Source organism: Orbicella faveolata, unplaced genomic scaffold (genome assembly GCF_042242905.1).
Source record: "Orbicella faveolata isolate gen_17 unplaced genomic scaffold, um_ofav_v1 contig_3, whole genome shotgun sequence".
Lineage (NCBI taxonomy): Eukaryota > Metazoa > Cnidaria > Anthozoa > Scleractinia > Merulinidae > Orbicella > Orbicella faveolata.
The window spans coordinates 14924288-14995474 of record NW_028301558.1 but is presented as its reverse complement, the minus strand read 5'-3'; the positions used below and the strand labels follow the sequence as shown (position 1 = coordinate 14995474).

The 71187-nt window shown below is 39.1% G+C and overlaps 5 protein-coding genes and 2 long non-coding RNA genes across 13 annotated transcripts in view; 5 read left to right on the top strand and 2 right to left on the bottom strand.

The window, feature by feature from the left end:
• LOC110041892 (D(1) dopamine receptor-like) overlaps positions 1 to 7884 on the top strand; it is a 46228-nt gene extending 38344 nt beyond the window's left edge. For 3 of the 4 annotated variants that reach the window (XM_089297922.1, XM_089297925.1, XM_089297924.1), the window contains one exon: positions 4889 to 7884. In XM_089297922.1, coding sequence (XP_089154048.1) covers positions 5323 to 6486 — 1164 coding nt within the window. In that variant the 5' untranslated portion in view covers positions 4889 to 5322 and the 3' untranslated portion in view covers positions 6487 to 7884. Of the gene's footprint in view, positions 1 to 2418; positions 3003 to 4888 lie in introns of those variants that run through there. The other variant, XM_089297923.1, reaches the window with a different exon arrangement.
• Positions 7885 to 9130: 1246 nt separating this feature from the next.
• LOC149106544 (uncharacterized) lies at positions 9131 to 9781 on the top strand. The gene is made up of 2 exons (XR_016209577.1): positions 9131 to 9166; positions 9297 to 9781. It is a non-coding gene; the product is annotated as an uncharacterized LOC149106544 (long non-coding RNA).
• Positions 9782 to 14952: 5171 nt separating this feature from the next.
• LOC110041861 (putative phospholipid-transporting ATPase IIA) lies at positions 14953 to 46407 on the top strand. Of its 2 annotated transcripts, none has more exons than XM_020747189.2 (34): positions 14953 to 15380; positions 18283 to 18346; positions 18722 to 18793; positions 19785 to 19898; positions 21109 to 21217; positions 21698 to 21756; positions 21999 to 22050; positions 22223 to 22317; positions 23027 to 23107; positions 23522 to 23594; positions 24195 to 24271; positions 24901 to 24990; positions 25931 to 26001; positions 26572 to 26737; positions 27013 to 27069; positions 28250 to 28315; positions 36420 to 36626; positions 37067 to 37228; positions 37591 to 37683; positions 38427 to 38510; positions 39118 to 39165; positions 39268 to 39342; positions 39653 to 39700; positions 40284 to 40382; positions 40524 to 40613; positions 41391 to 41535; positions 41805 to 41869; positions 42313 to 42401; positions 42524 to 42590; positions 43626 to 43690; positions 43852 to 43960; positions 44078 to 44135; positions 44535 to 44738; positions 45272 to 46407. In XM_020747189.2, exons 1-34 carry the CDS (start codon positions 15004 to 15006, stop codon positions 45406 to 45408), a joined length of 3468 nt encoding a protein of 1155 aa, XP_020602848.1. In that variant the 5' UTR covers positions 14953 to 15003; the 3' UTR covers positions 45409 to 46407. The 2 variants fall into 2 exon arrangements, with proteins under 2 accessions (XP_020602848.1, XP_089153422.1); XM_089297296.1 differs by having other exon boundaries at positions 21999 to 22060; positions 22188 to 22317.
• Positions 28996 to 30348, bottom strand: LOC110041860 (melatonin receptor type 1A-like). Its single transcript, XM_020747188.2, has one exon. It carries the CDS (start codon positions 30284 to 30286, stop codon positions 29288 to 29290), a length of 999 nt encoding a protein of 332 aa, XP_020602847.2. The 5' UTR covers positions 30287 to 30348; the 3' UTR covers positions 28996 to 29287.
• LOC110041919 (uncharacterized) lies at positions 46201 to 60104 on the bottom strand. 2 transcript variants are annotated; one of them, XM_020747246.2, is made up of 12 exons: positions 59292 to 60104; positions 57129 to 58650; positions 56750 to 56822; positions 55079 to 55137; positions 54884 to 54915; positions 53942 to 54019; positions 52933 to 52983; positions 51768 to 51882; positions 50746 to 50822; positions 50276 to 50396; positions 49795 to 49946; positions 46201 to 49035 (listed from the first exon to the last, which is right to left on the bottom strand). In XM_020747246.2, exons 1-12 carry the CDS (start codon positions 60102 to 60104, stop codon positions 48955 to 48957), a joined length of 3174 nt encoding a protein of 1057 aa, XP_020602905.2. In that variant the 3' UTR covers positions 46201 to 48954. The 2 variants fall into 2 exon arrangements, with proteins under 2 accessions (XP_020602905.2, XP_089153423.1); XM_089297297.1 differs by lacking the exon at positions 46201 to 49035 and having other exon boundaries at positions 49375 to 49946.
• LOC149106543 (uncharacterized) lies at positions 55578 to 62872 on the top strand. Of its 2 annotated transcripts, none has more exons than XR_016209579.1 (2): positions 55578 to 56197; positions 59456 to 62872. It is a non-coding gene; the product is annotated as an uncharacterized LOC149106543 (long non-coding RNA). The 2 variants fall into 2 exon arrangements; XR_016209578.1 differs by lacking the exon at positions 55578 to 56197 and adding an exon at positions 58645 to 58795.
• A 3154-nt stretch (positions 62873 to 66026) lies between these two features.
• Positions 66027 to 70698, top strand: LOC110041925 (uncharacterized). Its single transcript, XM_020747253.2, has 2 exons — positions 66027 to 66449; positions 67730 to 70698. Exons 1-2 carry the CDS (start codon positions 66438 to 66440, stop codon positions 69674 to 69676), a joined length of 1959 nt encoding a protein of 652 aa, XP_020602912.2. The 5' UTR covers positions 66027 to 66437; the 3' UTR covers positions 69677 to 70698.
• Positions 70699 to 71187: the final 489 nt, after the last annotated feature.

The following is a 71187-nucleotide window of genomic DNA, read 5'->3' as shown; positions in this document are numbered from 1 at the left end:
AAACTTATGATCAGGCTTGACAAGCCCCAAACTTGGTAAAAGACTAGGAAAGTCGATGTTGCAGTTTGTTGCAAAGAATGGCGAGTGTGGAAAGGTCGGCAGCCTCTCTTGTCAACTGAACAAATTTCTGATTGCGTTCCGGCCAACCTTTCAGGTCAGGCTTCTGCCATACTTGTATTTAGCAGACGGAAAAAATGCAAGGAATTAAATATCAAAATTGTTAATGGCGTGATATCATATACCTAATTACATGAAATTTTCGCGACACGTTAATTTCGCGAAATTTAAGTGACGCGAAAATTAAATGCCGCGAAATTAACATGATGCGAAAATTAAGTGACTCACATTACGTCAATAATTAAAAAAGCGACTTTATTACCATTACACACATTTATAACAATCCTTTTGAACTATTCTGTGGTAATGTTCTGGTCCTCTTCATCACTGCTGCTTTCCGTCTCCACTCCAGGTGGCACTTCTTTTGTACAAACCTCAAACTGTCCATTTACTGGCTCCTTGTAGTGCTGTTCCACTAGTTGCTTAAACCTTTCAGTTGTCTTGTAGACACTGTGAGAACATCTCTCTTGTTACTGTTTACATAATCAGTTGCGTTTCTGTTTATTTGGACGTTGTTGGTTAAGTTGTTTGATCAAATTCAGGGACATCTTAATAACATTTACAGAGAAATATAGTGTCTCACTCAAAAACGCGAAATTAAAGTGAGTCAAAATGCAAAATTTTCGCAAAATCGCGAAATTAACGTATCGCGAAAATTTCATGTAATAAGGCATTTGTGGTCAGCAATTTGATCAATTTGATCAATTTTTTAAGCGAGACTATCAATCTACAACTAAGCGATCCCTGTGTGGTCAGTGAAAAAATTAAGGCCACAACAAATAATGGCGAAGAACGTACAGAGATATCACTTGTTCGTCTCAGTTTCTGGTAATTTGAAAAACAGAAATAAAAGAATCACCGAATCCTCTTTTCCTGCAGTTACTCTACTTCTTAATTCTTCTTTATTTATTAATGTTTTTTTAAGTACACATGAAATCAAGCACGCTAACCGCCAACACTCGTATCGAGCGCATCCCGGCTTCGGTATCGCGCTAGCTTCATTCGCAACCAGGATTCAAACTCGTAAAGCTAGACAAACGGGAATTCGCAGCGGAAAAAACCCCGACTAACCTGTGTTTGTAGCTGTTAACAGGCTTAGTAAGATGAAGGTTATTAGTTCATGACCAATCTTGAATCAGCTGATACTTTCTTGTTTACTTTTCATTTGGAAACCAATTACTTGAAGAGAACTTTATCCGTGTTGTTACAGTGTCGTTGTCAGTTATAGATGCACCTATTTTTTTTCAAATCAAACTTTACACTGAAGCTCACTGTCATTGCAGATGGTTTATGCAATCAAGATAAGTAAACTTACCAAGAAAATCCGTGATTACATATTCTTTGGTTGACGATTTCTCTTTATTGATTATTATTATCACTATTTATCCGCTCGAAAGTGTATCGATGTTATTTGGAAAATTAGTTGTTGATAAATCCTTGGATAACTGACTTAACTTGAACTTATCCGTCCTAGTCCAGTTCTGGCTCTGTCTAGCTCTCTGTTCGGGAAAGCCGGTAGTTCAACGTTTGGTCCCCAGACTGGTGCAAACCGATTATGCCACCCCTCCCCCCCCCCCACCCACCCTCTCCTACTCGCCGCTTCAACCCCAACTAGCAAATATTGTTGCGCAAATATTGCTCGTTTCGCTAAATTGTTTCCCCTTTACTCAAACGAGCAAAGTTTATTAAGGAAGTAATTTTTTCCTGGAAGTTAAATAAGAAATGTTTCTGATTTTCTCAGAAACATTCTGCTTCCGTAGTCCATGGAAACTAGTTTGCTATAAGTAATGTTTCCTCGACAATGTTACTCAGTTTGTCTGTGGGGGCGTTAAGTGTAAAACTAATAAAATTCATCGTCGGTGGATTTTTGGCGCATGCAAAATTCGTAGGTAAATTGCCCGACATCTTAACTCCAGTGTTCAGTTTTATCCGCACGGCACCTCACTGCGGTAGGGATATATTAGTTTAGATTGCGGAAAGATTGCGGCAACTGTACATTATGACTGTGGTATAATGATAGACCGCAGGTCCTTTGAACCTGTGAAGACCAATTTGGTTATGTATTTGCAGTACAGTGAAATATCGGAGCTTAATATGATTATAGTCAAAATCAATTACTAGACAGCTTTATAAACAAAAGAGTTTTAATAATTTCAATGTCAACCGAAACAGAGCGCCCTTTGATAATTTTTCGCCTCTGCATAAATAAATAAAACAAGTGGGGTCTCCCATATGTCATTGTTAGCTTTTAGACCGGTTATTGTAAGGTCATGTTCTTCATTTTAACTGCACGCATTGCCTTTAATTACAATTTTGTGCAACTTATTCACTCAGAATTCTTTAAATGCTATTGCTCTGCAACAAAACGTCTATTTTTCCATTTTCATTACCGTCTATTTTACTGCCACGGAAACAAACAATCACTAAGCCGGTGGTCATTTTTTAAGTCAATGAAAATGCTATAGACCGAAAGCGTTTGTTTTCACTCCTTCTCAAACGATACTGAGAGATATTAAAGCTGTAAATAAGATATTTCTGCTCAGTTCTCGTCACACTGGACGTTCTTTAGAAGCAGCGGCGAATGAAAGAAATCGCGAGAATTCAGTCTATGCCAGCAATTAGTGTCTTTGCTACAGATTAATTAAACTACCGGATCTTATTGGAAACTCTTTGTAAACTAAGCACCTTAAAGTAAACAAACTTGTCTAATAATAAGAGTAAGTGATATTCAGGTGGCAATCTCTTGTTTGTCAAAAAGGACGTTGGTAATTGCCTGTCAGGTCTTTGCCTCTAACTGGGTGTTATCGGAAAGGAACGAGGCACTTGCATTGGTGCTTTGGATACTACTTGTAATACGGTGAACGTGTCCCTCGGATTTAACCAAGGTAATTCTTTGCTCTCACGCTTTTTGGTTAATGAACTTTGAGACCTACCAGCAACTACAAAATGCTGATAAGTTCTATGGAATTGAAAATGTCCTCATAATGTAAGGTTTGCTTCTCTTGACCAAATCGTCGTCTCGAAATAGCTGTTATTGGATCCTCTGGCAGCTTGCCCGAGATTTTGATTAATATTCTATAACTTTTCCATCGATCGAGGCCTTTTCACTGATTAAGATTGGTCTCTATTTTGGCCATACGTATTTTTGTTTAAAGGCTTATCTATTTACGGTTCTGTTCAGTTCAGGTTAAAAATGTTTGTAGGGATTAAATTCTCTCCCGGAATTCTCTGTCAACGCAGCCAGGAGCTTAGGTTAAGCAGCGAACCATTGTCAGATTTCTTTTGCTAGTTTTTTCACGACCAAATAACGTCCTTGAAGCCAGGAACGTTTTCCGGCAAGCTGTGTAATCAGTTTGTCCTCTTGCCAGTTTTGAATGGTTCGTTGTGGCTGCCTTGCATGAAGACAGTCACGGCGAGTGAGTTTGCTTATTTTTATACGTCTTATCAATGGTTTAAGTATTACTCATTCATGGATTAAGACAGATCACAACCATAATCACGTTCTTCTCGAAAATTCTCTCTCTGTTCGAAATGAAAGTTCTCCCATCCAAAAAAAATCTCAAAGATGATGACAAAGATATTTCAGAGAAAAACAAATTGTATTACTTTCGAAAAGGAAAGGGTTTATACATGTCATTAAATTCGTTCTCGCGCGCCATCTTAATTTTGGTTACCATGGAAACTGGTGTCGCCGCAATTAGCCAGTGCAGACCCTGGAGAAATTTATGGTGATTACGGACACACGGCACAAGCCACATGACAGAAATAAGTTTAAATTTCTGATACTCTGGGTGTATTTCTTGGGAATACGAAACGCGAAATTCTTGCCACCAAGAAAACTTCGTTTACATCCGTCTCTATTAAGTGAAACTTTTTATCTTCCAAGATAGAACTGATAAAAGCTTTTGTTTGCCAAGTTACCGAGTCGGCTTTCCTTGTGTTATCTTACTTGTCAGCTGGCGCCCGAATACCGCTAACCGCGAAGTATAACTCCTAATAGATCATATCCACTGCATTTTACTTATTTTGATTGTTATTTGCGAGTTTTTTATTCTGGGCTGACTTTACTAAGAACCACTTAACCGTATGAAATCGCATTGAAAACTCAGTGGCAGGCTTAATAGCTAATCAAATTCAAGTGTTGCTCCAAATGGGAGGTCATTTATCCAAAATGGAAGTAACTCATACACTGTGTGTGCAACTTTCAATGTGACAGACCGCAATTTTTATAACGCTGACAAGGTCTTGGTAATGAATATATGAGAACTTTTTGCTTGAGAGATTTGAAAGAACTGGATCACATATTTAATGTTAGCATGAAATAATTATTATTCATTGCATGTTCCTTACGATATGCTCCTGACGACAATACAAAATTATTTTAATGGGACAAAGCTTATGAATTCATTGTACATGTGAGAAACAACATCAAATGTGTTAATTGAATTCTTTCATTATCTGGTTTGACATCCTTTCACGACACTTGGTAATTGTTCCTTCTCTTCTTAGTATTTTACGTTAAAACCCAAGATTTTTAACACAGGAGGCATTCCCTTTTGAATTTTCAGTCGCATTCGTTTTGAAGCAAGTAATGCCGATTCATGCAGCAGGTAGACCCTAATTAAGATACATTTTAAAGGGATTAACGTTTTTGTTGTCCAAACACAAGGAAGCTTTACTTTGTCAATGCTTGTGATGACGCATATTGCTAAAATCCTTGATATGGGTCTATGAATCGCCAAACTCATTATATTTTCTCTTTGTTTTGCAGGCAACGAAGAGACGAACCCAAACTGCGAGTCGCTTTGAAGCGTTCTACCTGACTGGTATCCTTCAAATGTAAACTGAGGTGACCACAAAGGGGACAATTATTCACCTTAAAAGCATTTGACGTCAAAAGTGAAGGTTTTTTCTTAGTATTTGTGCAGAAGTCTGACAGCGTGGCTTGTTAATAGCTGCCGAGTTGTACCATTGGATAACATATCTACGTCCCAGTGTTTACACCAAGACACGACATTTACACGACTCTCGAGCGGTCCGGAGTAGAACTGAGCACACCTTTGTTGAGCACCATTCCTTAAAAGTACTTCTCTGCTATCATTGAAAACGTGAGCTCTTATTAAGAGACAATCTGTAATTGAAGAATCCACTTGGGTAAAGGTTAACCCGACGTTGTCACACAGTCCTGATTTTCAAATAACTGCGATGAAAATGAGCAACAGCACGAACCAAACCCAGGATCGATGTCAGCAAGAAATTCAACGCGACTTCATTTTGCAAACAGCGTTTCTGATCCTGATCATGGTGGTAACATTCCTGGGAAACTTCATGGTGTGCTTGGTCGTGTACCTCCATCGAAGACTGCGCACCGTCACCAACTACTTCATTGTGTCATTGGCCGTGTCCGACCTATTGATTTCCGTGTTGTTGGTGCCCTTCCGAATCCACCAAACATTACACAATGGCGTCTATTGCCTTAACACTGCGCTCTGTTGGACTTGGCTCCTTACAGATCTGACCTGTGCATGTGCATCAATTTGTAACCTGGCAGCCATCTCTGTAGACCGGTACATCGCCATTGTCCACCCGTTCAGGTATCATTCCCTCATGACTACAAGAGTTGGGTGGGTGATGATTGCAATGGTGTGGACCTACTCAGTAGCCTGGGCGAGCCTCTCCTCGTTCAACTGGACAAACTTCGGTGAAGAGCACATCTTCACCGATCATGTATGTCATAAAAAGGACAAAATATTCTACACCGTAGCCACGACCATGGACTTTTACGTGCCACTCCTGATTGTTTTGATTATGTACGGACTCGTTTTCCGTGTGGCGATGAATCAAGCCAGAGCTGTAGCCTCCTTACAGCCCGCCTCTAACCGAGACAGACGCGGTCGAAGATTTTCCATAAACATCGTTAAAGAAGTGAAGGCTGCGAAGACTTTAGCCATTGTCATTGGAGCATTTGTCATCTGCTGGTTCCCGTTTTTCACACTTTTGCTGATCAGTTTGTGGAAACTTGAATTGTTAAAACAACTTTCTGAACAGACCCTCCTGGGGTTGCGTGGCACGTTCAATTACGTCCTGCCAACAATCAACAGCACTTTGAACCCAATTATATACGCCTTGTTTAACAGGGACTTCAGGTCAGCATTCTGCCGATTGCTCCAGAGGACATTTGGTAGCTCATGCTCCAGATCTAACAACAATTCAAACGTTGACGAGTCTCAGTATTCTATGAACATTGCTGTAACTAACGCAAGCCCTAAGGGTAAGCTAACGAAGAACGGAACTGCGAAGAAGACTAAATTCCACGAGGTGTATGGCGAGGAGGAAGCAGGAGCAGCGGAGGAACCAAAGCCTGTATAAACAATCGTCTGCCTCGTACACTGACCCTAAGTTTTTACGATCGACGATTCTAATTTTGGAGAAGTCTACTTCAGAATTAAAGGAATTGGGACTGAAGGAGATAAAGCTTGACGAGGGCCTGACCTCGAAGCTTGACGCATCACGAGGCAGTTGACTTGCCCAAGTTATCAGTAAGCCGCCTGTAAGAATTCGTACTGAACTTTTGACGCATCATGGACAGAGATCACGGAAAAAATTCTTGGCACCTAGAAGAAGACTTAGTGAATTGTTTCGCTCATCGAACACTAATTAAAAAGGTATAAAACTTTTGCGTTCCTAACGTGGTTTGTTATAGGTTCATAAAATGGCGTACCACATAAAGCAGGAGCACCTTGATGCTTATAGCGGAACAATTTCAAGAAGATCTTGCTATGCTGTCCATATGAGATTGTTTTAAAATGTAAATAGGACTTTCGATCGGTTATAAATAGCTTCTTGCAGTCTGGGAATACAGATACAGCGTCCTAGGTGCAAATGGTGTCCCCACTTTTTTTTTTTTTTTTTAAAGCCAAATACCCTTTGACACTCAGATAAAGTCTTTTATTAATCTTGTTGAATGCCCCATGCTGACAGGAGTGACTTAATCACGGTGGTCCCAGACTGCTGGAAGATACCGAGCCAGGAATCGTATGCAAAAGTTGACTGGATAAGATAATTACACTTAGTATAACCATATGGTAACATCACGTTTAGTTAACTTCATTCCACTACCGTAATTGAACGTTAACTGAGTGATGCTTCGGTTGTCGCCTTGCTGGCGCGCCTTTCTTTCAGAGCGCGAAAATTAAATTAAATAAACAAACACAACAACAACAACAACAACAACAACAAAAACCAGAGCGCAAAATTGCAGTTAGGTTACCTTGCGTGTTGATCACGTTGCATCTAAGAAAGATTTAACTTAACTCACCCAAGATATAACCCGTAAAGGTGATTCTAACTAAAATAAAATACCGGTTGATCGAAATGATATTTACTAGTCAGTTTAACCAGGAAACATAATTTACAGTTTCTTGGTTGTAATCTATATTAAAGTACTTTGCATAACTGAACTTCAAACATGTGTTTCAATTTATTTGCACTTAGATTAAACTAACTAAAGGCTATTTGCTGGTTTTTTTTTTTAGCACAACTGAACTTCAAGCATGTGTTTAAATTTATTTGCGCTTGGATTATACTTACAAAAGGCTATTTGCTGAATTCTTTTTTTGCTATTATCGCTGTTGGTATTAGGCTATTTCGTTTGTTGTTGCTTTGCCAATAATATTGGTTTTACAAAACAGGGTGATTACATGATCTCTCGAAACCTGCTGCTAATGATAATGCTGATAACGAATAAACAGATTTACTTGATGGGAAGGAAGTGATTTTTGTGGTTCAGAACCAGCAACAAATTCCCTTATGTCAAACCATGTCTTTCACATGCAGATAGAACAACAGAGACAAAATGTAAACATGCTACCTCTGAAAGACAATGTAAGGTTACAGCCATTTTTCTGTTGGGAGGGGGTGGGGTAGGAGGGAGACGATAGTGGGCAGAAAAAGTAATTTTCTCATTTCAAGAACCCCCGCGGTTAACACTGGTGGGCAATTAATTCTGCCCCGAACAAAAGCACAGTCAGTCATTTTCTTATTTAAAGAATTCCACCACCCCCGTTAATACGGCAAGATTTTTGTGACCCATTGGTGACCGGATGAACGGGGTTCCACTGTATATGTGAAAATTGTGTCTGATCAGTTAGTCTGTGAAAAGCGCCGAGGTTTGATTCACACTGATTGTTATAAGCGACTTTAAAACCAATGAAACACGATTACATCAGACTCTTAAACAATCCTTCTGAAAACGGAACATGAAATAATCTCAGCACTGTTACTTGACTATATGATATTCGTGACCATGTAAATGGACACAGCAGTAAGCAATTGAGGATCACAGCCGGGATCATGCGAAACCGGGATGGGACCAAGCACAAGCAGTGAATACCGTTCTAATCCATTTATCTTTTCATTCAATTTTGACTTTTTTTAGCAGCCGTTTTCTATGTACGGTAACCCTTTAAAACTGACGGCAATATCACACGATAGAGGTAAAGCAAAACATAAAATCTTTGTTTGTTTGTTGCTTCTCTAGCGATGCAGGAACACGGCGATATCGTCTACCTACCCCCAGGGATTGTGCACGCAGGGCCAATTACGCCGGTCTCTCAGTTTTTCGCGCAACTCGCTCAACGATGTTTAAACTAAGAAAGGACTGCTCAAATTTTAACACTGAAACCTCGCTTTGAACTAAAACGACTTTCAGAAGAACCCTACGTGTGTTGTCGTCAACCAACTGACAAAAGGACTAAAGATATTGATTCAGTGATAAAGGTCCTTTGTTGTTTGTCATTGTCGCTTCTGTTTCCACAGCAAAATTGAAAGCATCCGGTAGAGTGTTAAAAGCTTGTCGCTAAATCCGTCATAATGATCCATTAGCAAGGAGTCAGCATAAGCGGACAAGGAACCAAGGGTCTATTTCATTCAGTAACGTGTTAACCAATTGTGGTCCTTAGAGACGTAATTACGATAATTAAGGTGCTATATAAAGCAACGCGTGCATCGCTATGGCAACGCTTGAAGGTGAGTCAAGTAGCTCCTCGAGGTAGGCGCGAGACTATTTTATTACAGGAAATTAACGCTCCATGAAAAATGTGTGCTAATTTTAATCCTCTAAGCTTTATGGAACTTTAATTTCCATGACGCTAATCTCTGTCATTTTGATCCAAAATTAGGAATCGTGTCCTAAGGAATAGACATTACATGACTGCGAGACCCGGTGCAAACGTCACCTTTACATGTGCCGAACCTAATACAGTCGAACCTGTAAGTAACGGCCCTGTATTAAGCCGCCGCCCTCTATTAAACGGCCAGTTCTCAAAGTCCCGTAACAACTATGAAATTGAACGTAACATTGATACAGTATAAATAGCTTTCCAAAAATTTTAACGATTATACTTTTGAAAATGTATGTTGACTAGCACACGAAACGTCAAGTTCATAAAATGCATGTTTTTAAAATGTTTATCACCGCTGTTTGTTTTATATTTTTAATCAAGCTACGATGGCCGAAGACCACGAGTTTATATGTTACGTACATTACACCAATAAGTTACAAGTTGGCACTAGCCTTGTTTAAAATATTGATCGCTTGAAAGAGTGTTGATTGCCTATTGGTAAACGTTTTTGTAGATACGCCATTAAAATTGACATTAGACCACGCTTAGTGAGTATTTTTAGTGATCCTGCATTAATTAAGCGGCCACCTGTATTAGGGCCTCTTTATATGAGCCCGGTAGCCGGGCTGGCTTAGTTACCGGGACGAATTTTGTCGTCTGTTTATATGGGAAATTCCAGTCGCGCCTACCGGATGAAATCCAAGAAACACAACCAAAATGGTGGAACATAAACTTGTATCGTTCGCGGCTGTCGTAGCTTTGTGAACTCTTGTAACTTACCAATAAAGCTAATTCGCATACTCCTAAAGTGTAAATACATACAAGACAAAAATTATGCCATTTTGGCCGCTATGTTGCGAAAGCGAAGCTATTTTGTCTATAAAGTTTCGTCCCGGTTACCCGGGCTGGCGTGTTCCTATGGGAAAATTTTCATCCCGGTTACCGAGATATCGGTCGCAAAAACCGAGATCTCGGTAACCGGGCCAGCCCTGCTTCTCATATGAACCCGTCGACACTCTTACGAAGGAAAGAGTGGCGAGGCGAGATCTCGGAAACCGAGCCACGAGCCCGGTTGACCGGGCTCATATGAAGAGGCCCTTAAGCGGCCAGTTCCTCAAGTCCCGAAGGTAACCATTGTATACAGGTTCGCCGGACTGTACCAATTCGGGTCGACCTAAATAATTGAGACGGAATCCACCAGAATTTCGAGTAACAAATGGACAGAAACCTAGTACCAAGATTATTTACATCGTATTTAGTGCAAACTTCTGTACGATTGTTTTAAATATCTTCTAAAAAAAATCATTTCTAGCAACACCAAACGCCGAAAACGAATGTTGAACTTCATATGAAACACTTGAAAGTACTGGTGAAATGAAACTGATGATGAAATTTTGCCTGTGTTTGCACAAGATCTCTAAACTTTGAAATATATTTTCTCTCGTTCCCATGGGAAATTGTTTTCGGTGTTATTTCAGGCAATTATTTATGTATTTCGCTTTAAGAAATTGTAAAAATGACTAAAATACTTAAATTATTCTGGTACCAGATTTTTGTCTACTAAAACCTGAAATTGCTCTATTTTCTATCGGATTTCGTCTTAAGTCCTGCAGTTTATTCAAACGTTGAACCTAATTAAGAGGAACTTAATTGCAAAAGTGAACATGACAGGATCAAGGAGGGTAGAGGAATGCGATTCCAGATGCAGTTAGCATTAAACAACCTCTCTGCAAGGAGAAAGCGAGTTTTGGTTTAACGGCTGCGATCAAGGCTTTTTTTTTGGCGTGCCTGGGAGTCGTGCAGGCCTGTCAACCCCATTTTACACTCATGCATAACAACTGTTTTATCTACTGTCAAAGCGTGAAACTTTAAATGTCCTGAACCCAATATACTGATTTTAGTCGACTCAAGTAATTTTTTGGACAGCTAATCCAGACGTCGAACCTAATATAATGGGATCGAGCTTAATTGCTAATTTGATACAAAATCTTTGAGGTAAAATATAATTTAAAGTATGTATCCGCAATGTATTCATTAGATTCGGCGCATGTGTAGCAAGCATTTTCTTTCCCCTCCAGGAGCCTGCTCGCAAGCTAGCACATGTGAAGCTCGAAGTCTCCATCAAGGCGGAACTTTAGCCGATCGTAACGTAACCCTCCTCGTTCGGGAGGTATGTTTTGCAGGTTGCAGGTTGCTGGTTGCAGGTTGCAAAATCGACTTTTAAGTTCGAGTGAGTCTACTTAGCATTTCGATGGGTTAGCCTGAATAGCACTCTAGTTAGCCTAAATTAGCCTAGGTTGCTTGCGGTTAGCCTTTATACTGGGGTTTATTCGACTTCAACTCAAATAAACAAGTCGTTTCAACCTGCAACCTGCAGAATATGCCTGCCGTCCTCGTTCCTGCTGGTAGTCTGTTTGGTTCGCGTATTAAGCACAATAAAGTACAGAAAATGCATTGCCGCAATTGTCTGTGTTTTACAGCTGAAGTTTAAAAACGCACTGCTATCCTTTTAAAAATGCGGTAATTGCTGTTCCCTCCTCCCGAAGCTACTCAGTGCAATGTTGAAACTCTTGTTGCGTGTGAAAATGCACACGAAGTGCAAATTTGTTCCAAGACTTTGACCGTGTTTGTACATTTACATTATTTACATTTAATTTCTGCAGTTCACACCCTCTTCATTCTATGTTTCATCCGTTTCACGATTTAAGGTGAACTCAATAAATTAGCGTAGCCTGTACCCAATGTACGGATCTTCTTAGCACAGTTGGCAGATGAGCACTGCAGCAGGGTGTTTAAAGGGCAGCAGCGCTGGTATTTTTGTGCTTAGGTAGGTTTTTCTTTAATTGTTTGTTTGTCAAACACTTTTATCATGAGCACTAGAGTCGGAAGAATGGGCAGCCACTCCCTGTGTCACGACATAAAATAAATTATTACTACACTCTTCTCGTAAGCGACCATTTGACAGATAATAGAGCGTGAATTGGATAATAAGGTGTTGTAACCATATCGCATTCCTGGGTAGCACAAGAGATGGAAATGTAATTCTCAATGAGGGTGAACATGGGGTAAGTTTAGTTTCATATGCTAATGAGGCAACATTTTTTACCAAATATGGTCTAAACTCTCGTAAGCGACCACCTCCCTTAAGCGACCTCCTAGGCTTGACATTTTGGGTGGTGGCTTACGGGAGGTTCAACTGTTACTATTATTATTATTATTATTATTATTATTATTATTACTATCATCATCATCATTATTATTATTATTATTATTATTATTATTATTATTGCTAACGCCCGAAAGTTTATTTTCGAGCTTGATTTGCAGTTGTTGTTGGTGTTTTTTTTTTTTAATCGAGATTACACTTGTGATGGTCACATCTTCATTTCATTTACGTTTCCACAGTTCAAACGATTTTGTCCTTCCATTCATTAACTTTGAATTTTAGTGTGTTAACCTAGATCAATAAATTCAAGCGTTAACTTCAGCCTAGTTAAGGTCTTTAATTATCGACCAGATTTATGATCATGGCCATGACATTTTTTTTTTTTTTTTTTTCATCAGAATTGTCAGAACTCATGACCAGTTCTGGCCTAGCCACTCTGTTTCGCCAAGATATTATAACTATAATCACAGTCTCTTTGTTTCGGGTGTATCCTTTTGAGTTCCAAGCTAACATGACTCCGAGGCTTTTGGGTCAAAAAGGTTTCTTTTGTTTCTCAATAGCCTTTCGCCCTTTTCACGGTTAATTTTTCTCATTTGCATTACAATGTAATCCAACATGGATGCGAGGCAATTTCAGGCTAAAACTACAAAATAGCCCGAAATTCCCTCACATACATGCTAGATTTTATCGTAATGTAAATGAGCAAAGGTAACCATGAAAAGGGCTGTTCCCAAAAGAGACTTGGATATTAAGAAAACAACAACAAATATAGAGGTTTGTCCTGAAAGTCTCGGAGCCATGTTGGAATATTGACATATCGAACGTGGCCTATTCTCCATTCTGGATCAAATATTTCCGCCGAAAAACATCATATTGATGACCTAGAACGGGCGAGGCTGCCTGGAATGAATGCACCACGAGGAAAGTTTGTTTTCCTTAAGCTATAACTTTGAGGGAGTCAGTCATACTGTTCCCCAATCAAAATAATAATAATAATAATAATAATAATAATAATAATGATGATAATGATAATGATAATGATAATGATAGTGATAGTGATAGTGATAGTGATAGTGATAATGATAATGATAATAAACTAAAATATAATACGCACCTTTTCTAAAGGAAATTTCAAATGAAAAGGTTATTGCACTGATTCTGCTTTCAAATATTTTCTTTAACGTAACCTTTACAGGAGGCGAATAAAGTCAGAGGGGATAAACGCTCCCTCGGACCTCTCAAACAAGCTCCGAGCAGTTTGTAATTCTAATATCTCTTGAGATTATCAGCAAAAATAGCCTGTAGCTGTATATAGACTGTATACAGTCAAGAGTGGATAGATTGTTACTTTTGGATGGCTACGTTCTTTCTCCAATTTAATGATTTAGATATAAAAAACACCTCCCATTTTCTATCAATTTTTAAGAAACGCGAGTTAAAGCTTGCATTGGGAGAACGAGACTGAATCTTGCAAGAGCCTAAGCCCATCATATAATTATAAAATATTTCAAAGTGTTTTTAAGACCTCTTAAGCAAATGAATACTTTCAGTATAAAAGCCGTAAATCGGAAATCCAATATTAAATGATTTATTAGAATTATAAAGCTTTATTGACTACCTCCGCCTAAACCGCCATGTTATAACAAACAAAAGGAAATCCGTCACATTCAATGGGTTTGGACAATATTTAATGGTCGCACTACCGCGAAACTGAACGTCGCATTTATACATTAAAACTTACCTTCAAATATGGGTTTTAATTTAGAAAGATTGCTTTGTTCCAGCCAAGCCGAAACAAACTTTCCCTCAAAAAATCTCTTTACGTCCGGCAAGCGGTGCGTTTGATAACAACGTATACGTACGCAAGCAGTTTTTTTGATTTTCCTCGCCCCTACAACCCCGGGACGAGGCCTCCTTAAAAGATTCCCCACACCTGGGCACTAAGGGTTGGACTTGTCTCGGGGATTGCCCGGGTTAGGGGGATGGAGAAAAACGGGTGGAATTGAGCCACTTAAACTGGGACCAGGAGTGTACACATACAGGAGCCCATTATTCCCGCCACCTCGTTCCCAAGGCCTTTTCCCTGTGCGTTTCGCGAGAGAAAAAGAATTTAAAAAACACTCCCAATATTCACCAGTAGTTTTTTTTAGTCGCTTTTTAATCAGTTTTGATACTAAATTAAAAACAGAGCATGAAACAATAGCTGCTCTGTACTGTTGTGCTGTTCACGGACAATAACCAAGTTCCATTCCTTCCTTATTGTTGCCTGATCAACATATTTTGAAGAAAGCGCGGGGAGGATGAGAAAAGGGGCGTAGTTGGAGGATGGGGAGGGTGGAGGTTCTATCTTTTGAAAGTTGCTAACGTATTATATCAATTTTCTTACTTTTCAGCAAATCACGACTACTGGACTAGATGATAACGCAGATTACCGTACCATTACACCTGTGATATTTTCTGAATTGAAATTTTGAGGTATTCTCCAGAACTCTGTTTACTGCCCCCCCCCCCCCCCCCACCTCGTCCCCCTCAAATTTAGTTGGCATGTTGCTGACCAGCGGTTGCAAAAGAACTTTCTGAAATGGCGGCGGTTCAGCTATGACCACCAGTTCTGCGACCCGATTGTACGTCGATTCTGTCGATTATCTGTCGACTTCTCCCGTCGAAATGCCATACGAGGAAGTCCCACTTAGTAATCTTGGGTCGAACGGTTACAAGAAGCTGCGAAACAAGGCAAAGTCGCGATCAAGCCCTGAGGAAGAACTGGGTTATGGCTCGACGGACGATGCTCCGCTGATGGTGGACGATGTTGACGATGATTTTGACGAAGATCAGGCTCTTTCGGAGGGCTATCAGTCGTCTGATAGCGGAGCTAAAGACAAAAAGAAATGGAAAAATAAACGGAAGAAGGAAGGTTGCTGTAAGCGATGTTGTAGATTCTGGTGTTGCTGCGGATTTTTGACGTCCTGTAAAAGGTAAGCTTAAAGTAAAGCCTTAACCAAAAAAATAATTATTTTAAGCAATATTTGATGTTAAAACTATTTGCAGATGGACGACAAAGATTTAAATTAAATTTATCTCAAAGTTATAGTGAGAAATGATTTTGATATGACTGTTCAGTTATGTTATTATATTATGTCATTTAAGTGTGCGTGTTCACAGATGGAAGTGTGTTAGGAAAATGTACAAGTTCATGTTAAGCGCCTAATTTGATCGGACTAATCGGACTAATTGTCGGACTAAACGGAATAAGTTCAATTGAACCTATTGAAGTCCCTCATGTCACTTATAGAAGTTCCCATTTATTTTAGAGAATATGATGTTTCAATACATCTGGAAGGTTTTACTCCAAGCTCGCTATATAAAAAAAATTATGTATGCGATATTTGAATTTGAATTGATCATCTCAGCCATCATCTTCCTCTCATCATCCTGCAGGATGAACCTAATCCCTACCCTTTTAAGTTTAATTTATGGTAAAATTCTCCCATTTTGTGCATTGTTCTTAGCCTGTATGACTTCCATTCTTCTGATTTCTTCTCCTCAAATACCTTGTGGTCCTAGCTAAAACAAGGAAACCTTATTATTGCTGGCGAGCCCTAGTGAGGCAGCAGCCTATTCTTTACAATAGCGAGAAAAAGCCAAAATTTGTCGGATGTAAGATCGGAGACACGCGCAGTCGATTGTGTTTTTTATATCTGGGCATTCTGACATCCGGGGTGCATGTGAATGCATGTGAATGCATGTGGAAATATCGATCAATTTTGAGCAATAGCTGTGTACAGCTGTCCCACTCTGCTAGAAGTCAAGGACATGATAAACGAATGTCTTTAATTGCTTGTGGAAGTATTCATCAAGGTCATGAACGGTTTAGTGATGACTCTCGAGGAAGATAAGAGATTTTTATGTGTTTGGCTGCTCTATTATGTGAGCAATTTTTGCCGATTCATGAATGGAGGTGCCAAGATATCGATCAAGTCCTACTTCATGGAGATCATTTTTTTCTCAGAGCATTCAGCAGTGAAGTGTTAGGCAAAAATGCTTCCATATGGAGTAAACTGCTGACTGCAGCTTGCTAGTCTTGGGAGAAAAGAGAGGAAGGTGTGACGTCAACCTGCTTTATGTTGGAAAGCGACTTCGGTACCACAGACAATTCATTCACAGTATTCTCTGCCCATTGAGGTGTTAAATTTGATCATTGAATCAAAATCTCTGCCCGTTGAGGTAAATAATTTGACCATTGAGACAAAAGAAAAGCTTGCAATCATATTGTTCTGTGGATTTTGATTATCTGGCTTTAATTCAATTTGATATGACCTTTGATGACACATTGCATGACAGCTTCAGTTTCGGTAAACTCACAAATTCATGCTATTAAAACATCTCATTTTCACTTTTAAAAAGAATGCTTGTGGAAATACATCTACTAAAGGTTTCCTGGGTCTCTTAAACCAAGTTCTGACATTTGTAATGATCTTTTCATAACTCAACAAAAAAATCTTCGTGCTCTGTTGTTGTTTCACAAAAGCCCTTTAGAACTAAACTACAGTAGTTGGAAAAATCATAATTCTCTTTTAAAAAGCTACACCAACCCCTGTTAGACTGTTTATTTCAAATCATATTATCTATACTTCCTTCAAGCTCTGACGCCAGCACCCACTTTCACATTGAAACTCCTAGTTTTTGTGCATAATTTGTATTTCAGTTGACACCCAAGGACGATCACATTCAAGAAATAGAAAACAGCCATGGTTTGTGTTTCTATCGAGTCATAGAAACAGGAGTGGAAGTTTGAGAGAACAAGAAATTACAGCTTCCTTGAGTTCTCCCAAACTTTCACGAGTGTTTCTATTAAACAATTAGATTATGAATCTGCATAGAAATCAAGAGCGAATAATCTTATTGTTTTAGTATAAGTCTACTAGTCATTCAAAATTTTATCTAAATCCTTTTCACAGACACTTTGAAAATGCCAAGAAGCGGCTGTCACTTTGTTAACAAAGGCACACTGCTACGCTTTTCACTATCTATCACAGAATAGAATCTGATAGTGAGTAGTGTAGTCAATCAGAGAAGGGCATTCATGATAGCACACTAGTAGATTTGTACTAAAACTCAATAGAAACAGGGAGAACATGTTTGTTTCTTTTAGAAAATAATCCAATGAAAAAAGAAAACAACTTGTATACTGTGATCATCAAAATGTAAATTCTCTTTGCTTGCACCATCACTATGTCAACAGCTTGTGCTAGTTCTGTGTTTCTATTGAGTTTTAGTATAAATCTACTTGCGTTCTATCGGGAATGCTGTTCCCTGATTGGCTAGACTTCGCTACTCACTATCTTTTCTGTGATAGATAGTGAGTAGCGTAGCAGTGAGCTCTTGCTTACAAAACAACAGCTTCTTGCTGTTTCGAAGTGTCTGTGAAGAGAATTTAGATAAAATTTTGAACAACTAGTAGATTTATACTAAAACAATTAGATTACTCGCTCTTGATTTCTATGCGTGATAGTTGACTTGGGCTGCACCCTCATCAGCTATCACGTGATAGAAATCTCAAGCTCATAATCTAATTGTTTAATAGAAACATGATTTTTAACCAATCAGCATGTGAATTTTCTTTTGGGCTATTTTCTAATTGAATACAATGGCCTGCTGGGATATGTCAGCAGTGCAAAATAATTTGGGTAGAATCACAGAATCAGATGTATCTCGAGTGGTAAACTATTTATAACACAGTGGAATGGATGTGTTTTTCTCTAGTTATAAATGTGTCTATTGTAAATTAAAAGCATTTTGTTCACAATCTGTTACATTTTGTGAACAGTGTCTATTGTAAATTAATTGTCAATTAATGGTAAATGTATCTTTTTACAGTTGTTTTGATAAACTAGCAGGAAAAATTGAGATGAAACCCAGGACAGTTGTGTTAGGAAGAGAGGTATTTTGCATGTTTTGCATTTGTTTATCACCCAGTACTGTAGACTGTGTGGAGGTTTTAAACCTTCTAATACCTGTATCTGCTCATTTTGCGAGTTAACAAGTACATCTGAAATTCTTATTATGTAATTAATAATTAAAACAAAAAATTCTGCAAATTGATGAAACATACATATTTATACTGTAATAAGCTAACATTTTGATCAAGGAACAGCAAGAAAAAGTGTGGGCAGTACAATGTAAGTTAGGTCCAACCTGTGAATGATGCAATTTAAGGATTAAAATGAGGATCATTATAAGAATAACTTATAATGTGTATTTTGTGTGGACAACACTAAAGGGCACTAACAAAATGTGTTTATGGTTCTGTTTTCAGTCTGCCACTCAGAAGTTTCCTCGTAATGTCATTTGTAATCAGAAATACAATATCTTAACTTTCATCCCATTGGTAAGCAAGCATTAATACATTACCCATTGATGCATGACAATTAAAGACTGTGCTTATTTAATTACTGTCATTTTTATTTGTGACTTTTGCCAGTAGTAAGAGCTACATGTATTCATGTTCATTGATCAACACATTTTAAGTATGAATGGTCTACACGTACTTTTGAGAAAATTTATGTCTATGTGTCATAATTTACATTCAGTGCCAAGCATACATGTACAGCTTATCACTGACTGACTGATGTCAAACAGCTGTCAGCAAAACAATGATAACCGTAAAGGTTAGATACAAAGTGATATTAATATCACTTTGAATGTACGGTATGATACAAAGTCATACGAAAGATCACTTTGTGTCATACCATTTAAGGTAATCAATGTTTTGCTGTGTCAAATAATATTTTACCATTACAAAGGCTTTTCTTTTCTATAAAATTAAACAGGACTTAGTTATTCTGTGTAGAATTCTATGTGCATATGTACATGTGTAAGCAATCAGAATAATTGAGATAGGGGCCTACATGCACTTATTATACATCTCCTGCAAATTATGTATGTAGCCTTCAAATTACTGAAGAAGTGATGACATTATACAGGTGCAGATCCATACCAGTTTCCACTGTTTTAGGGAAAATGATCAGATTTTTCTGAATGACTCAGAAACCTGGGGAATTAGGGAGTTAAAATCCAAATTAAACATTTCCCAGGAGGGCATGGCCCTGGACCTCTTTCAGAAGATTGCTCTTTCAGTGCTCATTGTGCTCATTCAGTGAAATTGGTCACCATTTGTCCTAAATCCGTGCCTGTCAAACCACCGTTATGAGACATAATGAATACATGTATACATGCACTTCATGTATGTGAGCTCTGAATACATGTTCATGATAAAAACATGCAAAGAACCAATCAGAATCAAGGAATTTTTAATTGCTATCATGGTCAGTCTAATTTGCTGTGTATTTTAAATTTTCTTTTTCTTTATTTATTTTCAGACTTTGTACAACCAGTTTAAGTTCTTCCTTAACATGTACTTCCTTGTGGTCGCCACTTCTCAGTTTATTCCTGAACTTAGAATTGGATATCTTTACACTTACTGGGGTCCTCTGGTAAGAGATCAAAAACAATTATTAAATTGTATTAAATTAATAATAGTAAAAAAAAAAAAAAAGAAAACTAACAAAATAATATTTTTAGATTGAACTTATTTTGATATTAACTTTATTATAGCTATTTTGTTTGATGCCATCAGGGTTACTATTTGATCAATCAATCAATTTAATTAGTAATTATTAAATATTATAATTAGATAATGAGCTCAATATTTCTATGACATGATAGTTGATTAGGTCGAAAGTCTCATCAATCATCACCATTTAGAAATTGAGAGTGAATAATATAATTTCTCACACACTGAATGCCATTTGTCTGCCACATGACAATGCAACAGCACTTTATTAACATTTCTATCAACATCACAATGATAACAGAATCGGAGTCAACAACAGGAAAAACCTACCCAAATGTTGATACACTTCTATAAACTTTAGGCAAGAACTCGCTAAGGGGTGGGAAAACTGTTGCACTGTCCGGCAAGAAAAGAAAAACTGAATCACATGACGGAGCGTGAAACTGACATCCTGGCTCGTACCCAGGTCCCCCATTCAGTGTGAGAGAACTTCGTTTCCTGCCTCTTTTGCAAGCTCAGCTGGCAGGAAAAACATTGCTTTTATTAGTAGAATTGTAACTGAAATTGTTTGGCTTCAAATATCAATTTCTCACCTGGGTATTAAATATCATGCTTAAGAAAAATCACCCGGAGTAAATTTTCATTTGAAATTTGCTGTTGTGTGTGTGCACGCATAAGTTTCTTTCAACAGTTTCTAGAAATCATGACTGTCCTTCTTTAAGTCAGGAATTTGATCATAATTGATTTGTTTCTGTAAAATGTTCCTTCCAAAATTGTCTTTGGGTAAATGAGAAAACATTTGCATTTTGTTGACCACATCAAGCCACTTCACACTAATGACTGATATTATGCGATAGCTTAGCCAATCAGATTGCAGCATTAAAATTGCATTGGTATAGTAGTTCTTAGAATTCTGCTAATAGCTACAAATTATGTATTATAATTTGTACTGTATTTCCATTTCTTTAACCTCATTACCCTACATGTTACATGTTACCCTAAAAAAATAGTGTGGACCTAATATTCATGTAATAAAAATAACTGGTAATCAATTGTCACAGGAACAAGACGGAATGACTCAAGTCCACAACAAAATTCAAACCACATGTAATTCTTGATGTCTTTTGCAGGCTTTTGTTGTGTTTGTAACAATGTGTCGGGAAGCTTATGATGACTCTTTGAGGTTCAGAAGAGACAGAGAGGTCAACTCACAGCTTTACCAGAAGCTCACAAAGAAAGGTCCAGCTATGTGCTATGATTTGTATACAGCACAATGAAATAGTTGTTTTCAAATTCCAATTTCTGGAGCTTAATGTTTTGAATATACTACATCTACAGTTTTGGTTATTGTTTATCTACAGAATTGCAAATTACAATTGAATTTAAATTTAATTTAAATTTTAACATTTTTTAAATGTTAAAATTTTGTTTCCATTCAGGTAACTTTTACTATGGTCAGGACTGATGGTCTCAATGTGTTATGTGTTGTGGTTAAATTTGTAGCTGTTTTGAAAATTTTATCCTGAGAGAGAAGAGCTAGTAAAAATTAAACTTGTTTATTGAATGTCAAAGCAAAAATGAAATATAAACAGTAACAACTTGATACATCCTCTGGTATTTGGACCATTTGCTGGTAACTGATATCAATTTTATAAATTAAAATACCATTACCAGCAATATTCAACATTCTTTGTTGATATTTCCTGTACTCTACTATAGGTATTGTTATGGTGCCAAGCTCAGCTATCAAGGTGTCTGATCTTATCATAGTTGAGAAGGTATGTTAATAAATAAATATCAACAAATGTGACATAATAATTGTCACAAAATCCTGAAATCCAGAAATTAGATAAAGTCATCAAGTGTAAAAAAGTCATGAAGTGCAAGCTACTTCTTGACTCTGTAAATGAATCACATGACTTGGACAAGGAAATAGATTGTTCTGCAGTAGGTTTCTTAATTTCTTTTGGCCTATAAGTTATTAAAATCATCAATGATATTGATGTGCTTATTTTAACAGAATCAAAGGGTTCCTGCCGATATGGTGTTTCTGAGAACTTCAGAAAAGACTGGTAAAGATTTGTGATCATTATTTTGATAAAGGATTCATGAATGTCATGTAAAATTTTAGTTAAAATTTATAGCCCTATGATCATTTTTAAAATTGACATGATTAGCTTCTTGTTTAGTTTGTTTATTTGGTCACCAGTACCAGTATGCAGTGGAAAATATTCTCTTTTTCAGGGGCATGCTTTCTAAGAACAGATCAAATGGATGGAGAAACTGACTGGAAGCTGCGTTTGACTGTAGCACCCTGCCAGAGACTGCCTTGTGATGCTGTGAGTAATGTAACATTTCTACATCTGATGTATTTTCTGCTTAGCCAATGTCATCACTGACAAGTGGACTCATCAATGGGCACAGCTGTTTGAATGTTGATTTATTTTGACACACAATTAAGCAAACATGACTCTAACTCTAAGTAAAGAAAAAAAAACCCTCTCTGCAATTCCCATGTTTGTGATGTTTGTAAGGCAGATCTGAGTATGGCATTACCTTAGGGCATGTGTGGACCTGCAGGCAAGTTGGTGGTGTGATGCAAGTTAAAAGAATTCTTAAGGTCCAATTACACGGGTGATTTTTAGTTGCAATTTTCTTTTTGCAATATTTCTGATGAATTTTTTTTGCACTCATGCTGCAACCAGCTGCACTTTCAGCGAGCTTTAAGTGTGTCCAGTGTGACTAGAATTCCAAAGACATGTGATTAACTTGTCAAATATTTTGTATCAGAGCAAGTAAACATGTCTCATAAACAACAGTAGTGTTGTTTTGTGGTAAGTTTGAAACCTTCTGGCGATATCGTACTGAAATTACCACTGAATTGCACTGAAATCACAGCTGCTTTACACATGCAATGTGGAGTTGCAGCCCTGGGTGCGACAAAAAAAACCTGGTGGAAATTGCAATAAAAATTAAACCAAAAACTGCTTGTGTAAATGGGTCTTAAGGTACGACACTCTCTTTAGTAACAGTTTTATGTTCTTTTAGGATATGCTGAACATTAGTGCATCTGTGTATGCAGAGAAACCACAGAAAGACATTCATAGTTTTGTTGGCACGTTTACAAGGGTAAGTTGCTATTCCAGTTCTTGTTATGTCTCTGCACTAAATGATTGTCTTCACCACATAAGAAACTATTACTTCTTTGGTCTCGAGTGCTGAAAGTATGTCCATGCTTCACAAGAGAATGTACTCTTTCCTTTTTGTACAGTATATCTTTCTGGGATTATCTTGCAGAAATGCTGGTGTTCTTTAATTGCACATTGTTGGGCTGTCTGTCTTCAGTAAATTTAGTAATTAGTAGTAATTTATTTAAGTAACACTCCCTGTAAGAAGAAGGCAATTACATGAACCATTTGGGTAAAGCACAAACTACTGTTGGACTTTAAGAAGTTGTGACACAGGGAGTGGTTGCCCATTCTCCCGAGCCAGGGGCTCATGATATAAGTACTTGACAATTAAAACTCTGTTTAATCAATTTAGTACGATGGAGAAAGGACTGAAATTCCTCTCAGTATAGAGAATACCATGTGGGCCAACACGGTGATAGCATCAGGTGGGTGTAGAAACTGGAGCTTATAAGTGTCGTCAGCTACACAGTACATGTACGTGTTTATAACTGAAAGTTCTCTATAAAAAGGCAGTATCTCAGTTAATAATGATGTAACACATGTGACCTTTCATGCGAAAATGTTGTTACACTGTATGGACCTGAAAGGATAGGAAAGAAACGTTTTTCTTGCAGCTTGGTGAAAACATCTCAGTACAAGCAGAATGCCAACCTCCCATATATAGGTTGACTACGAGTAGTCGGTTTTTGTTCCTGAAATCCTCCACACATGGGATTGAGTTAATATTATGCAAATTAGGGAAAGTAACGAGGAAGGAATGGGCTTCGGCCTGTTTTCTTTGCATCCGGGTTTAACGGCTTCGCTTTTCGCCGCCCAATCACTCGTCGCACCCTAGGAAATGAAACTCGTTGCGCATTTGGAAAGGAAGAGACTGTTTGACTGTTCACAGTCTCTTTCTTTTCTTAGACTTGATTATCCTAGAAGAAATGTTTCTTGTGATTTGAAACCAAGGTCTCAAAATGAGAAATGTGAGTGAAGTCTTCTTGTAAAGCAACTAAAAGGACTTGTTTGTGATTATTGTTAAGGCACTGCTGTTGGAGTGGTGATCTACACAGGTTCAGAGACAAGAAGTGTAATGAACACATCAAATCCTGAAACAAAGGTATCTGACTGTAAACTTAGAAGCGTTCTGTGTAGTTGAAGAAAAAACTTCATGTAGTCAGCCATTCCATTAGCTCCTTAGTACTGTAGCATCAGTATGAAATGTTTTTTTTTTGCCCAGATATTTGTCATCAGTGGTAACTGAGTGAATCACCTAATAACACAATTTCATCTAACCTAAACTACTACAACACTGCTCAAGTATAGGCTACTAAATAGATACTTCTTGCGCTACAAACCTTTTTTCTCCTAAGCGAGGCAAATGCTGTTTACTGCAAGACTGACAGTGCTGTTTCTCTCCAGACTTGCTTTGTTTTCTTCGAGAGGTGATCAGAAACTGTACATGTCATTACGAAGGCTTGAAATTTTAGGGGACTGTGTAATACTGCAGCGAGAAATGTTTAATGAATGCTAGTTGTTTTAATGAAGTGTCTGAAACAATATTGCGTCCATCTGGTGTAGTTTAGAATGATTCAGGGATCCATTAACTTGAGAGAAATCCAGTAGACTCATCGCGAGTGTGAAACAGTTTTCAATTTTTTTTATTAAGTTACATGTACACCTGTACACTGCATGTATGGCATTTATGAGAACACTGATTTAATGAATACCCTTTTCCCATTTCTCTAGTTTGGGCTTATTGATGCTGAGGTGAACAATCTAACCAAAGTGTTGTTTATAGCCACTCTCAGCCTTTCTCTGGGCATGGTATCGATTAAGGTAAAGAAACGCGTTGGATATGAGTTGGCTTTAATCATCTCATATACAACAAGCACGAGTGGAATAATTGTTTTATTAAAACACTTCCAGTATAATGGCTCAAATACCATGATGGCTAAGCCAATCAAAACTCTCGAGCTCGAATTGCGTTATCCTATGAGCCAGTTTTGAAAAATCATCATTAGCTGCTTCTTAGGGGGGATATAGGCGAATCTTTGCTGACGTCATTGTTTACATTTTTCCTCATTAGCATACGACTTGACTCATAGAAGCCGTGGCCGTATATATGAACTAAATGCAAAAGTTGAAAAAGTTGATTAAGTTGAGCAATTTGTGCAATTTTCAGCTCTTTGCAAGCAATATTCAAGGAAATATCAGCCATCAAAAATTGCGAAATTGCTGTGTGGCAAAAAAGTTAATGAGCCATACATTTCTCTGTAAAATTTCGAGTTTTTAGAAGAGAATTTCTCCGAAACGATTCTGTGTATTGGGCTCAAAATTTCAGAGATAACTGAAACTGTTATGTCCTTTCAATATTCAGAGTTTTTCTTTTATTAGCGTCATCAGATAGCGATAAGCATATGTTAATGAGGCAAAAAGTGTAAACAAAGATTCGCCTATTATAAGTGAATGTTGTGAAACAGGACAAAAGTAAGGGATGGAAAAAAATCTCGACAAAAAAGTTCTAACACAGCGCCAGATAGACTACCCCACACGACTTTTCACGTCGGATGTACTTTTTAGTCGAATCGAACTCAAATCTACTAATCCCCGATAACTTCCTTCTCATTCGTAAACACAATGTTACAAGTCGAAAAGAAAATCTTAAATAATTTATGGGACCATCCGCTGATAGAGTTTCTCTTGCTACTGAGTTCAGTATCAGAAAATAACACTAATAATATCTTAAAATGACGCTTCTTGTTTCTACATTGTCTAGGGTTACAATGGGCCTTGGTATCGTTACTTCATTCGTTTCATCCTCTTGTTTTCGTACATCATTCCTCTAAGGTAAGTTAAAGCAGGCTTACGATAATCTCCGAGAGTCTTGGTTTGTTATCATCTTGAAAGATGTGATTAAGAAAGGCGAGCGAAGTTTAGAGTTTTTTTGAGATTGATGTCCTTGATTCACCATCACCATCACCATCACCACCCTCCTCAGACAGGTCTTTTGTTCTTATGCTTCCAGTCTACCGGTGAAGTCTTAGGTTAATCCTTGAAGACCCAATCTTGAGTGATCATTATCAAGCAGAATGCCGTTGAAAATAGTAAACGTCGGCAGTGAGCTACGTTCATGAAAATCTGAAATCCGTTGCGCTCAATTCTTCCCCATTGGAGAGACGTCAGAGATTCGACACAAAAAATACCATTCTGATGGCGAACTTTTCCAGAGATCCGTGCAGCGTCTGTAATTGGTTGTTACTTTCGCAGGAAAGTTCCAACCAATCAGATGCATTGTGCATCGAACTACGTCATCGGCACGCAATGTTTTGGGTCTCAGACTCACTAGTTGACTATATATCCAACTCAAAGCCTGTTTTTACTCATTCTTCCAACTGATTTCTCTATCTTCCTTTGCAGTCTCCGGGTGAGTTTGGATCTGGGTAAAGTTGTGTACTCATGGATGATAATACACGACAAAAATATTCCCGGGACAGTGGTGCGGAGCAGTACTATACCAGAGGAACTGGGGCGAATAGGATACTTACTGTCCGATAAAACGGGGACTCTGACTGAAAATGAAATGGTACTTGACTTTCATTTAAACTTTTGCATAAAAAGAGAAGAGTAGTAGCTAAGCTATTTTATAAAATAATTTACGAATTTCAATTCACGTAGTGTTCCTCGTGTTCTACAATGTTTTATATTGTCAAGCGAACAACTGTTGAGTCGCCACAGGCACTGGAATAACCAGTGAAGAGTTGGAACTAAATTCAGTTCATTTATATTGTTCGTGAAGACTTTGTTCTGGGTAGAAGAATATCCTGACAACGTTATCCAAACTATTTTATTATTAAACAGGTTTTCAAACGTCTTCACTTGGGAACCGTATCTTTCGGAACAGATTCCATGGAGGAGGTAGGCTTACTGGATAATTGTATTATGTTATCGTAAACTACCGTTTATAAGCCCACCCGCTTACAAGTCCCTCTCGTTGTAGGCCCATCTACCTGTAAATAAAATATTCCGATTATAAGCCCCTCCGGATATACGCCCCCTTCCAGTCAACTTGAAATGAATTAGATTTATTATGATGTTTTGAAGCTTACGAGTACATGAAACACGTATTTCGATCAACACTGCTGTAGCTCATTTTGAAACGGTTTTATTCCGCTTATAACCCCGATATAAGCCCCTCCGTTTATAAGCCCATCCAAACCCCCTTAGGACGTTGTATAAGCTCAGGGTTATAAGCCGCAGTTGACGGTATCTAAGAGTCTCTTAACTTCGTTCTTTTCGGCGTGTTTCAGTGTGAATGTCGGCTGACATCGTTTCATTACTGCTCACCCTAATTTTCTTCAAAGCTCGAAGTGCGGTTTCTTTCGCCGTTTTTTTTTTTTTTTTTTCTTTTCTCACGCGAAAGGCTATTCTTTTACTGTCTTGTGTTTCGGCAGTCTCATTGTTACGAGAAATGCTTTTTGACTGCATTGTATATAAAAATTGCGGTTTTCAGTGGTCCTACAGACCATAGAATTGACATCATAAATATTCAAAACTCAAATGGAACCACGAGCTGTAAGCGCAGTGGATTCACTGAAAAGGATTGAACATAAATTATTATAATTATGGCTTCATTTCTATAGTCTATGTAGCAAATAGATTCCATGTTTCCGTGCGTCTGTTCAGCAATTGATGAGATGACGTCAAAATGTGGTAAGAACAAAAAAGTGGCACCTAAGGCAATAGCCGAGTGTGTCACTGATGTTCTTACCATATTTTGGCTTCTGTGATCTATTACTGAACAGACGCACGGCAACATGGAATGTTAAGTAAGTACGCCATAGATCAATGTGGTCGACGCCCCCAATTAGCTAGAAATTTGGTACAAAATTTGGGGCGCGCGTATCTCTGAGATCGTATGATCATTTTTTGCTTTAACTTTGAAGTTTTCCGAAATTTGCTTTTCGCTCCAGCTTACATCGTTTCTATGTACCATACTCTCACAGACCATTGTCGTTGACCAAAGCATTGGCCGCAAGAATATAATTCTCTCAGTTATTGTGAAAAAGCTAATCTCTTGGTATTCACCACATTACAGGTTATAAGCCATGTGAACACGTCCTTTGATCCATCATCATCCAAAAAGACTGCACAGGGATCAAAGGTTTGTGTCTGAGAGATTGTTTTGCCAAGTAGCTGCAGTTTCATGTAAATACAGTTTTGAAAACGCAGTTGAGTTTTTAAAAGGCCTGGAACTTAGGGAAAGATTAAGGCCCCAAACATTCTAAGTGGTTTTTCGTTTGAAAACGCATACTGACGCGTTTTCGCCCACCATTAAAAGTTAAACGATCCTAAACACTCATCGTTTTCATCGAAAAAGACGTACATTTGAAAACGCGGTCTAAAGTGGAGATCTTTGAAAAAGGAACCCTATCGTGGTAATACCGTGCACAGCAAAAACGGCGGCTATCGAGAACACTGAGTCACAATGCGCATGTGCAAATGACGGTTCTAGTGTCTTCTCATATCGTGGGTGAGGAAAGCTATACAAAAAAGGGAGTGTAGACGCGAAGTTTTCGGTGGGGAAGTCATCTACAATTAGTAGGCACTGCAGAGGTCGAAAAAAATTTGAAATCGAGCTTGCCCTTGAGACAAGTAACTCAAATTTCGCTTGGCCAGGGCAAGCCCATGCTTGTTTTTGTTTCCCTTTTTTATGACTTGACTGGCTAATCACTTTTCTGGGCCCCTGTCCGTCGGGAAAGTGGACATGAAACGTTACTTCCCTCACGGGAAAATCTGCTTGTCCCAGACGACCGGACGGTACTTTTCGTAAGCCCTTAGGTATTGCTTCCAAAAAGACTTTTAGTTTATGTGGACAGGGCCTTAGGAGAGTCAGATCTGGAGTTTGGGTGTTCGAGATGTCACGTGTTTTCGCTTTGACAAAACACGATCTAAAATTTAGGACCGTTGGTTGACAGTTATCATTTCCACCATACCACCCTCCAAATGATAACTTTTTTGACAGTTAACAAGAGAATGTCCATTGCGAGTCTTTCTTGGCACTCTTCTCTCTCTCTCAAGCTTTAGTTTGGTGTTATTTATCACGTCATTACTCTTGTTGATAAGTCTGTTTAGTTCATTTGCGCTGTGAATCAAAGACATATTTAGCTCGTGAAGTCATCTTGGGAAGTGAAATTCTACAACAAAAAGCTGTGATTATCTTGCTAAATTCGGACCTGAATTCCTTGTTCATGGCACCGTATATAACTGGATTGATGCAAGCGGAGAGTTCTACAGACACCGTGTAAACAAGATAAACGTATCTTGGAAAGTAGAACTGTCCTTTGAAAGCTCCGATGACATCAATGATAACAAACGGTGTCCAGCACGCTCCAAAGCTCAGAAGTATCACGAAAAGTAGCTTCGCGAGTTGCACCTCGTCGATACCAAACCTCCCTACTCCGGATGTTCTTGTTTGCGCGAGTGTGATGTTATGCTTTCTAACTGTGCGGAAAACCTTGTAATAGCACACCGCAGTCACTCCAAATGGGAGCACCGCAAAGCAGACTATAGTCGACACATTGTAGATAACGTGATTTTTGTCAAGATCGAAAAAGCAGAACGCCTTTCCAGGATGAAATCGATAGCGGTTTCCGATAGCGAAGTACGGAACGGGGACGATTAATGCCAGGCACCATGCTAAAATGATACTTAAAATGGCCTTCTTTGTTGTGTAGTAGATTGGGTATTGCCTTACGCGTACGATTCTAAAATAACGATTCACAGCTGTTAGCGTGATAATCAACAACGATGCAATGCCTAACACAGTGCCAATGAAGCCCTGATATTGACAGAGGACATCCCCCAATATCCAGCCATCCGCGATCAAGGTGGCAAAAGTCAGCGGCATCCCTAAAAGTGACATGAGCATGTCTGTCAAGGCCAGCGAGGCAATGTAATAGTTGGGTACTGTTCGTAGCTTGGGATTCTTCTTGATGGCTAAGCAAACCAAAACATTTCCAATTAACGCTGTGAGGATGAAAACTGCGCTAAAAATGCACTCTGTTATCTTTTGCGGGAGTCCTCGGCTGGACAGCTCCATGGCCAGGATCGTTTCCCTTGTGGAGTAATTCATGATTGATGTGTTTTCCTACTCGCAGTACAGCTTTTTGTCTTGTTTCTTCTTTGCTGGAGAAAATTTCCTAACGTGCTACCTGTAGCCAGTAAAGAGAAGAGAGAATGTAAATTTATTGGGCTGGTCTTCGCTGTGGTAGAATGCCCGAGCCGGCTTAAAAAGCAACAGGGAAACATGCTATCATGCAAATCAAAAAATGCAACAGCACTATTTCGACTTTTTCAGGTCATCAATGCGTGACTGCTGTTTTTTTACGCTGCTTTATACAGAGTAACTCATGCACAAACGTTACGTAACGAACGAGTTGTATCGAAGTAATGATGTCTTACACCTGTCTAATAATCTGTGTGGAAGGATTTCGCTGAATACACCCCTCGCTTCAAGATGCCTTTGTTTAGTCAAAATGGTTTGTCAAAAAAAGAACAAAGTCGGCTCAGGACGTGTAACGCCGATATGCCAACAAAGAAACCAAAAAAAACAACAACAACAACAACAACAACAAAAAAACATCATACTGCCCGAAGCAAAATATAATTAAAAGATCAACAGAAGATTTCGGTTCACGAGTATGAACTGATCATAAAGCAAGTGGTATTGTTTTCGGCACTGTACACAAACGAGAGTATCAAGAGTTTTCCCCCAACTTACCAGATTAGATTCTGATCGATGCCGTTCAGATTTACGAGAATTTGCTTGTAATAAGGTTTAGCCTTGCTTGTACTTGATGCGATATTTAGAGTGATTTTGCTCACGCGTCACTGCACGTCACATGACAGGTCAGCCTTCAACAGGGTTCATTTGCATCTAAATTTCACAGTTTGTTACAAAAATGTTCCTGGTGGCTCTTACTGTTTTGAAAGTCGATTTTTCTCGAATACAGCTCTACGATATTGACCTTAATGTGGGTCGGCTAAGAGGGGTTACGTAATAGCTCTTTGATTGAGAGAAATTGGTTTCTTTATTTTTGCGCATGTTCATGGCCTTAAGACGCAGTCCACACTACCTCGAATGAATTTGAAAACGGAGTTTCACTCTGAAAACGCATCGAATGTTTTCCGTCCACACTACGCCGGAGGAATTTAAAAACGCAACAATCACCGGTTAATTTGGATTTATGTTTGTTTTAAGGAAAACTCGGTCAGGGAAATCACTTGATTGTCGTGTCGCAATCGTTTTCGAAAAGCTCCACTGTTTTCCGTCCATACGAAATTTAAAAGCCGGCGTTTTCAAATTCCTCCGGTTTGAAGAGCGTTTTCGAAAAGCTACGTTTTCATGACGGTATAGTGTGGACGGTAGGCCAAACCGTAGAAATAAAGTGGCGTTTTCAAATTTCTGCAGTGTAATGTAAAGCTGCCTAAGAGAGTTGGGTATTGCAGTTAAATGTCAACAAATAAAATAGCTCATGAAACAAAACAACAAACTCTAATGTTGGTCTATAAAAAGATAAGAGACCCCATACAATGACAGATGAGATAATGAATTATTTTACTGACATAAACTGATAAGAATTTGATGTCATTACTGCTATATGAATGAACATTATTCTTTATTGAGTTATCTTCTCTCAGTGTCAATTGTAACATAAACGATTTTTTCAACTATCGATGAATGAAATATCATTTAGAAAAATACTAAAACAATCGCCACATTTATACAAAGAAGTTTGACTTGGTTTAAAATAAAACTAATTGAAAAAAACTTTGAATGAGGATTAAGTATTTGAGCAATTAATATTGGGATAAATTTCGTGTTCTACGTAGCATCGCAAATAAATTTGGCTCTTTACCGCTAACGTATAACAGCTTTACGAAACGGTGGTAATTGTATTTTGAAACGATAACGGTACATGAAGTACGATGAACAAGTTTGAACCACCAACCAGACTTTTATAATTATAGAATCGGGCACAGTAACGTACACTCACCTTGCTCCACAATCGAGGGATGAATTTACGAAAACCCAGTCAGTGTAGGGTGAATTTCATATTCCATGCAATAGATAAGAACAGTGATGGTAGAAGAGCTGAAAGAGGCTACACGGTACTTTCTCACACAGATTACAGACAATTAGTTGGTCGTGTATCCTGCATATTCATTGTACAATTGAACTTTGGAATGCAATCTTCTATTACAGGAATCAATTAAGAACAGTATATTGGCCAGAATATTGGGTTCAGTAATTTACTTTCATCGGATCTCTGTCGCGGATCGTTAACTATCAAAGAAATTCACGTGGCAGCAAAGAAAGCCGGTTCGGATGATATTGTTCCTCTTAAGTTTGGTGGCCAAATGATGGTTTGCTCGCTGTCAAAGTTATTATTAATTTTGGAGGTATTTGCACGAAAAAAATACATCATCTCCAGAATCAAGACCAATTTACATCACGATCGAAAGGGAAATAAGGAGAAACTCTGTTACCTGAAAGATCGAGATTTTAATGTTTACCTTCGTCTGAGGAAAAATTGAGCCTCGTTCTCGCCTCCAGCCGCCCACAAGCTGGAAACTAATTAAAATAAAGAGTTCTTTATTCCATCTACGTTCCATGATTTATTATCACTTCTTCGGTGTTTTTCACTGAAGTAGACTGAATATTATCTCAACGTTTGTTCGATTTGACAGTAATTTTGTTTATTGCAGTGAAGCAAAGCCACTTCGTTTCACAGTCGCCAAATTTAAGTCGCTTTACATGGAAATCAACTCTGCAATATTTGACTTTTCATTTTCCAATTGACTTCAAATATTTTCCTCTTACGGAACACTTCAAAGTTGTCGAATGATGTCGGCTTAATACGAGACATCGTAGAATGAGCTGTGAATTATCACTTTTACAACAGGTACACCAAACGTAGAAGTGGTGAATTTTTTTTATGATAGACCGGCTTTTCACTAAAAAATAAAATCACAGGGGGTGTGCTACAGTGAAGACAATTGATCAACTGAGTTTGCAAGACTTGGCCGTTAAGTTGCCGTTGTATTACTTGTAGAAGTATTGAACTATACAGAAAAGAAGATCGAACCTTGTAAGATAAACGAGTAGTTAATATTGAGTGAATCTTGTTAGTGAATCTTGTTAGTGACACTTCAGTTCTATGCAAAGCGCTTTAGGCATAGTGGGGACATGTGATCTTCTACGATCTGTCTTGCCAGGTTTCAAGTTGTTGATGTTCTGCTGCAGTGTGGTGGTATAGAATCTATTTAGTAGAATTGAATCAAACTTACTGATTCACTGGTAAACCAGTCGTTCGCCTCGCATTCGTCTTTCATTTTATGCTTGCGTGCAGGATTTGCGGTGACTGTCTTTTTTTGTTTGTGTGCCACTGTGATGTCAGCCAGGGCTTTCCACAAAAACCACTTGAGGTGGCTCAATAGGGTATTGATTTATCGCGTTCCGCACGCTAGTGTTATGTTTTGAAAGCTGTTTCTGCATTCGTTTTAACACCCAGTCCTCTCAAACTTATTAAATGTAATTAGGAATGATGATATATTGATTTACTATCATCTCTGTTGAAATCTTGGCTTTTAATCTTGAATTATAAATGCACCAAGAAATGCGTTTTTGACCGTTTTTATGGCTTTATTTGTGATTTTCTTGAATTCCTTTCGGTCAAATCTTCCAACTTTTTACAGTACATTAAACCCGGCGGGATACGAATTTTAAACAAGAGAAAAGTATGGTTTGTAAAGGCAGTTTTTTTTTTTAGATTTGTGCAAATTTGGGTCTTTTAGCGCTGCGGAAAAACTGGTCAGATAGATTTCCCTGAAAAACGAGTTCCAACTAAACTAAAGTATTTGTTACCCGTCTGCCAAACTTTACGGAATTTCACCGAAGGAAACGCGAGAAAATTTACTGTCAGTTTGGCTTGTTGTGCTCATGATGACGTCATGAAATATCGAAAAACATTGACGTTTTCCTTTGAGCGCGCGCAGAGTACTTGAGCTTTCGTCCTATGCGCGCGTGCGATCGTAAAACTATAATGAGCCACCTGAAAATCGCCTGAATACCTTTTCCGGAAATTCTTAAAAAATGTTCAAAAATTTTTCTAAATATCTCGAAAAACCCGCTTAATATCTCTTATTTTTGTCGTAAAAATACACCAATTTTAAAACACTTAAGCAAGAATTTTATTGGAGTAGTAGGAGTTGAAGAAGAAGATTCAGGCACTTTGATGTTACCAGAATCCGCCATTTTTTAAACTTGCTGCGTTAGCGCTTTTAGTGATATTGAACGTACTTTTCGAGTGGGAAATCGCTGAACTGTATTGTTTCTAGTATAGAACTGACTACTGTTTTAAGAAAATAGCGAGGAAAACACAGGGCTAAGCCAAGAAATTCTATGAATATTTCTGAACGCCCCTAGATTTTCTAAATATCTTTATTAGTATTTTCTAAATATCTTGGAAATTTCTAAATATCACAAAAAAATATCCGGATATTTGTGGGAAGGCCTATGTCAGCACAATGGCAAAATAGCATTCAAATGATCTTCAATGCTCTTAGTTTTCCAACCCGCTGTTTTTACCATTGCGAGGCAGTATTTGCAGATCAAAACAAATATTACATGTTTGGTCTGTCATCACTGTCGTGTAAAATACCTCTCATAATGCGATTTAAGACTTGTTTTAGCGGCTGTTAGTTAAATTTCGTTCTTGAAATTGTCATAGCAAATGATTTTTAATTTTGGGCAAAAGGAAATGGTATTACTGTACATGTGAATACATGAAATATATATTTGAATTGCGGAGAAAGATATGAAGACATGATTGATCACCGCAGTTGTACACAACTTAAGCAGTTGTGAAATTTAAGATAATGGTATTTGTTTCCAGAAATGGGTTTTGCGAGGACCCTGATATGAGGGTCTTTTAGTTCAAATAAACGAAATGAAATTTGTTTTATTGATTGGTTCCAATTCAACGTTGTCAAGTTTCTCTTCCTGTAATCCCTCCATAATGTGAAATAAACGCAGGCACGTATGGAATAAATAGAGGATATTGCACGGCGGCGCGAAGATATGGATTTTATTTTCGAGTTGTAAAAACAATGTTTTTAAGAACGAGCGCAGCGGGAGAGTACGATATTGTTTTTAACACGACAAAATGTAATTCTGTTTCATGTCTTTGCCTCGCTGTATAATTTTCTTGTTAGACAAACTGGCTGTTTGCACAAACGATCGTGAAAAAGCTGGAAATGACGTCATCACTAATCCTCACCACTCGGGTTCCGGATGTAGTTTCTTATGAAATGAAATTTGGCGTATTTTCCAGTAAAACACCCGTATCTATGTAGTGAAAAGTCTTCCTTCATGTGTATTCTTTGCATTTAATTTAACAGATTATTCGATAACATCAAACTTCGTTGTTTAAGTGCCTATAACGTCAAATTTTTTGCTTTCTCATCTGATTCTTCGTAACACTCAATTAACTTTCTCGAAAAAATTTTTCGATTTGCATAAATTTTTTTATAATTTCTTAAAGACGTTCAAATTTGCCGCCATTTTGGTCCACCATTCGCACCAGTCTTCCTTGGTTTGAAGTGAGTAGTGACGTAGGTTCAGGGACACGTGATTTGGGTCGTGACTTATCTGACAAGTGGGAATTTTGCTCTAGAGTTGTCTACATTTAGTTGAAAATGCCGGAAAGGTGCGTTACCGCTCTTTTTAACACACGACGTAAGTATTTATATGCACTTAAGGTCAAGTGAGGTTCCTGAACCTAGGTTACAGGTATTAGTCATGTGGCCATTTTGAGCACGTTATTCTTGTGATCAGCGGCAGGGGTCGACCGCAAGAAAATATAATTTTGAACTTTGTAAAATTCGTCCAAAAAAATGCGTTTTATCCAAATCGAAAACTTTTTTCGCAGACGTTCATTAGGTGAAATGTAGAATAAGATGAGTGAAAAACTCAATGGAACAGTTTTGGTTCCAATCGAAAGTTAAATCTTTGATTTTCCATATTTTACCTCCCTGTTTCGACGCACAGTTAAAGAACTCGCTTGGTTTCGAAAATGTGGTTCGTTACATCCCATGTTCGTCATTCGTGTGCCATTTCGCTGTAAATGATACGCGACCCCATACATGGCTTTGGGCAATCTTCAGTGCAATTTAAGTATTACTGAATCGTTTTCAATTCGTAGGTTCGTCGAACGGTTGTCTCGCGTGTCCATGAAGCCGTCAAAGCACTTGCGTTATGTCACAACGTCACACCAGTTACTGAGGAGACTGAAATCGACGAATCCGCTCGGGTACGTTTGGAAAGCGTGACCAGTGATGACAGCGACGTCGAAGGAAGTGCAGGAGGAAACAATAGGGCCGTGACATATCAGGCATCCAGTCCAGACGAGGTGCGTTTAAGATACAGCAGTCCTTTGAAGCTTGTGTCACGCTGAGGTTTCTGCTAAGGTGTCACGCATCTTGGGTGTTGTGACTCTCATTTCCAGGCAACGTTTTGAAAATTCTAATTTCTGTAATCGCTCTGTTTTTATTCCAATCTTTACCCTCCTTGTTTCTTTCTGGTTTATTTCTACATCTGTACTGTGGCGTTTTTCTTCCTCTGTAAACTTTATTTTCGAAGTTTTTTCTGTTTTCCCTTAATCAAGGTAGCATGACTTATTCTCTTCAAAATCTTCCAGCCAGAACGAAGTGAACATTTAATTCTGCCGACTCTCTTCAGGCAATAACTGCATTTTTGATAATCATTAGTTCCTTTTGGACACACCACCACCTAAAAGAATTTTTAAAAAGTTTTTACAAGTATATATATTTTAATCACTGATTACCACAGGTTGCCTTGGTGACGTGGACGGAGAGTGTAGGGTTGACCTTGGTCCATAGAGATATCACGAGCATGCGCTTGAAGACTCCTCACGGCCAAATACTTGTGTACAACATCTTGCAGATATTTCCATTTACCTCAGAAACGAAAAGAATGGGTATTATCGTCAGGGTTAGGATTTAAATTAGTGATTTTTGTATTTGGAGCTTGTCTTATCCTTTATTACAATGTGCAGTGTTTGCGTGGAAGGGGATGTGGCGTGGTTTTAGGGAGAATGTGTGGCAAACGCGAGTTATGCGCGTGGTAGGTGCGTGGTACACACGTGGCGTACGCGTTTTACGGGCATCGCGGACGCGAGTTACCCGATATGATACCCCTTATCGAGAATTTCAACCTTAAATTACTTTTCTTTGATTAAAAATACTTTTGGTGGATCTTAAGGCTATGCATCAAATGCATTTATCAGTTTATGAGCGAGGTTACGTTGAATGAAATTGGTTATGGATTCATAGTGTTCGTTTTCTTCCATTAAGGATGATGCGACAGGTGAAATAACCTTCTACATGAAAGGTGCTGACACAGTCATGAGCAGCATTGTACAATATAATGACTGGTTGGAGGAAGAGGTAATGGCACTAGGGAGGGGTGGGTTAAGAAGCATTTTTAATCTTCTGTGAATAGCACTCTACAGTTTACACCCTGTATTGATAAAATGCTCGATTCGGCGCGCGGAAAAGATTTTTTAGAGCCGGCGTAACACGGCCAGGATAACACTGTTAAATATTTTTGTACTCGAATTTACGTTGTGAGGTTTATTGTAAATGAATTTTTTAGTGAAAGTAATGGTAACTTGCTGAAGTGAATTGAAAGCTGGACATATCGGAGTTATTGTCTCTTTACTGATATTTTGATAGTTTATATCTACTTATTTTGTTTTGTTTTGTATATTTAATCTTGTACCAAGTTTGTGATAGTTATGTGTACCAATGTATTTGTTGTGCCTCTTTCCTGACTCTTACATTTTTAATTATTATAATTACGGTCACCCAACTAGTTTAGCTTTTTAGTTATTTTGCGTGTCCCACTACTGTATGTACTGTACTGTTTATTTATATATTTATAATTATAATCTTGTAAATTCTTTTAGTTGTTTACAGTAGTAGAAATAAACTGTTATTGTTGTTGTAAGAGGGGTGGGTAGCGTCATAAACCACCACGACACTTCTGAGACGAACACCATTCTAAATCCCGTCATCAACTAATTATATCGTAACAGGAGGAAATATCTCTCATTTGCGTGTGTGATATTCTCATTATTTGTGAGATTATGAATTTTTATGTGCCTTGCCGTTTTTGTTTTTCCTTTCAGTGCGGTAACATGGCTCGTGAAGGTCTCAGAACTCTTGTTGTTGCCAAGAAAACCTTAACTGAAGATCAGTATCAAGACTTTGAGGTTTGTACTTTTATCTGCATTGGGCGACAAAAATACTTGAGACGCTTTTAGAAAATGACTCTTTACGATATTTTCCTCCCTATTCTATTTCATATGTATCTAGTGATAATTCTCTGATACCTCCAGCGGCCTTTCAATTCATTCCTGTGTAGGTGATGTGACTTGTGCAGTCTTAGAATAGGACTGTTTCCCGGACGCTCGAAAATAGAATTTTACAATAAAGTGCCTCAACACTTGTGTCGCTTATTGTGGCATACAGAGCTCTGACTGCCAAACGTAATGACATGTTGAGTTTCGTTTTCTATTTTCTTAACATTGTGTTAAACCAGAGGGGCTCTACAGCACGCTCTGTCCAATCAGAGCAAAGATATCACTTTTTCAGCCAATCAGTTGCAAGCAAAAACGAAGAGTTACCAGGGTGACGTTTTTTTTTTCCGCGCTTAGCTTGCCAACGGCTACATCTCCCGTTTTGTACTGAGAGTGGTTGAAATGCTGTTTGTTGGAGTTGTGATGTGTTTCTCGCTTTTACCAATTTGTGTTAAAGATAACGATGTTGTCTGTGGTGTTTTTTACTTAGAGTAATGGTTATTATCACTTTTCTCGTCAGCATCGGTACATGCAAGCCAAACTAAACATTTCTGACAGGGCGGCCAAGGTACGACGTGCTTTTATGTTTCATGCTGCACTATTTTCCCTGTTATATTACTGAGAGTGATTCAATGTTGCTGAACGAGAAGTAATTCCATCAATTCGTTAGGTAATGGACGTTCAAAGAACTTTGGAGCACGACTTAGAGTTGCTTTGTTTAACTGGAGTTGAAGACAAACTACAGGTATTTTTTTACTGCTAAGCGAGAAAGGATAGCGTGACCAATAATTCACAGTTTTTCAAATATGGTTTTACACTGTGTCAGCATTTTTTTCCCGACAACAGCGCGCACTGCTCTCAAGAATATTTTTATTTCCCTGGTCGAATAATCTGACAACTCTTGTACTATCAACGAGGCTTTCTTTGATAGCTATGAAATAACTGAAATGTTTTCAGCAATGTTGTAGTTTTATTGTTAAAATTTGAACATAAGGATCTCCTTTATAATGTTCATACAATATTCATATCTTTTCGTTGCCTGTTTCAATCTTCAGGTGGATGTTCGTCCTACCCTTGAGATGCTTCGAAATGCGGGAATCAAGGTAACGCAACTCCTGAAAGAAGCCCGTTGTAAACTTATGGCGCCGTCTTTTGTTTTATTCTTGTCCTTGTTCTCTCATCTATTCATTCAGTCTGTCTATTTCTTTTTTATTTTTTCATAATTTCACGAACTATTCACGAACCATGTTTACGTACGAACGAGCGACCGGACAAATAAACGAAGGAGGGAAGGAGTGAACGAACGAACGAACGAACGAACGAACTACGAAAAAGGGAACAATGCGCACGAAACATGGAAGAGCTCTCATGCAGTTGTCATGAAATATTCGTTTAGCGACATCAAATTAAAATTTGGAGTGCTTGTTTTTGTGAAGGGAGGAAAATCGACGAACCCGATGAAAAACAGTCGGAACAAGGACGAGAACTGACAACAAACTCAACCCGGCCAATTTCAACGCCGAATCCGGAGTTCGAACCCAGGCCACTTTAGTGGGTGGAGAGTACTCTCAACAATGAGCCACCCCTGCACTCCAAACAATAAGACTGGGCCACCCTTACTCCCTAACAAAGAAATAACAAAAACCAACTGACAATTATGCAATGTGGCTACTTGTTCACTTTCAGATTTGGATGCTTACAGGGGATAAATTAGAAACAGCCACATGCATCGCGCAAAGTTCACGCCTTGTAGCCAGGAACCAAATTATTTACACATTTAAACAGGTACTATAAGTAAAATGATGTTTAAGTATAACATGGTTTGTGATTTATCAGGCCGACGGTTAACTTCAGTTTTTCATGAAGCTTACGTGAGTTTTCCTGGTTGCTCATTATGCATCAAATTTGACATTTTTTTCTTTTCAGATAAGTAATCGTTCTGAAGCACATTTAGAACTTAATTCACTAAGGAGGAAAAATGATTGTGCACTGATAATCAAAGGGGATTCCTTAGAGGTGAGTGTTTACGGGATATGACAATGTTAGGCAGCTGAGATTATATGTTGAAAAGAGCACTTTTCCAATTAATTTCTGAGTAACGTTTCTCCTCTCCACCACTGGGTATGTGGCTTCGCTTCATTAGCAATTTTGGTGCGAGGCAAGTTCTGCGGAACAATGCAAACAGCCATTTGGTGTTTGTGTATTGGTGCCAGATAGTTTAGGCTCTAAACCTTAACTGGGAGCAAACCTTGCGGCTTGCAAAGGACTGATAGGAATGGAGAAACCTTGTTGGTGCCCTATGCGCCGCTTAGGCTCGATTTCCGCCACTCTCTCGGGTTTGGCCGCGTTCTTCCCCGAGAGGAAACTTCGGGGGTGAGCGCGGGCTCATTTTCCGAAACAGCGGCCGGTGATCGAACCCATGCGCCACTCTGCGTCCAAAGGACTGATGTTGATTGGTGTCATGATCAGTGGCTCAGTCAATTTCTTTCTTGTGGTTTTCCTCTGACCAGAAGACAATAACATACGTTGTAAAACAATTAACATAGTAAGTCACTTTTAGCTTTGCTTTCGTTGATCATGCTTAACATTACGATCATCCTCAGATCAAAACAAACCTCTAATTTTCTAAGGCAGAAAAACACCAAATGGTAACAATAAACCAACACGAAACAAGGATGGTTGATATTGGGCAAGATTGACACGGATTATGAACGAGTAACTTTAAAAAAAAATTTAGACAGAAAGTTTTCAAGATGTCTCATCCCCGACATTTACCTCTTTTTAACCCGTCAGGTTTGCTTACGTCATTATGAGCACGAGTTCATGGAGCTGGCGTGTCAGTGCCCTGTTGTGGTGTGTTGCCGCTGTTCACCTCAACAGAAGGCGGATATTGTCAAGTTGCTAAAGAAACACACTGGAAAGAGAACGTGTGCCATAGGTGAGATGTCCAGATCCAGTTCCAGGTCCCCATCCCTCTCGGCATGTCCTTCGGCTTCAGTTCGTATTTGGTGTACTATGCACCTAGTTAGAATTTTGAGAAAGTTTGAGATATTGTACTTCTTTTTTGCAACCATTTTACTTCTTTTTCACATTTGATTACGTGAGGGAACAATACAGCCAACAAATTACCGGACCCCTTCTCTACGGGAACGTTTTTTGTATTATTCTCTCGCTGATGAAAGATGTGATATTTTTGTTTGGCTTTAGGCGATGGTGGAAATGACGTCAGTATGATTCAGGCAGCGGATGCTGGAGTGGGGATCGAGGGAAAAGTAAGATAAATATAGTGATAATTTATACTTCTGAGCGGCGCAGTGGAATGTTTTCGTGCCTGTGCTTTCAATGTGATTCATATCCTTCATTTACTATCCAGTCAAGAAACCGTTAACACTCACCAAGAGCCAGAAATATGTAACGTCAATGAAAGTGGATGAATCAAATGAGAAAGTGGACATCTAGGAAAGTGATACTTCACTTACAACAAGATCAAACGTCGACAGGACAAGAAACAAAGGATGGCTGCATGATTGCTTGTGAAAGATCTGTTACTTAAACGAGAACTTCAACATGTATACGTGGAAAGTTTGGAAACAACAGCAAAGGCTCCACGAAATATAAAAATCGTTAACAGCTTCTAGTGAGCCTCTAGTTTGATCATTTTTAACGTTTCCTCTCGATGCATGACTGATTGTATTCGTGTGCATTTTGTTCCCAGGAAGGTCGCCAAGCTTCGCTCGCTGCGGATTTCTCCATCACGCAGTTTAGATACCTAGGACGGCTTCTGGTGTGGCACGGTCGAAACAGGTTAATTGCATGTACTTTATTGTTTAAAGACGAAGTCGTTCTTTTTATTGTTAGACTGCGGAACCTATAACAGTTATCTGTGTTTGGCGATAGACATAATCAATTCATTCTCTCTGTTTCAGTTACAAGCGATCAGCAGCTCTCGGTCAGTTTGTGATCCACAGGGGACTGATTATTTCTGTAATGCAGGTAAGCAACATCTTGGTCATAACAGTTAGTGGCTGCGAAGAAGACGAAAACAACTCCGTTCACAAAATTAAAATTCACACTGAAAATGCGTCAAATGTTGTCCGTTTACACTTCGCCGGAGAAATTTAAAAGCGCGACAATCACCGGTCGTTTTGGATTTGTGATGAGGAAGACTCAGACAGGGAGATCACGTGATTATCGTCATGTCATCGTTTTCGAAAAAGCCGGCGTTTTCAAATTCAAATTTGCAAATTTGAAGAGCGTTTTCGAAAAGCTCAGTTTTTCTGACGGATTAGTGTGGACTGTGGGCCAAACCGTAGAAATAAGGCTGCGTTTTCAAATTCCTCCGGTTTGAAGAGCGTTTTCGAAAAGCTCGGTTTTTGTGACGGATTTGTGTGGACTGTGGGCCAAACCGTAGAAATAAAGCTGGGTTTTCAAATTCCTCCGGTTTGAAGAGCGTTTTCGAAAAGCTCGGTTTTTGTGACGGATTAGTGTGGACTGTGGGCCAAACCGTAGAAATAAGGCTGCGTTTTCAAATTCCTCCGGTTTGAAGAGCGTTTTCGAAAAGCTCGGTTTTTGTGACGGATTTGTGTGGACTGTGGGCCAAACCGTAGAAATAAAGCTGGGTTTTCAAATTCCTCCGGTTTGAAGAGCGTTTTCGAAAAGCTCGGTTTTTGTGACGGATTAGTGTGGACTGTGGGCCAAACCGTAGAAATAAAGCTGCGTTTTCAAATTCCTCCGGTTTGAAGAGCGTTTTCGAAAAGCTCCGTTTTCGTAACGGGTTAGTGTGGACTGTAGGCCTAACCGTAGAAATAAAGCTACGTTTTCAAATTCCTCCGGTTTGAGGAGCGTTTTCGAAAAGCTCCGTTTTTGTGACGGATTACTGTGGACTGCAGGCCTATCCGTAGAAATAAAGCTGCGTTCTCAAATTTCTCCGGCGTAGTGTGGGCAAGGCCTCACTTTCGACTTTCGCCAAAAGCTCTAGATAGGGGTGATATTAAACTTTTTTTATTCGTGTTTTCCATTATGTTGCAGGCGGTGTTCTCTTGTGTGTTCTATTTTGCCTCAGTGTCACTTTTCTCTGGGTTTCTCATGATTGGGTAGGTATTTTCATGATTGGGTAGGTGTACGCTTTAGTGATTTTTTTAGTGATTTTTTATTTTTATTTTCTCCTCGTGAGATATAATTTACGTAAGTCTAAGTCACAAAATTGTTTTATTTCTGACAACCCGATCTAATCCATGTTTTCGTTCTGTTTTAGGTATGGCACAGTGTACACAATGTTTCCAGTTTTCTCTCTCGTGTTGGACGAGGATGTTCCTGCTGACATCGCTTTGATTTACCCAGAGTTATACAAAGATTTATCCAAGGTTGGTAATAAATATTGCTCGACTCTTCTGTTTTATGTTTCATTATCTAACATGTTATGGTAATTCTTGTCAACAAAGGCAATATTTAAATATGTATGTTCGTTTCATTCTCCTCAGGGCAGGTCACTCTCCTACAAGACTTTCTTTATTTGGGTTCTGATCAGTATATATCAAGGTAAATGTTTAGTACGGCTTTCAATACCCACGTTCGATAGATGAAAAATTCTAACATGACACTGGAGCTTTCTTGCAGATTTATATGTTTGGTCTTGCTACCTTTGTGTCAAGTCCTTTATGAGAATTACCAGATAAAGGAATCTTTGAAAATTTACGATCTATTTTGTACGCCATTTTTCACGCTGCGTCCCAACTACCTAAACGCCTGGAAGAGGCTATCCTGTTCTGTACTTTTGTAACTTTTTATTTCGCTTTACAAGAGATAAGATAAGAACCTTGATTTAAGTGTCAAAGTATTTAGCCCTAGCGGACTGATTGGGGACATTAAGAGACCTTTTTCACTCGTAACAACGTCAACTAACAACGTCAGTGACTCCTGTTTTTCTATCCCATGTAGGTGGAATTATAATGTTCGGCGGTCTTCTTCTGTTTGATCAGGACTTTATTCACGTGGTGTCCATAACTTTCACTGCGTTAATTCTCACTGAACTGCTGATGGTGGCGCTGACCATACGCACATGGCACTGGCTCATGTTACTAGCTGAAGTCATTAGTCTTGCACTTTACATTGGTACACTCATCGTTTTGAGGGGTTACTTTGGTAAGTTATGAATCCGGCATCTTAAAACGCACTAGATTTAAGTTGCCTGCTTACTCTCAATAGAGATGCTTAAATTCTGTGCGAGTAGATGATATAATTTATACACTTGCTGATCAAATCGGCGAGTTACCGTGATGCCGCGGACCACGTGATCGTTCGCCGAGCCGCCGTGTTTGATTTAGGTTGGATGAGGATTCCTCTCGCCTATCGCCTAACCCTCTGGTAGACCCCAACCTTCAGTCCTCTGCTTCAAAAACTCAAGATGGCGGCCAAACATTTTGCGTAGGCCGGAAATACTGAGCTTCCGCTAAAATACGGCTGCGCTGCAGGCTGGTAAGTACTGAACTCGGCAAATAAAGTCCCCGACAGGAGTCGAACCCATACCTCCCAGATACCGATCGGGTCTTGATCTTGTTTACTATGAGCAAAATTCTTATTTCCATGGAACTGCGGGTTTGCAAGGTATGGAGGAGAGAAATAGATGTAGAAAAAAAAACTAAAAAACTTTTACTTTTCTTTCTTTCTTTTTTCAGACCAAAAGTTCCTGGTATCGACTGAATTTTTGTGGAAGGTGGTTGTCATCACTTTAGTCAGCTGTCTACCGCTCTACATTTTAAAGTATCTCAGGCGTAAATACGCTCCACCCAGCTATTCAAAGCTGACGAACTAACGAGCGCTGTGTCACAGAAGAAACACAGTCACGTATTACAGTAAAACATCCACTGCTTGCTGCGCAGAAAAATTTGTAATAAATTGGATCAAGAGGTTGTGAAATTATCACGAAAATCTCAGGGAATATATTTTTTATACAGAAGATACAATTAGATGTAGCTAGCAAATCGAGAGAAGGATAAGTAATGGTAATGGGACTGAGTGGAGTCTAATCCTTTATAGTAACTGGACTGGTGGAATACAATTCAGGGAGTGATCGAGCGAGTAATTTCAAAATCGATCGAGCGTTCAGCGTGAGGCAGATTTCACAGGCGTTTCTTTCCCACCATCTTGTCACGTTGCTATGTTGTGACGTCACAGTAAGAGAACAACCTGGGATTATGTTCTGACGAAAGTAGACGCGCAATAGCCCTTTTCACGGTTAATTTTTCTCATTTGCATTACAATGTAATCCAACGTGGATGCGAGGTGATTTCGGGCTAAAACTACAAAATAGCCCGAAATTGCCTCACATACATGCTAGATTTTATTGTAATGCAAATGGGTAAAGGTAACCGCGAAAAGGCCTATTGTCTAAGGAACTAATGGTGAGGAAGAAATTCTTGGGAAAGGTTTAAACTGTTCTCTTTTCACTGTTATTACGTTGTTTATATTGCCAGTCGGTCAAACACCGACAAATTGTTGCGTTCACACTCTGGCCCCATCTCTCATTTCAAAAGCGAGTTGTTTAAATGCCTGTAAATTTTCACTGAAAACAGCATATGGACCATAAAGAATAAGTACCACTTAGGGAGATATTTGTCAAATTATTTAATAGCTTGTGAATGGTGTTAATAATCAACTTGTCAACTTGGTTCGTCTCCCATAAGTTTTATGCAATTTACAGAGGAGGCGGGGAGGGGTTGGTACATGTAGTTGTAACTTTTTTTCTGGCGTTTCTGTACATTCACACTACTGTATGTGAAAAAAATAGATAATAAAGTAACAAATTACACTATGTCTGGTCTTTTCCCTAAGAGTGATATGAAGAGGAGAAATTGTGGACAGTGGCCATCTCACAAGTCTATTAGCATCACCTTTCTGGCTGGAAATAATAAAAAAAAGTTATCATTTACACCATGGACAATCACAGAACAAACCTATCCTGGTGGGTAAATCATGGGATTTATTCTTTAAACGATACTTTTTCCGCCGTAAAGTCAGCGCCCATCGAATGTTTTTCCCGCTGAAAACCTAACATAACAGTTAACCAAGGCTTGTGGAACCCACTGTGACCCGAGAAACGTAACTTATAGCTACAACTGTTAACCCTCCTTCCCAGGGTCTCTCGCTGAGAACATAATCGTGCGCTACATGGTCGTTTCCGTACCCAAATAGCAGATTTGCACGTAATCGTCATTTGACTACAACTACCAGAATTCTTTTCTTTATTAATTAAATTTTGAATTCCCAGTGGGGTTTAAACAACAATTGCCCTAATTAGCACAAGAAACAGAAAAAAAAAGTGAAGGACTCTGGTAGTTGTAGTCAACTGACGCCATCATGCAAATCGCCTATTCGGACTCTGGAAACAAGGGAGACATGAGCACGTAACAATTTTTTCCCGCCAGTTTTACGACCTAGGCCTAGGAACCAGGCAAGGCTTACTCGTAAATGTTGGAGAATTCGTGAAAAACTGAGTGCCTGTCGAAAATCCCAAGTTTACAGTCCTTTTGATGAACCGCGCAAATCAGTAGTCTGCCGTTTTAACCTAAGTACAGGCGCGCGCGCGAATCTCGTGTCATTATCACATAGTGACCTATGAGACCAGTCATTACTGTTCAATAAATGCTCTTATTGTATGGCTAGTTCCGTGAGCGGGCAAGATGAATCAAATCCTGCGCTGTGATTGGCTACCCTAGCGGGCAATATGGAGCTATCTTGCCCGCTCGGGACTACCCGCCGTGTCCTGCAAGAAAAATTTTCCCGAAAGCCATACAATGTCCTTTATTGACCAAGCTTGTTCGGTCAAGATGGCTTGTTATTGGTCTCGTTCTTTTTTTGCGAGTTTATGGAACTCGACTCCGTCTCGGTCCATTAACACACAAAAAAGGAACTTGGCCAATATCCAGCCATCTTGATCTCACACTTGGTCAATAAACCATACAAAGAGACCTTTCTCGTATTCCGCTTCCGTGCGTTCGAACAATATCACCAGAGCGGGGTTGGGCTAGGCACTTTCATACATTTGCTGCATTTTGGTCCACCCTCACCTCGACTCGGCACCATTGTTTGTTGGAGAATCGAGAATCTTGTTCGAGAATCTTGCTATATTTGCGATTGTAACTGGATATCAAATGTTGGTCATGATGGACACTTCTTTGGGCCAAACGGCCAAAATACTGGGCCATTATACAAACCACGTCCAATTTAAACCTCTTATGACTGAATTGAGGTTTACGCGGAGATACAAACACACCCTGGTGGAGCCTAAACTGCGCTTTCGCAACTTGGATGAGCCACCACCGACTACGTAGACCGCGTTTAACAGCGGTAAAAGAAGTGGCTGTTGAATTAAGGAAACCGCAGGAATTTCGAGTAACAAGGGGAAAAACTTTGTACCGAGATTATTTACATCGTATTGAAAACTACTGTGCAACTGTTTTAAATATCTTCGAGGAAGAAATCATTTCTAACAACAGTAAATGTCGAAACAACTTTTAAAGTTCCAAGAACACTTAAAAGTACTGATGAAATGAAACTGATGATGAAATTTTTCCTGTGTTTGTACATTTTCTCTCTACTTTGAAATCTATTTTCTCGAGTTCCCAAGGGAAATTGTTTCAGGCAAATATTTATATCTTTGACTTCTAGAAAATGCAAAAAAGACAGTAATATACTTAAATTATGATGGTACAAGGTTTTTGTCCCCTAAAAACTGAAATTGCTCGATTTTCTGTCGGATTTCGTCTTAACAACTCGGCCTTTTCACTGCTTGTACAGAGTAAGAGGACTTGCTAAAACCAGCCTTCCTTCCTACAACCATAAACATCACCAGAGGCTAACTTACAGAACTTCATATGTTGATTCGCACATTTTATTCACTTCTAACCAACTGGAACAAATTCTAAAGAGTCATTTCAAATTTGTATGCCCATGGAAAATGCTGGGCAAAATAAAGTTTTCCTTCAATTTTGTAATTCTGTTCAATCATAATTAGGGAAGGAAAATAAACACTTAGAAGGGGAAGGGGTATGCACGAATGGTCCAGCCACTAAAATGTATACTTCGCCGTTGAGATAAATATCTAATCTATCTCCCAGACTTCCCCCACCCCCACAATAATACAAGTTTAAAGTTCGTCCCAAAACAATTTTTCTGCCGTGCAGGATTATCAAATTAAAGCACGGACTTTCCAAGAGTCCCTTTCTCTCGTTATCCAACAAGCTGCTTGTATTCAAAACACAACATAATTCAATAAAATGTTCAATAAGTTCTAACGTTCAAGCACGAATTGTAGAAGACAACGGTGGTCTCGATTCGATCCTTGCAAGCTACGTATGGTTTAGTTTGATGGTGGCCTTAAATCGAAAGTAGGTAATCCAAAACCTTTCCTCTCCAGAACTGCCTGTTCCCCTCTCCTCCCCTGACGAGTAAATGGTACATTAATAAGTGAGAATCGTGTATTACTCAATATTAAAACACAATACAAGCCATAAAGGTCGCCGGGCACACACTGGGGGACGTGTTGCGGGGACGTTAAACGGGGACATGGGAAATGTTTCTGGGACATTTTTTCTCATAGCGGGGGAGGGGGAGGGGGCCAGAATTTTGTCCCTGCAGCATACCGCATGAAATTCAGCTGGTTTGAATTCGTGCGTCATGAAGCAGGAACAAAATGAACTCAATTCTCAAAGTCGCATCGTGTGCACTGCTCTTGCAAACTGTCCCCGTGTGCACCAGCTTGCGCATTTTCCCCGCAATATGCGTCCTATGCGAATACAAGAAGAGGCTTGTCCCCGCTTCATGTTCCCGCAACCCGTCTTCAAGTGTGTGCCGATCGTAAGAAAGAGGAGACAGAAAATGAATGGAAGTTAGGGACAGCAGCCTAGAGAAAGGGAGGAAAACGTTTTCTTTAGCTCTTGAGGATAAAAAAAATTACAACAGGTAAGATTACTTTTAAAGAAAAAGAACGGATTGCACACAAACACCATAAGTGAACTTACACATCCATAGAAAATGGAGCAAAATGTATTAATTTTGTTGCTTAATGTTATGAACTCTCTTAAGGCATGGCTTGCACAACAGTCAACTATCACAAGAGACAGCATCTTATCTCAAAAAGGTATTTTTGATATCTTAATCTACCGTAATAAGCCTGGTGTGTAATATATAAGGTACTTACATTAACCAAGACAATGTCCTTGACCCAGTCTTCTGTTCTGTCTAAGCTGAGACCAGCAGGGCGTTGCCTGGCCGCTGGTGATAAGGCACAACTAAGTAAGAAATCTCTGGATAAGCTTTCTTCCATGGTGGCTTGGTCTGTGCAGCCAGGATCTGTTGCCAGTAATTTTGTAAAACGTTAGTCTATTTGACTGCTATACAGATCACGCCAAGCTTCTTACATTCGCAAAAGTTGAACCGTCTCAACCGCTTTGACATTTCTAATATGGCAGACGACTGAAGAGGCTCGAAGAGCGAAATATATATTCTTATATGTCTTTGAGTGCACCCTAAAAGAAACTTTGACAGCTAAGTGGCGTTTCGTCATCAACACTCTTAGTGAGACCAGGATCCTTGATTGCTACCCCTAAGAGACATTTTCATATGGACACCCTGATATGGTCTCCCGAGGCCTAAAGCACGAACAAGTAATACATTGGTACCTGTTGCACGTCTGGGTCTTCCTTCCAGCGCTGCAAACAGTTTCTCCACAACTTGATACTTCTCCTCGCTGTTGTTCTGTTGGCTTGGGCTTTGGACATCTGGGTCATCTGTGTATCTCAGCTGTCAAACATATAGGTTTTACGTGTTACTTTATAAAGGCCTTTCGGGTTAAACGAACAAAGTGTGTACAAGTATGTCCATGTATGTCTGACTTTTTGCCAATCTTACGCGATCATAATTATGAAATCCGAAGTACAGAACCCTACATGACGTTTTCCCCAGCGTATCGTCTTACATGTAGTTTCTGCCTAGTTTAATGTCAACAAACTGCTCACCTTTGACGATTCAGTGTTTTACAATTTGACCACATGACTCTTCCAAAAGCAAGCGGTACATGTAACTTAGTAATTTCATTTCTTATACACAGTCAGTACCTGCATTGTAATGCAGATCGAAATGATACACTCACCATAACCTTAATCTTGGCAAGCTGTGCCTTTGCAAGGTTCACACAGGTACGGTGACCTGATATGAAGAGTTGTGTGTCTACACGAAGGAAAAACAAGTCCCAATAATTAGTACACCACTCTTCAACAAGAAAGAAAAACTGAGATTATACTTATGAAAAGGGAAGAAAAACCTGTGTGTACGTATCTCTAAGAGATGCTGTTCATTAGGAACATGAAAACAAAAATTGGACATGCCATCAGTCTCCATTCGCACCAAACTTGAAACTTTAACACCTCCGAATTTTTTCATGCTATTTTGCCTATGCACAATCATTGAATTCTATCATGTACTTTGAACTTGATAATGATGATATGGAGTCATCAAAACGTCGTTCAATTTTACTTTTGCTGATTTTCATATTGAAATGTTTTAAACATTACTGTATTTATTCACAGCCAAGGGCGTAGCCAGCCATTTTTTCCATTTACGCCCAAATTGTACAGCGTCAGCCGTATATCAAATTTTGCCATAAACAACAACAACAGTCAACTAAATTTTTGTGCGCAGAACTATTTCAAAGTTCTGCTTTGTTAATAACCTTTCAGCATTTTTTCATGTAAAAGATTGAAAGTCATTATTTTGTTTTTCAAAATAAAACGTTGATAGAGCGGTGATTCGCTATTGAATAGTGAGAAGAAAATATGCCCTTTCGGTTACTAAAAAATTATTTACAGGAGTTCTTTTTGAGCCCGTGCTTAATGGCTTAAAGGCTAGCTACGCCCCTAACAGCGACAAGCTCCATTACAAAAAAAAAAGCACAATGCTAACAACTGGTAGTTGTAAACATACATGTACATCTACAGTAACATTGTGATACTAGAAAAGTAATATTCAGCATACTGTTTCCTGGTTTTCAACCCCCTATTGATCAGTGATCATCTAGGTTACCACACACCGAGTTGATTCTCTAAAGGGTTTGTTTATTCCCCTGACCTAGCACTCTGAATGTTTACAGCGCACATATGCAGGAACAGAACATACCATTAATCATTTTGACACTAGCTCCTGAAAACAATGCCAGTCGTTCAGCCAGCACATTGCAACCTTCCATTTGAAGATGCTCAATAACCTCATCTGAGAGTGGAACAAGGGCACCCTGACAGAATAACAGTACAGTACGGAGTAATATTAATGACTTAGTTCAGCAATGCACGTGCACTGTGTATAAATCAATATAATGGTATTCTGAGTCCTCAGGCCTAAAATGATACCAAATGTTTCTTACATGTATAGTCACAAATTTTGCACATTTTCTGGATGAGCAAGAAAGAAAGGGTTTCACTTAAGGGCTTAAAGGTTTTCAGCCAGAAAGCACTAGGTCTTCACAGGCAGGAAAAACGTTTTGAACTGAACCTCCATGTATAGTGCAGTCGAATTCTTTATCTTTCCGCAAGATGGTCAAACCAGGCAGGCAGAATCGTCCTCACAGTCGATCAATTTGCACAGCCTTAAAGGGAGGGTTTCACGTTTTGGCACATGTCTGTATTATTTATTCGCCTGTACACGTTCTTTGGCACAGGCCCAGTTTTTCATTGTTTATGAACCAATCATAAGCAAGTTACCTTATTTCGCATGCAAATAGCTGTAAAATCATCAACTGTAGAATAAATTGTATGTATCAACACTAAATTGAAGGAAAAATCAACAGAAATCTTCTGAGTATTTTGGTCATCCATCATTCTGCCACGACTAACTGTAGCATGTGATTACTGAACTACATCAGAGCAGGGTTTCTAAAGCGATAACATTGATACAAAGTGAACAAAAGTATTTTGATTCAGAGACATGTGCTGAAGCGTGAAACCCTCCCTTTACTGAAACACCTGCATAAAAGATTGATGGTGTCAATCTTAGAGCAGGTCTAGGAAAAATTCACATTCTGAATTTGATGAACCCTCACATTACCCACTGAAGCGTAATCCGAGAGGAAAAAAAGCATCAAGTCTTTGAAGATCACTGTAGCTATCCAGTGCTTAGTTATGTTACATGCATTAGTCATTGTTCTTTCTTTTATCCTCCTCATGAAAGCATATGCATGCATATAAATATATTTTTGCCTGCTGGAGGGACGATGTCGTATCCCATTTCATGTATCTGATGCTATCCTAATACTAAGTTAAAAATTAATTTAAAAAGTGTGACTTACAAACTCTTCTTGGACTGCAGCAATAACACTGTACACTCTATTTTTTGCAACCTACAGTACATAAGAAAAAGAGGGGTAAAGGTAAAGTCTGCATACAAGCCAAGTGGCCCATCAGGCTGGTGCTTATCTCTGGTTTCTGCAGTATGAAGTGACTAGAAGTATTTGTTGTCCCTCCTGGATGGGATGCTAGTCCATCACAGGGTTACCCACCAGCATTAAATTCACCAGCACCCATTTGTACACCTGGGTGGAGAGAGGCCCCAGCCACGACTTGAACCCAGACCACTCAATTCAGAGATCAGTGCACTAGCCATGAGGCCACCGCTCCTCCATGATAAGAAAAAGAACAAACAACCATGTTCTGTTTTCTCCAGGACATGTACATCAGTTACACGTTTGTGGACAACGGTTGTTACCACTGATCATTTGTCACAATAGTATTGTGACACATGATTAGTGTGCATGTATCAATACTTCAACATCCATAAAACAGAATTATTATTAATTTATTTTTAATTTGGACAAAATAAGTTACAATAAAGATAACACTATAACATGTATATTCTAATTTACAATGTTTCCTTATTATTATTATTATTATTATTATTATTTTATCAAGTTTACAGAAAAAAAAATTATGAATGTGACGTTGTTTGGATATCTGATCTACATTAGCATAGATTTTTACAATTTCACTCAAGACAATGTTTGACCCCATTTCCAAACACCTAGAAGTTCATCAAAAATACTCTACTACACTGTAAGTGTCATATTCAACTCTCTTCTCAGTGTTTGGGAATGTGGTGAAACATGGCCCTCCATATTTGTTATACTACTTCAAACCAAGTATAAAAAATTCAGATTCAGTTACAACATTATACAATACCAGAACAGAAAGAAAAAAAGAAAAAAAAAAAGATAACACAAATTCACATACAACTACAAGTATTACAAATTCCATACAGCACATCCTTAAGACACTGCATGTAGGTACACAATCACTAATTACCTTGCACTGTTGAGGGTCACCTCTTATTTCAATTACACACTTGTCTCTATTATGAAATATTTTACAGCCAGTGTCATACTGAGGACAAAAAAAAAATTAAAATTAACATTCTTTTCAGCACCACTTACTTAAAATAAATGAAGATATACATTAACGCATTCTAGTGTAACACCATCGACTGGGCTAACCAAAGTTTTATGTGAATGTTGTTTTACTACCTATATATGATCACTTTATTAGGTTTACTTATCATATGGCTAGCTCTGTGAGCGGGCAAGATGAATCAAATCCTGCACTGTGATTGGCTAACTGAGCGGGTAAGATGGAGCTATCTTGCCTTCTCAGGACTACCTGCTGTGTCCCGCAAGAAAAATTTCCACGACAGCCATTTAATAATCCTTTATTGACCAAGCTTAATTTGGTCAAGATGGCTGGATATTGGCCTCGTTCTTTTTTTGGGAGTTTATGGACCTCGACTCTGTCTGTCTCAGTCCATAAACATACAAGAAAAGAACTTGGCAATATCCAAGCCATCTTGACCTCCAAACAATATCCAGCCATCTTGACCTCACACTTGGTCAATAACCCATATACATAAACCTAGAATAGAGTGCTTTTCAATGGGTGTCATACAACCACAACCAAAGTAATCACTTCAATCATTCACAAAGGACACAGAATCCAGTGAACCAATCAAAACTGGAAGGAAAAACTTGCACATGTGGGTACCTGTAGTGTGAAGCCTGGGAAAACATGTATGAACAAGTCATGATTGGTTTTGGTTTAACTCGGTAAACCTTTCCCTGAAATATGCCAACCCTGTCTTATTGCAAATACAGTATTTATCTATCTACGTACATGTACATGAACATGTATGTGCTAAGGACTGATCAGAAGGAAAACTGTTAGCAGCATAATTTTATGTTTTTCATACACACCAACCTTGATTTCACCCAATTTCCACCCTTTAAGACCTGCAAAGAGTAAAAAAGAATTGTAACTATTTTTTGTCTTGAAGTTAGCCCAATACAGACTTCAGAAATATAAATCCTTTGAAAATTGCAACACCATGACCAACATTTTAAAAAAGAAATCTGTTCAATTCTATGTGCATTGTTCTTTATTAGAATCATTTACCTTGGCTTTCCTCCTCTGTTATTTGAACCTCATGAAGTTCTTGTAAAGGAAGTTCATCACTGAAAACAATGAAAACAAACAATTCCACACAATGTTTTTGGTTAACAGATTATAAAGTACAATCAATAAAAAAACAAAATGCAAAAGCCATAAAAGATAAAGCAGTTATAAAAGGAAATGAACTAAAACACTTTAAATTTTCTGCTTTTCAGCCACAAACAGGCTGCCATTATGTTCACCATGTCTTGCATGATGTGCAAAATGTGTGCGCACTAACGGTGGTGGACAAAACACTGACCCCTAGTCCATGGACTACCCTAATGGACTACCCAAATGGACTACCCAGATGGACTACCCTAAAATGGACTACCCCTAAAAAATACTATTTCAGGTGAGTGGTATGTTAAGAAACTGCGATTATATACTTACACTGCACGGAGGATGCTTTTTTTTCGTTTCGGATCGCCTTCAGCCGCCATTAGAATAACTACACTGAAAAAAACAACTGCTGTACACAAAAAGCGTAGACTCAAGTCAAATCAAATATTCTGTGGACAACTCAATCTTGCTCCCATGTGATTCAGTAGCTCAGTCTTTCTCGAACAGACGAAATGATCTTCAGGATGTTACTCATGATTTGTTTAGCTTGTTTTGTACTGAAAATTATGGCACAGAAGCAGCTAGTCTTCTGGTTTTTTTCCTGAGTGTATCAAAATGAAATAGAAATGGGAATGAGGATAAAGCTATGGGACAGCAAGAAATTCCAACGACTATGTTACAAAAATTCAGAGTGGAGTGGAAACAGTGGTATTCTTGGCTGGGCTGGACTATAATTACGTGGAAATTTCTGTGTTTTGTGAGACTCAGTATATGGTAGTCTATCGAAGCTTCCTCCTCCTTTGTTACTGGAGTATGGACCAATTTTGAAACAGTACACTTGGACAAATCATCAACAAAGTCGCTATTAAGCCCACTATGCCACAACATCCCAGAGACTGTCCCTTTAGCAACAGCAACAACAACAATAACAACAACAACAACAACAACATCTTTATTTTCTAAATAATTCAGTATAGTTATTCAAAATGGCGGCTGAAGGCGATGCATCCTCCATGCATTGTAAGTATATAATCGCAGCTTCTTAACATACCACTCATCTGAAACAGTATTTTTTAGGGGTAGTCCATTTTGGGGTAGTCCATTAGGGTAGTCCATGGACTAGGGGTCAGTGTTTTGTCCATCACTCGCACTAACAAAAGTACAGAAGGCACCATACATAAAAAAGTAAACATATTTGTTTTCCACTAAAGGAAATGTCCCCTCATATACATGTAGCTATTACTTCAGCCATTACTTTTTCCAACAAGCACAATAATGCAAAACAGTGAAGATTTGGCAGCTCCAGTGCCATTACACCATACAGTATTATCACTACCCTATTATGGCTGTTATGAGACAATGGCCTGTGACATGTACAGTATAACAATTACTTTTAATTACTTCCCACCCACTGCACACTGGGGTTCGCTAAGTTTGACTAATAACAAATTCATGGCTTGGCCTACTGTCAACTACTGCCAACTTTGTCTGTTATCCTGCCTGAAACTACACCCACATAGAAAACATTTTGACAGGGCTATTCATGTACAATGTAGAACCTCACAAACCCACCTTGGGGTCAATGTCTGATCATCTTGTCCTGAGGGTTTAGGAAGCCCAAAACCGCCACCTGAAGAGTGTTTTCCTGAAAAACATAATTATAATATTATTTCCAGTTACCTGTATATGCATGAGGGTTAGCAGGGTTAAAAAAAATAGACTTCTAGCTTACCCTTGGGTGGCAAGTCTCTGTTTACTTTGAAGAAGGTCTCACAATACAACAATTTACTGGTTGAGTGTAAAAAGACATATACATATGTATCCTACATAATTTAAGGTTAAGTGCATAAATTATACTGATGTTCAGCAGTAATGTGTACAGCTCCAAACAAGTACTGACCTCTGTATAAGGAAGTGTACTGTTCAATTAGTGCAATAATGAGTCACAAACCTTTCTCATTAGAATCCTGCCTTACAAGCTGGATATCACCAGTGCTGTGCCTTTTGGATCTTCCACCAAATGAAGGATTACATGCAGCATCTTTCCTAGACTCATCTACACTGATTGATTTCCTATCCCGCCAATTCTGGTGATGTGAACCTTTGCTCCAAACGTCACCTGAATTGTCAGAGTTTCTCACTCTCCAGATTTCACTGGATGCATTATTAGAATGATTGCTTTCTGATTCTTTCAAGTCAGTTGATGGTCGTTCCCTCCAATTTTGTGTCATTGAACTTGGACCATTCTTGTGCTCTTGGGAATCACAGTCAACAGTACTAAATGAGAGTTTTCTTTCGTTCCAGTTTTCATTGGATGTGTTACTGGAATGATTGCTTTCTGACTCTTTCAAGTCTACTGATGGTCGTTCCCTCCAGTTTTGCATAACTGAACTTGGACCATTCTTGTGCTCTTGGGAGTCAGAATCAACAGCTGTACTAAATGGGAGTTTTCTTTCCCTCCAGTTTTGCCTTACTGATCTCTCCCCATTCTGGTCTTCCCTGGAGTTGTCTGTGCTTAGCAGTTTCCTTTCTCTCCAGCTTTCTAAAACATTTCCAGCGCTAGGATCCTGTTCATCAACAACTATAATTTCATTGGAAACAATTTTTGAATCCTCGTCAATGTCATTTCGAACTGGCACTATGACTGGATCAGTTTCAGTTGCCAGCCCACATGAAATGTTTTTAAGTTCAATGGCAGTTGTCACTTCAGACTGACTTCTAGCAGGTGTTGATTTACTGTTACATCTGCTCTCCCCGGTGTCGAATGATAATGTTGTCCTTGCTTCTAAACTTTCAGTTCCAGAGATTACTGAAGAGTCACTCTTAAAGGGTCGTCTTGGTTTCTTGAATTCACCTCGATGAAGAGCTGGAAGAACTTGATTTTTGTGACCAGCATTAATCTCAGCACTAGCAGGTCTGCTTGTGTTGGCAAAAACGTCATCACTACCATCACTATTGCTAGGAGAGGATGCTTGTCCCAGATTGTCCTCAGTAAAATCTTGAGAAGAAATTTGGGTCTTGGGTTGTTCTATTTCCTCTTCTTCTTTGCCTGATCTAACTCCTACTCCACCTCCATCTTCATCAGAGTTCCCTGGCTCCTGCACTTTTACTAGATCTGTTCTACACAGAAAAGGATTCCCCTTGGAGAAAGAAACATTTGATGGCTCTGTGTCTCTCACAACGTCATCAGAGATTTTCAGTTTAGCTGGAAGATCAGTGCAATCAACCAATAAACAGGATTTGTCATCTACCACAGCATTTTTCTCTTCAGCAATTACATCTTGTGTTGAAAGTTCTTCCTGCATGTCCTCGCAAGACTTCCGTAGTTCACTTTCACTTATTCTCACCACTATCTCAGGTTTGATGTTTGTTTGGTTCTTGCTTTCTCCTACAGGATTGGCTGTCTTAAGTTCATTCTTTGAAGATAGACTAACTTCATTGAGTAACTTATCTTTCCTGGACTGGTTGATACACTACAATATACAAAACAAATAATGGATAATCAAGTCATAAACAACAAAAAGAAAACAAATCCACCACATTTTACCAAGGGCTTCACTCCGATGGACAATAGAAATGTCATAAAATGGTCAAAATTCATGTGGAACCAATAACCAAGTAAGTGGTTTCACTGCAAAGTTTTTGGCATTTCATCTCACATCAACCATTCCTGTACACCAGTTACATGTAGCTCTTCAGTAACAAGTGTGCAAGGATTCTTCCAGTTGTTCAAAAAAGTTGCAGAGGGGATTTGACACCAGGACAGGACTTGACTAATGAAAATCCAAATTTGGTTCACAACCCCTCCAGGCCTCAGTTGTTCAAAAGGTGGATAACGCTATCCACCAGATAAACCACCATCCAGCGGAAAGTGTGGTTTCCTCTGTTAACACTTACAGGTTTATCCACTGGATAGTGATTTATCCAGTGGATAGTGTAATCCAGCCTTCAAACAACTGGGGCCAGGTGGACACATCGAAATATCTGGATTAATTGTGTTCAGTTACTAAACCCAATCATTTCCCCAAGTTTGACTGGGTTTGATTGAGTTTGATGATGTCCTGAACCACATGTACAAAAGACATTACATGTGCATGTAAACAAAAACCCTCACCTTTAAATAAGATTCCTTGTAATAATTCAAGGTTGCTGCTGAAACTTTCCAACCAGAAGACCTTAATTCCCTAATTTCTAACAACCGAAACCTTGAGTACTTCGAAACATCTCCAGAGACCAGCTTCCCAATGATCATTTGGAATGTTCTTTCTGTGTTAACAGGGCACTTTTCCTCAAGAAACTTGCCACACGCTTTCAGAATATCACATTGAGCATCGCAAAATGCCTCATTTGCCCACAGATTTGGAGCAGATGGCTTGCTATAGGGCCACAGAGCCCTGGCAATTTCTTCTAAGTAGCTTTGTACAGCTTCTCGGTGTGAGGATGGCAGGGTCCTTAATCTACTTAGATTGTACAACAGAGAAATTACATTAAATTGCAGTGTGTTTGGAGTTCCAAGATGAGTTAGAACTTTTAGCAACTCTTCACAGGCTGTTTCTAGTTCGGTAAGTAATAATGTACCATTACTGGTGGCATGTGAGCTGACAAGTTCATAAAAGAGTTGCGAGATAACAGGATCCTGATATCTGTCTACCCAACTGCAGGAACAAAATACATTGAAGATACCATTTACACTGTCACAGTCAGATAACAGTGACTGGCAAGTCTTCATCACTTCCTGTGAATTCCCGTCACCATTTGCCAGACAATACAGCCGTTTTTCAAGCTCAACAAGCCTTGGTTCACTTCTACAAAAGTCAACAGCTTCAACTACGGGACTGCTTGGACTTGAAGTTGAATTTTGGGAAGATCTCCTAAGAAGACCTCTTTGAAAGTCTGATGCACTTCTTGTCTGCATGGCTAATGTCATTGCTGTTGTCCCCACACTTCCTCCTAAACATCAACCTGCAAAGATGTCAATTGCAGATATGGATATCTTTCTAGTCTAAAAATTACTACAGCCGAACCTTTCCACAACAGCTACATTGGACGCAGATGAAAGTGACCGTTGCAAAGAGGTGGCCATTATAGGGATGTAGGGATGTGATACGACACCTGCTGTTTGGGGGTAGGGTGCAATATTTGTATCCTTAACAATGCTTATTGCAGCATATAAATACATGACGCAAACAAAATAATTATATTAAACGAACAGAAACCAAACGGAAACAGAGACCAGTGGCACAGTATAAATAAGATTAGTGACCTTGAAAATGGGGCTTTTTAGACACTGTTTTTTCAGTCCTTGATTAACTGGCCATTGTCAAGAACTTTTTTGGCAGTTGAGATGCGCTTTTTTGGACTGTTGCAGGACTGTCAACAGGGGAAAATATAACATGATCACTTGTAATTTAATGCAAGATCTCTACATTTAAGTGATATTCATGGAAGTTACATCTGTCAAAAGAGGCTTGGTAACTGATTTGCAAGGATTTGCTTACAGATAAGATTTGCAAGAGAACATTGTCCATACATGTATATCATGGGTTTCAACAGTTACTGTTAATGAGAAGTGGTCAAGACGTTGTTTTCAGGCCTACATGTATCTAACAATTAGGCTTTCAGTTTCCTTTTTTACACTCAAGACTTAAGAACAGGTCGTAACTGAATGTTAGCAGGCTTTTTACATTTTTTGAAAGAATTTGGTTGCAAAGGCATCAATCTCTCATTTTTTTGACAATCGATTTAAGTTGACAAAAATCAAAGCTCACACTTCCCTGTATCTTCAATTTTCATCAGTTTGAGATATAAGTCTGGTACTGTTTCTCAATTATTATCAAGAGAGCTTTTCAGGGGGGTACTCCCTTATATGGGCTATATGCATGTAAGAATGTGCCACAAAGGGTAGGGTTTTTCAGCTGTTTTGGTCATACATAGGGTATCAATTTTGGCCATTTTGGTTATAAATAGGGTATGGTTTTAGCACTCTAGTCTTGAATTGGGTATGTTTCTTAGAAGAAGCTACTTTTTCATCATTATCAATACGACTGTCAACAAAGGCCCTTCATAACTCATGTTTAGGGAAACTGTGTCAGCGGCAACAGTCATAAATAGGCTATCGAATTTTTGGTCAGGTCATAAATAGGGTAGCAAAAAATGTAGATTTTGGTCATAAATAGGGTAAGGATTTTGGGAATTGGGCCGCACACCTCCATCCAACTGTTCTGGAAGTACCCCCAGGCTCATGCCATCTTATTTGGGGGGCAAATTACTGTGAATGTATGGGGAAAATAGTGAATCTAATGTCCAACAACACACAGACAATTTTTAGTTCTGACGTATTTATGAATAAAAAGCTTCAGATACTGGGGAAAAGAATTTACAGATTGCATTTGAGAGAAATAACCTTTGCTGGAAAAGCCACAATTAAGGTTTTCATTTTTGCATACATTGGTATGCAGAACAGAGTCACAATTAATGAGAAAATTTAGAGACATATTTTGTATGAAAATTTTAAAATGTGCAATAGATTGTTTTCACGTGACGTCATCACTTTCTAAAATCCAAAACTAAAGAGCCACCAAAGTTCTTATCCTTATCAGGCATAAGAGGCAGTATATTTATTTATTATATGGCTAGCTCCGTGAGCGGGCAAGATGAATCAAATCCTGCGCTGTGATTGGCTACCCGAGCAGGCAAGATGGAGCTATCTTGCCCGCTCGGGACTACCCGCTGTGTCCCGCAAGAAAAATTTCCCCAAAAGCCATATAATAAATCCTTTATTGACCAAGCTTGTTCGGTCAAGATGACTGGATATTGGCCTCGTTCTTTTTTTGCGAGTTTATGGACCTCGACTCCATCTCAGTCCGCAAACACGCAAAAACAGGGCTTGGCCAATATCCAGCCATCTTGACCTCACACTTGGTCAATAACCCATACATCTTTTTACAATTTTACAGTTCAATAGCGTGCTTCGTTTGGAATCCAGAGAATTTTGAATTTCAGGGTTATGGAGGTGCGTGACACAAGGCTACGATCGAGTTTGTTGAAAAATGTATACTTATCTCATGATTTTGAGCCTTTTTAAAGTTAGAGCATTATGAAAAGTGCTTATGTAAATGCTTGTTTGATCAGTACTGATAATCAGTCGCCTGATAGCCAAAGTAAGTTCCAGATGTTTACACTATTTTCCGGCCGCCATATTGGTGTACCACGGAGGTACACCAACATGGCGTTTTCATACTGGGCTCTGTAATATCTGCGAAACATTTCGACGAATATCTGAAGTTTGGGGAAATGCACAGGCCTAAAACTTGGAGAAAAGTCTTATTTAGTTATCTTCTATAACATCATAACTTCATAGCTTTTTCCACTGGATGGTTTTCGATTTATTTTTTTATTGCGTGACAGTGAAAACAATCTATTCTTCACTTCACAGTAAATATAATTACTATGCTCTTCAAATTTGACCAAAAAACCTTTCTACTGGGTATCTTTTCTTTGTAACTCATAAAAATACTCAGAAAGTCAATCATTCTCAACTTATCTGACATCACACTTTTAACTTTTCTCATACATTTACTGCCATTTTAGCTGCGTTTAGCCCCCAAGCAAGATGACGTCAGAAACCGTGTAAAGGTCTATTACCATCAATTGCACCAATCACCAACTTTTATCGATAAGGCACTCCAAAAACAATTTGCGACACTCTAAAGGTCAACCTGAAAAATTATAAATAGGCTTCCAAACTACATGTATGCAAATTCTCACCAAAGATGTGAAAGAATTTCTCACCTCGGACATCAATTTCCTGAACGTTCATAGTCCTATTGTGACCTCATTCAAGTTCATTCTTATGAATTTCAGTATTCTGTATGCACAATCGGACCTCGCCTCATCTGAGTTATTTTAAAAATGAAGTTCATCCAAAACAATTTGATGTGCTTCACGATTTCACGGATGGCTTTTGGATTTGAGCTTACAATATTTCCACATTTGTATAGAAGAACCATGATCTGCTTCCTGGCAAAATGTGGAACTCATTACAGGTATCGTGTTTCACAGTAAAATCTTCGTCATTTAATGCCACCGCGGAATACTTTCACCGCGGTAACAACTTTTGTTACAGCATACCAATGATATAGCGATACGGTTTTATACAAAATATTTCTCGAGGCTATTTAAGCTTAACAATATCAGCTTTTGTTTCGTCTTTCAAAACATTGTAAGCTTATGAGCTTAGGCTTCGTTTCTGGTGTTTGGAAAATATAAACAATTAATTAACCTATTAAACATGTTTAGAATTAAGCTTTTAAAAACCTTGGAGCAGCCAAAACCTCTGTTTTAAAAGATTACAAGTACGAGTTTAGGACGACTTCAAAGCAGAATCGTTAACGGACCGGCCAAGCGTTTAAGCCCAATATATTTGAGCTTTACTGCGCGAGATTTAAAATTTTAAAACAGCGTTTCGCTCACGTGTGAAGATCAGCGAAAGATAAGCTCAACCGTCACAGGCTCTGAGCGCCTTAACATTAGTTCTGTGAAACGAAAGAAAGATTCCATCGTTCAGGTTAAATTGTGGAAAGAGTCAATGGTCCCGTTGAACTGAACTGGTCAATTCACAAAGCCCTACTCGCGCAGAATGAAGCTCTCGCTTGCACATGGCTTCACGTCGGCTTCTCAGATAACACAAATAAAAAACTTCCCAAGCAACGCGGCGTTAAGTGAATAACAGATTTACAACTTACTTTTTTCACTATTCCGAGCTCAAAGGCAACCATACGAGAATATTGTCCACGAAACTCCGTACACAGAGGACCACAGCCAGCTCGCGGACTGATCGACTCAGCTTTCGCGGGTAATACTCACACCTCTCCCGTCAGGCTTTGCGTTGTAGTGGTCCTTTGTCCTAGCCAGCATGTGAAGGGGAGTATGGCCGGAATCCGGAATCCGGAATCCGGTACCCAGAACCCAGAACCCAGAACCCAGAACCCAGAACGGAAACCGGAACCAGGCATAGCAAAATTGGAGATGTTTTGAGGATGTTACTGATACTAATTGCTCTAGGAAGAATTTTCATCTCCACACTAGGGCAAGATGGCTGGTTCAGGTTCCAGTTCCTTTTCCATTTCCGGATTCGGTGTTTTCCATGCGTCCCTCACCTGTGAACGGACTCTCTAGTCTGTTCTGGATTCGCAGACAAACGTCGTATACAAAATTCCTTGTGCCAATTGCTCGTGGTGCTACACTGGAGAAACGGGCAGAGCTTTCAACACCAGAAAAAAAAAAAAGATCATTTCAGAAATGTCAAAACAGCGGCTAAAGGCTCAAGGATTGCACAGGTATCTGGTCACCTGCGTGCGTCGGACCTCTTGAGTGAACGTTTCGTTTTAATTTAGCAAACTCATAACAGATGTCTTTGCTACTTTACGGCAGCCAAATTTTGCCCCTACAAGAAGGGTCGTCCAGGGGATACTAACATCGCGTCTCCATACAAAGCTCTATTTGGGTGAAATATTTCTCCAATGACCCAGTTATGAAAAACTGTGCAGACCTAATAAACGTTAGCCAGGTTATTTATCCCCATATCATATCTCAGATTCTTGACCTAATTTATCGAAGACATCGAATGGTTACCATCGTAATTCTTGATGACATGACAATGAAAACCAGCAAAATACGAACAAGGAGTTTAAAACGGGGTGTTTTTAATAGGGATTAAAATTCCTTTTTGCATTAGAAAACTTATAGAGAAATTGCTTTTAGTCTGAAAAGGTTGCGTGATTCACAATGTCACACTCGTCACGGGATTTGCGTTACTCTTTCGGCTCAGAAGATTTTCTCTATATCTTCTCAGGTAAATTTGAACCACGTAGAAAAAAAAAAATGGTGAAAAGTCTTAAAGTAAAATAAAGAAAATGTACCTACCTTGACTGCTTTCTGGCTTTGACCGCTTTGTGAGCCCTAACCGTTTCGAACAACAAGAACGTAAAGTTTCAAAATTTCATTAACTTTTGTAACTTCGTGTGAAAAATGTCTCCCTTGTTTCGTGAAGCGCCTATTTCACTTTCCGTGAATTGTGAATTTATTTAATATTTTCTGTGAAAGGTGATCTACCACCTCCCCCCCTCCTTCCCCCCCCCCCCCCCACACACACACCTTACAACCTTCTAGTAGCACAAGATAGTCGTTCAAAGAAAGACTCTAGTTAAAATTTAGTGACAACTGACCAACACCTGGTTAACTGGCTGACTCATAAGAATAAGAAAAAAACAATAGCAAAAGCCAATCAAAAAAGATATCGAAGGGAAAGAAAAAGGACCAACAAGAAGAAAACTTCCCCTTTGACGTCTTGGAAATGTAGAACGCAAAATTAAACAGTCTATTCAGTTGTACCCCAGTCTACCGTGTACATAGAGTGTTCACAGCCATCTATTTTCTCGTACTTTTATATTCGATCGTTGAACGCGAGGATAAAATCGCGTGAGACTAGAGAGCCTGTGAAGAGTCTACCGCGTGTATACAGGGGGAAGAATGGAAAAAAAAACACACTCAGTAAACGAGCTCGATATTCGATGGGTGGGCTGCGTTCGCTCAGTTTAAGCGATGTCTTATAGAGTGTGTGCACGTGACGTCATTAAATTCTCAAATCCAAAACTAAAGAGCCACGTAAGGTTTTATCCTCATCAGGCGTAAGAGGTACTTAATTTATATCTGTTTACAACTTTCCAGCTCAATAGCGTCCTTCGTTTAGAAACCAGCGCATTTTGAATTTCGCAGTTATGGCGGTGTGTTTGTCGAAAAGAATACATATATCACGTGATTTTTCGCCTTTTTAGGAGTTAAAGTATTAGGAAAAGTGCTTGTGTAAATGGATTTTTGGTTCGGTTCAGGTAATCAGTTGTCTGAGATAGCCAAATTACACTATTTTCCGGGCGCCATATTGGAGGACTAAGGAGGTCCTCCAACATGGCGGCTCCACACTAGGCTCTATAATTTTGCGCGGAACATTTCGACGAATATCTCAACTTTGGGACAACGCACACACCTTAAACTTGGAGAACTGTCTTCTTTATTTATCGTCTATAATATCGCAACTTTTTGACTTTATCCACTGGATGGTTTTTGATTTTTTTTTTTAATTACGTGACAATGCACACTCTCTATTCCCGCGAGGCTTTGCGAAAAAGCACTAACCTCCTTGGGCAAGAATGCGTGACGAGCCCAAAGAGCTTCTGCGTAGGAGGCTAAAAAAACACCAGCCATGGCAGAATCGGTACGTATTGCCAAATATCTGTCCTTTTTTATCGTATGTCGACGTATTCTAGATGTAAGCTGTTCTAATACCTACGTCAGTGTCTAAACTAAGATTGGGGAAATAGAGTCGGTCCGCCCTAAGTCAACGAAACCGAACCGAATTTCAAATAACGAATGCAATTCACAGCTTGAGTGACTTTGGTAATCGAACCGCGCCGACAGTCATACACTCAGAATACTCACTGAACATACCAGAACATACCTGTGAACACACAATGTTTGATTTGGAACAACACTGAGTTACTATATCGACGAAGTGTGATTGGTATAGAAAACATATCGTTTCAATTAGACTAGTGTAGGCTTAGTGTCGTTTGTTTTCATCGGAAGGAATTGTTTTTATTGAGCAGAAACATTCCATTCATGTCTGAAGACTGGAACGTGGGTCAATTCCTAAACTGCGAGCAGTCTCTCTTTTACTCGAAATTCCGTAGGGAAGAACGTCTTAAAAGTAGAACGCAACACGAGGACACGAGTGAGCGGTCGTGAGTTTGCGAGCGTGACATACGAAGCCTTCCGACGCCCGCGCTACTCGCGGCTCGCGGCTTCGCTGTCATGTCACGCTCTCAGTCACGCTCGCACGCTTTTTCTCCTTTCCGAGCAAAAGAGACTGCTCGCAGTCTAGTTAATTTCGTGACCTAGTGACGACTACTAAACGTGCAAGTTAACACGGACGTTTTTTCCAATTGTGACCTTTTATTTTGAAAAAGCTCACACACAATACATAATTACAGTTAAACTACTTACAGTACAATACTTACAGTAAATTTACCTATAATACGTTAATTACAATAAACTACTTACAATACAATACTTACGATAAACTTACCTACAATACGTTTTTATTTTTCCCACATTAACATTAGGCTACATACAACACTTACTGGTAACCACTGTACTAATAATAATATTATATAATTACAACTGATTTCTACAGGATATGTTCTATTCAATTTAACACGGACGTTTGATAGCAAGCCAGAACGAGGCTGGCCTACAGTTCATATACTTTCTTTTTAGATAAGCCAAGAATACATTTAGGGAATACGTGAATTATGGCCCGACTCAGGGCAACGGCGGACGTTGTAGTGATGTTTCGGGGGGTGGGGGCAGGTTGGGGGGTTATTTTATGACCACATGATGTGCCTGTTTACGGAGGTTAACTGTCACGCAATTTTAATTTTGCGTCGCCGAGCTAAGAGCAGTGTTGTGTGAATTATAGTTTTATTCTCTCTACAGAACTCCTCGTTTAACTTTGACCAAACATCAGGCGTATGGCTTCAACCTTTTTCTGCACTCATCAATTGCATGTTCCCAGTGGAATATGTTTACGCAGATTGGTTTGGGTGGCAAGCAAACATTGAAGCACAGCGGGAAGATCCAGAGTATATCAGCAGTACACAAGAAGCCACTAAAGATGCCGGAAGTCGAGTTGAGGGGTTTTGTATCCCTCAGTTTGTACTTAGAAAGAATGATGTGAACCATGCCATCCCTCTCGAGGTGATGGATGCAAATTGGAATCCGGACCGTGACGCGATGACAGCCAGTGAGCCTTTCGTTGAAAATGATGAAAAGAAAGTGATCCCAATTTTTACAGTTGAACATGCCGCAGACGACCCAAGATATGCAAAACTCATGCTGACCAGTGAGTGGAAAGATCATCGCCCCCGTTACAAGAATGTTTCTTATCTTCATCATTCGTTTCTGCTGCCTCAGACTGATAATCCGTTGGATGGCCGTGAAGAAAAACGTTTTGATGGCCAAAAGACTACATGGTCATACGGTCTCCACGGTCCTGTGCGTAAACTTCAGTCTCATGGCTTTTCAAATTATGAGGAAGATCAGACAGGGGTTTTCACGTACCCTACCGCGTGGCCTGAGCCTGCTATGGAATGGTTGGTCCGACCCCGCCCAAGTGGTTGGCCTTCACCTGAGCTGGTCCAGCAGATATTCGACAGCGGTTGTCATTTGGCGCCCGTCGGTAGGGGAAAGCGCCTCGATGAACCAGTGGAATCTTTGTATTATTATCAAAACCCAGAACTGTCAGTGACCAGTTCCACAGCGTTAGCGACGGACAACAACGAAGGAAAACGGGTCATGGATCAAACGGAATGGAGAACATCCTTTTCACTGGCTGAAAATAAGCTTGGAGAGAATGTATCGCCCGTGCAAAGGCACGTGATGGTTTTGTTGAAGATGATCAACAAGTTTTACTTTCCTGATACGATTTCGACGTATTATTTGAAGAACTTGTTGTTTTGGGAATGCGAGACGAAAGAAGAGGATTTTTGGAAGGAAGAAAACTCCGCCATCTGCCTTTTATTCATGTTGGATCGCCTAAAAGAGTGTTTAGAGGCACATCATCTGCCGCATTACATCATGCCACAGAGCAATCTTTTGCAGTATGAAGATCCTGCCAGTCTTAACGAAGCCGCTGTCATTGTTCAAGACGTGAGAAGAGCCATTTTGTCAAAGACAGTAGGTCTACTGAAAAGGCTTCAGTCGATGAGTTATTTGTCATCGACATATCTTCAAGATATTGGTCTACACTTGGAAAGCCATCTCTTAAGATTACAAGACGAAAACCTCCCTAAGAAAGATCAAAGGGTGCTCCTGAGTTCTCTCCACTCAGTGTTTGTGGGTAAGTGCAAAGAAGTCATAGCAAGGGTGCGAAGGATGCAAGAGCACTCCGACGACATCGAGAGGATGTTAAATGTCGCGATGAATGCTTACCAATCGATGCTTGCACGAAATCTGTGCAAACTGTGGTTCCTAAGCGAAGACCATAGGAAGGGTGAGGAAGAATTCAAGATATTTGTGAAGGAAGAAGTCAAGGATCTTTCCTTAGATGACGACTTTCTTGCCCTGGCCCTGGTTTTCTTTGACAGAACGAGGAATGGCATGGAGCCCTCCTTGGCAATTCCTAATACAAGAGTGATGAAACTTATGAGGGAAGAACAGACACAAATAGCCAAAGAAAACGTTGAAGAAGGAAAAGCAGGATTGAAAGGAATTTTGGACTGGCTGAAGACAGGCGACTTAAAGAGTATTGCAGAAAAAACATCCAAAGTATTCCAAGCAAAGTTAGAAAGCACAGAAACTGTTATTACAAAGGAAGACATGGAGAGGGTACTCAACACGGAATTTGCAGCCCTCTTTAAAGAACGAATGAAAGACAATAAATGAAGCACGTTTAAAGACAGCTAATTGTAAACACTGCTGGAACGAACGATTTACTAGGTGCAGTAGAAGAACCGTCAAAATCCTGAAACGGCACAATTCAATGAACGCAGAGATACCCACTTCTGTCTAAAAACGGACGGAGATGATGGGTGCATGGTGGTCCGAATTATCGTCTACAAACCCAACTGAAAACATTTGCGAACTGTGATGCTTAGTTGATACTGATGATCGCGTGTTTCTCTTGTGAGGTAACTTTCATTTTACCCCGTCTTACGCGTTGCCTAAGGAACATCAATGATCGATAACATTCCATCACAGCCGATCTCATTGCTGAACTTAGTTACTGTAACAGTGAATCATGTACTTAACTTGAGTTTACTCGCAACTCCAAAAAGGACCTAATAGGAACTTCAACAGCAATCGCAGAAGTGAGACAATTTTCCTTTTCGAAAAGCATAAATACTAATTGAATCGACTGTGCTGTAACTACTGACTTAACAGCCCTTTATAATATTGATAAAAAGAGTTAGAAATGTTAAGTTCGGTCATACTGTAGTAAGCTGATGACGTAAGTTTGGTACAAATATTGGACAAAAATTTAGAATTTTCTCAGGCTAAACGTATGCGAAACTGTACGTTATTTTGAATTATTCGTTTAATTCAAGTGAAAATAATTCTGTACTCTGAAAATACGATAGAACTAGATACTTAAAGGTTTGTGACTTTGAACTGTTCGAGGAAACGGTTATAACCTGAGATCAACATTTTCCTTTGTGCGGAGATATGTTATTTTGACTCTTATGTTCTTTGTTGTTCATGCGCGTTACATGAACGCATCGGTGAGTTGAACGGAGAGAGTTGTCATAAGACGTTTTTGTTCTATGAATACTATAGTGTGTGTTTTTCAGATTTCTAGCGCACTTGTAAAAAGAGCAAATATACCAGGGAGCTGTTACGTTTCTCTCAATCCCCTTTTTTTATCGGCGTTCATGTGAAAATTAAATGAGATTCTGCCAGACTATAAACTACAGCTAAAAAAGTAAAAACGTACATGACGGAAACTGAAATCTAAAATGTTTGCACTGGAAGACTGGGAGCAAAACCCGTTCCGGTAAACTTTTACAATCCCTAAAACTGAGAGCTTATCTCTTAAAGCTGAAACCCTTAATAAGTCGGCAAATATAGTATCTTGTCACCTCCTCAAAATTTTTGTCACGTGTTGTTCAAAATTTGCAAACTTTGAGAGAAATCGTGACGCGTGACATCCTAAAGCCAAAATTGACGCAAATTGCAATCGCTGCCCAATCACAGACCTCCTTGGTGATGTCATCTTTTCTAAAAACAGTCTCTTGAGAAGCACTTTATATAGTTGCCTTTCATGCTCCACTAAAATAATTAGAGTTCTAATGTAACAACATGGAAGCGCTTTTAGCACTGGGACTGGCTATTACCAGTGTCGTTACATCATCATCAGATTAAGACCATCTTATAAGACTGGAGAGGATGCCACAGAT

Excerpts from the sequence above, each read along its gene's own strand:
- LOC110041860 (XM_020747188.2), bottom strand. The coding sequence starts at position 30,286 with ATGAATTACTCCACAAGGGAAACGATCCTGGCCATGGAGCTGTCCAGC.
- LOC110041919 (XM_089297297.1), bottom strand. The coding sequence starts at position 60,104 with ATGACATTAGCCATGCAGACAAGAAGTGCATCAGACTTTCAAAGAGGT. Across the intron at positions 58,651-59,291 it reads ACAAGGAATCTTATTTAAAG|TGTATCAACCAGTCCAGGAA; the intron begins GTGAGGGTTTTT and ends TGTATATTGTAG. Across the intron at positions 54,916-55,078 it reads AACAGAGGAGGAAAGCCAAG|GTCTTAAAGGGTGGAAATTG; the intron begins GTAAATGATTCT and ends TACTCTTTGCAG.
- LOC110041861 (XM_089297296.1), top strand. The coding sequence starts at position 15,004 with ATGACCACCAGTTCTGCGACCCGATTGTACGTCGATTCTGTCGATTAT. Across the intron at positions 39,701-40,283 it reads TTCGAAATGCGGGAATCAAG|ATTTGGATGCTTACAGGGGA; the intron begins GTAACGCAACTC and ends GTTCACTTTCAG. Across the intron at positions 41,870-42,312 it reads GAGTGGGGATCGAGGGAAAA|GAAGGTCGCCAAGCTTCGCT; the intron begins GTAAGATAAATA and ends TTTTGTTCCCAG.